The sequence below is a fragment of the Magnolia sinica genome, chromosome 17, assembly GCF_029962835.1.
Source record: "Magnolia sinica isolate HGM2019 chromosome 17, MsV1, whole genome shotgun sequence".
Taxonomy (NCBI): domain Eukaryota; kingdom Viridiplantae; phylum Streptophyta; class Magnoliopsida; order Magnoliales; family Magnoliaceae; genus Magnolia; species Magnolia sinica.
The window spans coordinates 55,151,366-55,223,454 of NC_080589.1; the positions used below are offsets into that span (position 1 = coordinate 55,151,366).

General features: G+C 39.8%; 1 protein-coding gene across 2 annotated transcripts; it reads right to left on the bottom strand.

Moving 5' to 3' along the window:
* Window positions 1-33,088: 33,088 nt before the first annotated feature.
* Window positions 33,089-58,598, bottom strand: LOC131230799 (ABC transporter F family member 1). Of its 2 annotated transcripts, none has more exons than XM_058226787.1 (6): window positions 58,454-58,598; window positions 57,908-58,134; window positions 38,816-38,889; window positions 38,479-38,689; window positions 38,153-38,387; window positions 33,089-34,359 (listed from the first exon to the last, which is right to left on the bottom strand). In XM_058226787.1, the coding sequence occupies exons 2-6, from the start codon at window positions 58,124-58,126 to the stop codon at window positions 33,302-33,304; spliced, it is 1,797 nt and encodes a 598-aa protein (XP_058082770.1). In that variant the 5' UTR covers window positions 58,127-58,134; window positions 58,454-58,598; the 3' UTR covers window positions 33,089-33,301. The 2 variants fall into 2 exon arrangements, with proteins under 2 accessions (XP_058082770.1, XP_058082771.1); XM_058226788.1 differs by lacking the exon at window positions 58,454-58,598 and adding an exon at window positions 58,293-58,311.
* Window positions 58,599-72,089: the final 13,491 nt, after the last annotated feature.

Here is a 72,089-nt window from a genome sequence, read left to right on the forward strand (position 1 = left end):
TGGAATCAAAGTAATCCTCCATAATGGGGGCCCATAAAGGGAAAACCCCATGCATGGGCATGCATGCATCAAATAGGCCATTTGGCCACAACTAGGGATGATGTAGGATCTCCACCATTGATTGGTGGGTCCTACACTTCCCATAAAAAAAATAAAAATAAATAAAGAGATCTAAGAACATGAAAATAGAAATCCTAAATCCTAGGAGTACACCCACCTTAGATTGCTCCAAACTTGGACCTCCGAGCTCCTAGTGCACCAAGGGATCCATATCAATGGGTGAGATTGGATTTAGATGGTTAGATTTAGAGGATTAGAGGGGAAATGGGGCTGGAATGGAGGGAAGATGGGCTGAAATAATGGAGGCAAGTTGCTAGGGAAGAAGAGAAGAGAGAGAGAGAGAAATGAGAAGGAAAGAGAGAGAGAAACCTCTTTTAAGCTAACTAATCATTACTTTCTTGCCTTGGTTAGAGAGGGGAGACGATTGCAAGTAGGGAGTTACAACCAAAGTTGTTGGTTTAATAGTTTGGTAGGCATGTGGGTTGTGTTTGGGTGGTGGGTAGTGTATGTTATGAAATTTTGAATGGTGTTGGGTAGTGTGGGTTGAAACTTGTGCATTAAAGATGGGACCATCTAGGAAAACGTGCACACCACTCCTAAGTAGGCCATGGTGGGCCATGCAATCATGATCAAAGATTATAACATGAGATATACACAACTTATAATCTATACATCGGATCGACACATAAGACACGTCATTGGAACCGTAATGACGATGCGATCGCAATGGCATAGTTTCCGGGTCGATCCGAGTCGGGTCTACGTGACTGAATTCAAGAGTGACCGCAAACACTACTCGAAGATCGCAGGTCGATGGAATTTGACCAGTAGGACCGCGGGACCCAAATAAATGAAATGTATACTCACACACACATGCACACATACGAACTCGGGTCGGGTCCAACAATCCTCCCCACCAACAAAGAAATTTTATCCCCAAAATTGATAAAACTAAGACAACAAAATGCATAATCATTATCATATAGCATCATCAAAAGAGAAGGTAATACAATCTGCATATATCAATCAACAAATAAATGGGGATAACGCTCTCTAATCTCGGCCTCGTGTTCCCAAGAGCCTCGGCCTCCTAATGATGACCCCATTGAACCTTCACCAAGGGAATGACCTTGGTCATGAGGACCTACTCCTTCCGATCAAGAATACGAATCGGCTGCTCAATGTAGGAAGCATCCCCATGGACCTCAAGTGGCTGTCAATCAATCACAGGAATAGTGTCCGACCCACACTTTCGTAACATAGAAACATGAAACATGTTGTGGATCGTGGATAACTCAGGAGGTAAGGCAAGCCTATAAGCCACAGCGCCTACGAGCTCGGTAATCTCAAAAGGTCCAATAAATCTCAGGGCGAGCTTGCCCTTCACACCAAAACGAACCACGCCCTTCATAAGCGAGACCTTGAGATATATCATGTCCCCGACTGCGAACTCGAGGGGTGGACGCTGACGATCACCATAACTCTTCTACCAACTCTGAGCTATCCGCATCCTCTGCCTGATAACATCAATAGCCTCTGACGTCTACAGCATAAGTTGGGACCTAAGAGATGACGCTCTCCAACTTCAGTCCAACAACTAGGAGATCTGCATGGTCTACCATAAAGTGCCTCAAAAGGAGTCATGTCGATAGTTACCTGATAGCTGTTGTTGTACGCAAACTCGGCGAGGTGCATATGATCATCCCAACTGGCCGCAAAGTCGATCACACAAGCCCTGAGCATATCCTCAAGGATCTAGTTGACCCTTTCAGTCTGCTCATCCGTCTGCGGATGATAAGCGGTGCTGAGACGCAAAGTGACCCCCAACGCCTGCTGGAAACTCCTCCAAAACTGAGACATAAATCTAGAGTCTCGGTCTGAAATGATTAAAACTGGGACGTCGTGCAGTCTCACAATCTCCTCAATGAACACCTTTGCAAGCTGGTCCATCGACCAGGAAGCACACATTGGAATGAAATGAGTCAACTTCGTCAGACGATCAACAATAACCCAGATGGTATCATGACCATGTTGAGTCCTCGGCAAACCTGCGATGAAGTCCATCGATACGTGCTCCCACTTCCACTCTGGAACGCTCAACGGCTGCAAGGGACTAGGGGGTCTCTGATGATCGGCCTTGACACACTGGCATGTGTCACACTCGGCCACAAAACTCACAATCTGACGCTTCATCTCCTGCCAGAAGTACTGCCTCCTTATATCACAATACATCTTCGTGGAGCACAGGTGAACAGTAAGTCTCGATCGGTGTGCCTCGGTCATCAGATCATGATGCAACTCTGGCACGTCCGGGACATACAATCGGCCTCTGAAGCGCAACCCACCATCAGAACCAATCTGCCAATCTGACTGCTCCACAGATGTGGCCTCTGCTCGGTACTCCTGAAGTGACTCGTCCGCCTGCTAAGCTTCGATCACCATAGCCACCAAAGAGGGTTGAATCGATAATCTCGAAAGCTGTACAATGGAAGACTGCAGACCAAACTCAAATTCATACTCTGAAACATCCTCGAGCATCTGTCACTCATGCACCATCATCTATGCCACCAGGCCTCGTGGCTGACGGCTAAGCGCATCCGCCACCACGTTTGCCTTGCCAGGGTAGTACTAAAGGTCAAAATCATAGTCTTTCAGCAGCTCCATCCATCGTCTCTGTCACAGGTTCAACTCAGACTGCGAAAATAGACACTTCAAGCTCTTATGATCCGAGAATAGCTCGAACCTGACCCTATATAGATAATGCCTCCATACCTTCAATGCGAAGACAACTGCTGCAAGCTTCAAATCATGGGTGGGGTAGTTTAGCTCATGGACCTTGAGCTGGCGCGAGGCATATGCCACTAGCTTCCCGTGCTGCATCAGTACAGCACCCAAGCCAACTCTGGAGGCATTAGTGAAAACAACAAAATCCTCACTCCCATTAGAAAGAGTGAGAACAGGAGCAGACGTAAGGTGGTCCTTTAACTCCGTAAATACCTTCTCACAGGCGTCACTCCAGATGAACTCGATGCCCTTCTGCGTCAACAGGGTCAGCGGTGTTGCAATACGGGAGAAACTCTCGATAAATCGTTGATAATATCTCGCTAGACTAAAGAAGTTGCGAATCCGGACGCGTTTGTGAGCTGGCCCCATTGACGCACTGCATCAACCTTCGAGGGGTCCACAGCGACACCCTCCCTCGTCACCAAGTGACTGAGGAACTTCATCTCCTCCTGCCAAAACTCACACTTCTCCAGCTTTGCATACAGCTGGGGGGCACGGAGGGTCTCAAGCACAATCCGCAAGTGCTCAGCATGGTCCTCGAATATACAAGAATATCATCAATGAATACCACCACGAACTGATCAAGGAACGGCCGAAAAACCTCAATCATCAACTGCATGAATACGGCGGGCGCATTGGTCAGTCCAAACGACATGACCAGATATTCAAAGTGATCATAACGTGTCCGAAAAGCTGTCTTCGGAATGTCCTCCTCTCGGACCCGAATCTAATGGTAACCGGAATGCAAGTCTATCTTGGAAAAATACTTTACACCCTACAACTGATCAAACAGATCATCAATATGGGGAAGCGGGTATCGATTCTTGATGGTGACTCTGTTGAGCTCGCGATAGTCCACACAGAGCTGCAACGAACCATCCTTCTTCTTCACAAACAATACCGGGGCTCCCCAAGGTGAACTGTTGGGACGAATAAAACCTATCTCCCGGAGCTCATTCAATTGCTCCTGCAGTTCCCTCAACTCCAACGGTACCATCCGATAGGGGGCCTTTCAGATAGGTGCGGTACCGGGCACAAAATCAATCTGGAACTCCACCTGCCGATGCAGCGGCAAACCCGGAAGCTCCTGAAACACATCCGGGTACTCACAAATAACTGGCAGTTACTCGATACTCTCTGCTACAGAATCTTCAACGACTAAAGCCAAGAGACTAGATAACGGCTGCACTCTAGGCTCGGCGACAAACTGGAATACTGGCAAACTTGGAATATAAAATGTAATTGTCCTTGCAGCACAGTCTAAGATGGCACCATACTCTGCAAGTCAGTCTATACCTAGAATAACATCAATCCTGTCATTAGCATCACGAACAGATTGGCAGGAAGGAACATCTCACCCACCAATACCGAGCAAGAAGGGCAGCGACGGGTCAATACCACAGACTTCCCAATGGGAGTCAAAACGGCCAAGGCCTCAGACACGAACTCTGATGGAATACCGGTCGATCGACAAAATTGCTCAGCCACAAAAGAATAGGAAGAGCCAGAATCAAACAAAACATGAGCAACGCAAGCATAAACAAGAAGAATACCCTTAACGACTCCACCGGTCGATGACTGTGGGTCCTGGCCTAGCGCCTGCTGTGCAAAATAAAAATGACCCTGAGCTGGTAAAAGAAACAAACCGGAAGACTGAGGGTCCTGAGTCTGTGCCTGTTGGGCTGCGATACATACTGGACCCACAGACCGGACATACGAATATCTCCTCTGCTGGTGTTGCGGCTGCTGCTGTCTCTGCTGTTGTTGTCTCTCCTACTGCTATCTCTGCTGAGGAGGTCTGCCTAGTTGCCTATGCTACTAAGGAGGAGCCCTAAGAGCGGTAGGTGGAAGTTACGCTCTCTGTTGTTGCTAAGGAGGATGAGGAGGGGGCAACTGCGGTGGCCTCTGCTGCTGAATGGGGAGAGGGCACTCACGCCTCCGATGCCCTGCCTATCCACAGCCAAAGCATACACCAGAAAAGGAGCCGAAAGATGAAGCGGCTGGCAGTGCTGATGATGAGAAAGAAGCTACTGTCTGAACTGTGGGCTACCAAAACCCTATCTGCCCCTCCATCTCTGCTGACGGTGCTGTCTGAAACTGCCGGCTGGTACCCTCCTCTTTCGGTCTCCACCGGAACTCTGCTCTCTCAATCTCTGGGTCATAACCCAGTCCTCCTCAAAAACTAGTGCTCGATAAATGACCTGGTCGAACGTCTCCAAACAATGCCCTACCACACAGCTCCGAAGGGCAAGATGCAACCTAGTCACAAAACGACGGGCCCTTATCTTCTCATCGCTAGTGAGATGAGGAGAAAATCAAGACAAGGCCAAGAAACGGGCCTCATACTGAGAGACAGACAAATCACCCTGCATCAGGATTCTCACTAGATCTTAACGTGCTCCGGGAAGAACTTCTGGTCGAAACGGACCACGAACTCTTCCCATGTCCAAATGAACTGAGGCCCGACCATCCTGGATACGGATGACCACCAATGACGGGCCTCACCCTGAAGGAGATAGGTCACAAGGGATACTCTATGGCCCACAGGACACTGTATAGTGTTAAAAATCCTCGCAACCTCAGTGCGCTAAGCCTCGATGGCAAAAGGGTCAGGGTCACCACTAAACCTTGGGGGATATGCTGCCGGAACTCTCGGGCTATCGCACTAGCACGCGGTAAGTCAGACTGCCCAAAAACCTCAGCGGTAGCAGGCTGATGGGTCTGCAATGCGGTGGCAACAAGTTGCATCAACTGCTAGAAATGCTCGGCTCCTATAAGTACTGTCCAAAAGGCAGGGGCGGCACTTGTCTCGGGTAGAGGCACGAGTGTGGCCGGTGGAGCAGGAGCCCCAGTAACTGGAATAGCAGGCTGAGGAGGGGGAATAAGTGGGGGAACTGGAGCAATTGGAGCCTCTGTAACTGGAACAGCAGGCTGAGGCGGAGGAATAGGTGGGGGAACCGGAGCAACTAGAGGAATAGGCTGGATCGAGAATTCTGGAATCAGATCCTCAACAACGGGAGCAGGATGTGCTCGAGTAGGAAAAGTAGCTCGGGCGCCTCATCCACGGGCGCCACAACTACGGGCGCCACGACCACGGGCGTCACGTCCTCGCATCATCGTCTACAAAATAATGACGATGCAAGGAATGAGGACAATTATAGGCTGAATACAGAGTGAAGGAAAGAATCTCAGAACACTACTTGTCCTATGTTCTTGGCAGACATGCGATGTTATCCTGAGTCATTCCAGAATTACTTGCTATGCTCTAATACCAACTCCTGTCACGCCCCAAACTCGGTAACCAGACTCACAAGGAACCCAATGGTCAGTTCTGGCCGCAACAGCCTCCATAGTACCCCATTCTCGGCTCCTGAGGTAGGTTCCAATCCTTGGTTCCTACAAGGAGGATTTTCATAACAGTATAATCATTCCAATACGAGTATACCCAAGATCACAGGAAGTATACCTGAGAATAACAAAGGGCACACATCACAAAATTCACTAAGAATTTGAACTTTTACAAGTTTACATCAGGCCCAAAAGGATATACATCAGATAATAAGAAAAGAGAGAAAAGTCAGCAACACTAGTCTTCAAGCTCAGCTCTAATCCACGCTCCGCCGCTTTATGACACCTGCCTAGGATCACCTGCACGCATCAATCGTGCATAAGCTTAAAGAAGCGTAGAGGGTGGTGAAAGTGTATGTCAATGGTGCACAGAAGAATAGTAGGAGGTACAAGGAAAGAACATGCTCAATGAGAATATCACTACCCTTACCAAGGCTTATCATGAATGCCATGCAATAAGTACTGGACGCCATACCAAGACAGTGCATGAAGGGGGCTTACACAGCCAATCCTAATGCCATGCAAGTAATGTCAGTGCTCATATTCAATCCACATATCAAATACGTTTTCAGTCATAAGGAAATCATCGGGGTCCATTACACTGCTGAATGACTGCCGCTCTACAGACCCACACAGTCAAACGAGCGTAAGAGACCTCACTACCTGCCTATGGACGGCCAATCACCAATAAGGCCTGACGGTAGCGGACCCATTTCACGAGTTGGTTAGGCTCAGCTTAATAATGCCCTCCCTCACAAGCAGATAAGGCCACATTCCTATCCAACCAACTACACGACAGTGGGAGTCACGGTTTACAAGTGTAAGGCCCTCGTGCGCTCATGTTTCCACCTGGTCATGGCGTTGGAGCAGATCCTTGGTACCATAGAAGTTTTGAGAATTTCATCCATGGGCATCCTATGCACCCGGTATGCTTAAACATCATTTCTGGTATCCACACGTCCAGCCATCCACGAATATCCCTGTGGAGGCAAGGCCCTGATAAAGTGAGGGCAAATGTCGATCATACTATGCAATGTCAGATGCATGAATCATACAAACAGCCATGCATCATACATAAACATCCAACGTGCTCAAGAGGGGAAAACTCCATCCCTCACAATATCCTACCCAATGGCATAAGAATGACCAATCACATCTCAACCAAGCATGCATATGATGCGTATGGGAGTGGGTCATGAAGATGAACAAGAAATGCCAATGTGATGAAGATGTTCTCCCCTCCTCACTAGTAGGGTCTAGGTACTTAGACCGTTTCTCAAAAGGAATGCAACCTCAACGGGGACCCAATAGCCTGGGGTAGCCCACGAGACTAGATGGATAATAGCATGGGCCTAAATAATAAGAATGGGCCTAGCAATGGTCTATGGTGGACCTTTAACCACCCATAGAAGCAAGAATGGGCCTAACAAGGGCCTAGAGGGGCATATCAAGATGTGCATTCAACCACCATTGTCCCCTGAAGGTGGCCTAATAAAAATCTGGCAAGGATCAAGGCCCGTGGCCTGAGCATCACCATAAGAAAGAGATGGGCAGTTATATACATATAGATACATCACATGTTGGGCCCCGATAAAGTTGCCCAAGGTTACACATAATTCATAGGCCCAATAGGGGCAATATATAGCCAAATCCATATGCAATAATATGGGCCCATAAGGAAGGCTAGGGCCCAAACATAAGGGCCACCAAGTCCATACATTGTGGTGGGCATAGTGGGCAACCCATTACTCCAACACATGGGCGAGAATCGTATTCAAGATAAGCAAGTTGGGCCTTACAACCTAGCCCAAGAATTTAGTTATTTTGGTGGCCAACCAAGGGCCCAAGCACTCATACATTCCATCCCACTAGTCCAATAGAATACCATGGAGAATACAGCCTGAGAATCCACTGGGCCTATCTAAAGGGTTCCAGCCCATTTGGGCTTACAAGGAGTCCAAAAATCCGGTTACATATAAATACCCATATAGCCCAAACAAGGTGAGCCTCAATGATGCATTAATTAAACCCAAAATTTAAGGTGTAAAGGTATGAATTATCCTATAAAATCCTCACAATATGGCAAGTTATACAACACATCTAGGTGGTCCCACAAGATAGGCTGGAGGGCCAGCCAAGGCTGGACGCCCCAGCCTGGGCATCCCTGCCTGATGAGCCACTCCAGGCTGCACCACCAGCAGTACAAGGGCCCGATGGCTCTAAAATTTTACAGGTTGACACTTTCTTGGGTGGGACACACTTGCATAAAATTTCAAAATTTTTAAACACCTAAAAATATTTTAATTAATTTAAATAAAACGGTCTCTCCAGAAAATCAGACTGACCTGGACGTCCCAACGTGGTGGGCCAATCCGGCCCTTGCCACGGTGTACACAGGGGTATAATGGCCCCAAAAATTTTTATATGTCCCAGCATAGGTATTACACCTCTCTGTAAATTTTCATAATTTTTAGACACCCAAAAGTATTTTAATAAATTTTGGAATTCCAACCTATCCAGGGTGGAATGCTGCTGGAAAATTAGCTGTCCACTGTCCTGAATTTGGGTCATCCAAATGGGTGGGTTCTGGGCCTCCAAAATTCTTGAAATTTGGGCTCAAGGTCCCTCATCAAGTTTAAAATAATTTGGGACCCAGAAATATTCCCACCTTTTGAGAAAATATTTTTCAAATTTTGTTTTTATGGAACTATGCTGCTGGACTGCACAGCAGTAATTTCTGACAGCCCACTATGTTGGCCCACCCCTTTGGATGCCCAAATGGGGTCCATTGGCCCTAAATATTTTCAAGTAGGTCCTAAAATAGGTGGGGCACATTTCCATAAAATTTTAAAATTTTTGAGATAGTATAAATATTTTATTTAAATTCAGAATTACAATCTGTCCAGAATTTCTGCTAAGTGCAGAATTCTGAATAGATCATGGTTGAGTACCCAATGGGGTGGGCCCTGGATGTCCAAAAATTGAGAAAATTAAATTTAAAACATTATTTCATATATGTAGTATAAGGTGAGGTCTACTAAATTGGCCCACCTAATCAAAAACTATTTTAAAATTTTACATTTCCAAATTACAACCTTGCTGGAATTACAGCAAAAAACCCAGCAAGTACTCATATTAGCCCACCCTTTTGGGGACCCAAATGAGGTCAATTGGGGCTGGAATTTGGCATGCTTATAGGTGGGATACCCATATTCAAAAATCATGTTTCACTTGGTATACAAGTCCCCACCAAAAGCCCCAAATCCTGGCCTCAAGTAGGCCCAAAAATCTGTCCAGACGGATTTGGACAGCAACATGTAATAGAAAGAATTAAAATATAAACATTATTTTCCATGGGATTTAACCCCAGGAATTTGTGTGATGGACCACCCCATTGGGCCCCACAAATATCCAGACCTTCCCCATCATCAAATACCCCTTGCATGTGTCCCATTTCGGTGGATTTTGGGGCCACATGTCTAAGGATGGACCTCTATGGGCGTCCAAGCTCCATGGTTAGTCTAGATTTTTGTTGGCCTACAAGGTGGGTCACACATGCAAGATCAGAATTCTATCATTTAAAAAAAAATAAAGAATCGGCCACAAGAAGAGGGGCTCCGCCACATTGAGGCCCTCCCCTTCATCAATCACACCATACATTCCTTCTATTCATATGTTACAACAAAGATCCACCACATGCATGTCCTAGATTCAAGATCAATGGTTAGGATACCATCCCAACCATGATTCTAAGGTTTAGATGACCTATCATGCTATATAATCCAATTAATCCTCCATAATGGGGGCCCATAGAGGGAAAACCTCATGCATGGGCATGCATGCATCAAATAGGTCATTTGGCCACAACTAAGGGATGATGTAGAATCTCCACCAATGATTGGTGGGTCCTACAGTTTCCATAAAAAAAAGATATCTAAGAACATGAAAATAGAAATCCTAAATCCTAGGAGTACACCCACCTTAGATTGCTCCAAACTTAGACCTCCTAGCTCCTAGTGCACCAAGGGATCCATATCAATGGGTGAGATTGGATTTAGATGGTTAGATTTAGAGGATTAGAGGGTAAATGGGGCTAGAATGGAGGAAAGATGGGCTGGAATAATGGAGGGTAGTTGATAGGGAAGAAGAGAAGAGAGAGAGAAACCTCTTTTAAGCTAAGTAATCATTACTTTCTTACCTTGGTTAGAGAGGGGAGATGATTGCAAGTAGGGAGTTACAACCAAAGTTGTAGGTTTAATAGGTTAGTAGGCATGTGGGTAGTGTTTGGGTGGTGGGTAGTGTAGGTTATAAAATTTTGGATGGTGTTGGGTAGTGTGTGTTGAAACTTTTGCATTAGGGATGGGACCATCTAGGAAAATGTGCACACCACTCCTACATGGGCCATGCGATCATGATCAAAGACTATAATATAAGACGCATCGTTTGAACCGCAACAACAATGCAATCGCAATGGCATAGTTTTCGGGTCGATCCGAGTCGGGTCTATATGACCGAACTCAAGGATGACCGCAAACACTACCCAAAGGTCGCGGGTCGCTGAAATTTGACTGATAAGACTGTGGGACCCAAATAAACGAAATGCATACTCACACACACACATGCACACATGTGAACTCGAGTCGTGTCTCACAGGTGACCCTCTGAAAACCTTATTATAGTGAAAGCCAAAATTACGAGGTTAGTAATTTTTAGAGCGGAGTGGGTGTTGTTGTTTTAATCACCAAACCACTATAACTCTTTGTGACATGTGGTGAATGCTTTATTCTTTTTGGTGATTGGATGTTATTTATTATTTTATTCTTGTAGTGAATGTTGTAATCTTTTTATATTCTCTTGCTCGTTCGAAAGATTAATTTTAAAGACATTCGTGAAATAAGGTTGTCCTGCCTAATATTTTAGATAAAAGTTATCCTGCAAATTATTTGAAATTAAGGTTTCAAACTCAAGTGATTGAGATGTTTGTAATCTTTACATATTCCGCATTTATTTCAATTATTTGGCATTGTCCTATTCATTACATTCCTTATGTTACCATTGATTCTAAAACAGAGTACAACTAATTGTGATAATTTTAAATGACAATTAAAAATAGTCCAGTAATAATTTTGATAGCATTTCAGCCTGTAGAGTGTCCGTCGTAATGACAAAAGATTTGTACGAGTTTTGAATCTCTTCCTTCACGCCAATACACAAGCCGAAAGACCTGAATTGGTAGTCCATAAGCATAATGGTGGGGATATCCATGATCAATACGAATAAGATAGAACTTTAGTTGTGTGTAACCTCTGTTGTATGGTCGTGCAACACAACTCTATTGCATGGTAGCGCAGTAGGCTTGATCATTGGTGCTTCTTCTTCCTCTTCCTCCTCCTTACATCGCGAGCCTCTAGATACTTGAATTATGTATCTTTTACTCCTAAAGCTCTTAAATAGTGCAAGTATCCAAATGAGAAGGGTGAAAGTGTATTTATGGGCATTCGTACGCATGAAGTCCTAAATACGCGTAACATAACTTTGTTGTGCAAGTGTGTAACACTTCTTTATTACAGGGAATTCATATTGTGTGATCGCACTACTGATCTCCCAATCTCATCCTGCTTCCTTTCCCCACTATCTCATAACCCTTTTCTTTGTCTTGTTTCTTCAGTTACGTGGTCATGCAACACAACCCTATTACATGGTCACATAACACATTCTTATTGCGTATGTGCATAATTGAATTTGTGTTCCAACAGATGCCCTCTTGAACCTCCTTTGAATTCCTTTCAAAGAATGCAAATGGGGCATCGAACATCCATTCACGCAAAACTTCTTTTTACGAAAACCTCATCTATTGTGTGATCACACAGCACATACGTGTTGTGCAATCGAGTCCTTTGGCCTATATAAACTTGCCATCCTTTGTTTTAATCAATTTACTGACTTTATTCCCATACAATGTCAGACGTTTGCCCGATCGTGTAAAAGACTTTCTTTGCACGACCGCGCAACAGTCCTCTACCTCGACGAAAAATTGTCTAAGTTCCTGGACTCTACCAAATTTGTAAGACCCGTAACCTCGCGAGACCTTTCATATGCTTCGACTTCGACACCGACATGTTCCTGGCGGACCAGATCGATGATTTTTTATCGCGAACCTATTTTAGTATTGCAACACCTAAAGACTTGTACTCTAGTGACCGCGTGGGCGCTACAATTCAAACGCTACGCAGCATGCACCATTGCCACCCCTAAATTAGAAGTTATATTTTTGGCACAAACTGAGTTGGGCCGCGTAATGCACGTAGGCTCCACTTGTACAAATCAGAAGGTTGTCCAATCAATCCATCAATCCATAAATCAAGCCATCACTTCTCTCTCCCCATTAGTTAAAGCAACCCATGCCTCCCATAATGCAACCCATGCCTGTCATCCCTCTCCTTCTTTCTCTCTCCATTTTATCCCTCCATCTTTCTTTAATTCCCTCCTTATCCCAAATGTTCTACCACAAAATCCCCTAGCTTCCTCTCATTTTTACCATTTGCTAGTGAGAGAGTAGAAAGAGATTAAGAAAAAGAAAAAGATTAGAGAGAATTAGGGAGAGATTAAGAGAAATAAAGATTAAGGAGATGGTTTAAGAGAAAAGAGAGAGCTTGATAGAGAATTAGGAGACATCAAGAGGCTAAGAGAAATAGAGAAGAGAAGGGAGATATTAGAGGAGATTATGAGTGGAGAGGAGCTTGGTGGACTGTCTAATCACCGATCTGAGCCGATCCAACCATTCTTTCATCGTTGTGAGTTCATGAGAGGATTTTGATCCTCCATTTATTTGTGATTTATTCATTTTTGGTGGCCACAAGGGTGAGACCCACCTTCTTCATGCATGGAGTGTATTGTGGACCCCATAGTGGCGTGGGGCCACCCTAATGGCTGGATCTCCTTCCCTTGCTTCTTCTTTCCATTTCCTTTCCCTTTCTTTTATTACGTTGATATTGTTGTGGGGCTCACAAGTGCGCCACACTATTGGAGAGAGTGTCCCACACGCAATCACAACGTGGACCACCTTATGTGGCTCACCATGATGTTTATTTTCTATTTAACATGTCAATATGTTTATGCAGATTTGGATGGTGGAAAACCTCCTAAATTTTGGTCAATCCTAAGTTCCTTGGCCCATCATGAGTTGGTCGATCCAATGGACAGAGTGGATTTCCTAAGTGAGCTCCACCACCCTTTAAATCATTATGTCCTTTAAGCCCAAAAATGAAATCGATCCACATCTCAAGTGGGTCACACCGCAAGCTGTAATGGGGCTGGTGAGCCCAAGCATTAATGACGCTGCTTGCATGGTCAGTTGAGGAGTGGTTCCCACTTGTGGGACCCACCCTAATGTATATCTTAGATCCACTCCATCCATGTGTTTTCCAAGGTCAATAAAGGTGTTGAGCCCAAATATCAAGCTAATCCAACCATCAAATGGACCACATTACAAGGAACAGTGGCGCTAGGAGCCACCCCATGTCAGTGTTAACACATGCAGGCATGGGGAGTGGCATCCCACTCATGGACCCCACCATGATATATATGTTAAGTCTACGCCTTCCACCTATTTCTCCATACCATTTTAGGCCATTGGTCGAAAAATGAGGTAGATCCGAGTCTAAAGTGGACTGCACTAAGGAAAATAAATCCTTGCTATTGAAACCTTCCGAGGCCCATCATGGGATCCCTGCTCATCCAAACCAGTCCTATTCAAAGCTTATTAGACCCTACTCAAGCTGAAAAATGAGGTGGATAGAGTAGATCATCCTAGTGGGGCCCACTTTGATAGTGTATCCAGACAAGAATAAAAATAACAAATAAGGGCACCAGCTGTTGCTAGTACCCTGGGCGGGTGGATGCCCATCGTAGGCATGGAGTGGGGCCCACTTGGGGACCCCCATGATGTGTGCGACTCTGTCTTGCTAGATCATGTTAGGCCATGGTGCCAAATATCAGGTCGATCTAAATCTCAGGCGGATCGCACCGAAGGGAAAAGTGGGTAGGTATTGATGCCCATTTTGGCAGCACATAGGGCCCACTTCGTGGGACCCACCTTGATGTTTCTGTGTCGTCAACGCTGTTCATTCTCCCCTTTAGGCCGTGTTAGGCCATGGGCCCAAGTTTCAGGCCGATCTAGATCTTAGGTGGGCCGCAGTACCACAAGGAACTGCGGGGTGGAAACCCCCTTAAACTTGGAATCCCCTAGATATGGAATCCCTTGGACTTGGGATTTCCTTAGATTTGAGATCCCTTGGACTTGGGAATCCCTGAATGTGGGGTCCCTTGGATTTAGGGCTCTCTTGGACTTTTGATTCCTAAATTTCTAGAATCCCTTGTCTATGTTTGGCACCCTAGATTCAAAATCCCTATGATCCTAAATTAAATGCGAGAAGTATTTGTAGGATTTGAAATTAATTATTAAATCAATTTAAAATTCCTAATTAGTGTGTATTAATGCTGACATTATGGTTATATTAAATCCATTGAGACATATACCTTTGCCTGAAATGATGAAATCCCAATACTCATATGGGCCACAAGCATAGGATCACATCCTAGTGACTAAACCAATGATTTATAACCGTTGATTACATCGGCAATGTTCAAACGGCATAGATCATCCTATTAATGTCAATGATAATCTTATTGTTTTGGGATATCATCAGTAGGCCATGTGCCCAATAGACTAATAGCCTAGTGGCATACATGTTGCACATGAGGGTGTCCATCCAAGGTCATTCCCATTAGACCCTGTCTTGGCATATGTATCATATCCATGCTTTACATCCAACTACTAAATTTGTACGTGCATGCCACATGAGGATCCAATGTCAGTCTAACGTGAGCCACACCACATAGACCTCTATATTTCTAGTGGGGCCTGTTGTTCGGATATCACTCTCTATGTATGATGTGCCAATTAAGGTCGATTATCACCTGATATATTTGATAACATGCTAGTGTATTTAACCTAATAGGACACATTGATAACATGCTGTTCGGATCTCGCTCTCTATGTAATGATATCATGCCCAGTTATAAGCCCAAACGCATCATTTGTATGTATGTTGTGGATGACAATTATTTATACATATGCCCATCGACTCGGACCGAGTCGAGCCGAATTAAGTCTGAAAATCACAATTTCCCACTGAACTATTTTGTGTACTTTCGGTTGGACCGAAGATCGAGTCGAACAGTCTGTTTTCTTCTGTTGGACTTGTGATTCAACCAGTCTTTTCTCTTTCCTTTTCACTTGGTTTTCTTGGATCTTTGGCATGTAATTTCTTCATTAAACATCTTCAAATCTCCAAATCTTCATTATCATCTTTTGAGCTCTAAATCCATACTTTTAGGCGCATATTCATCTTTAAGTCCAAAATCACCTCGTATGATGAAAACATACATAATTATATCGAATTAACACTTAAATGGCAGGAAAGATAATGTAATTAAAGGGATAAATATGCAATATTTAGGTCTCAATACACCCTCCAACCAGCATTTTGCTAGTCCCGAGCAAAACATGAGAAAGATATTTCGAAAACAAAAGAACGATCTCCATAAGTTCAAGTGGTTTTAAAAACAATCCAGATTATAAAAACCTAAAACATATTAATGTACCTTAGCACTTTGTAAATCCCCCAATCAAGTTCCCAGCATTAATCATATAATCAGAACAATTCTAAACATTGAGTTCCATGAGTGTATATTGAAGTCTAAACTTGTCATAACCAAAGGTTCAATTCTCTAGTGCACACGACCAAGTGAGTAGAAAATACATCACTATCCGCCTTGTCAGTGGTATGACAATGCCCACCCAGCTCGTCGATAGCGGACCAATTTACAACCTGATCAGACTCAACCTAGCTTACAACCACCTACCCTTGGGTGGATAAGGTCACACCCCTTTTCAACCAACCATGACACAATGAGAGATGCAGCCTACTGGTATTTAGTACTCGGGCGTTCACGTTGTCCACTCAGTTCGACGTTAAAGCATCCTACTAGTACTACAAGGATTTAAGGACTTTAACCCAAGGACATCCATAGCGCCCTAATGCTAGAACATATATTTCTGATATCCAATCTGGCCACCCATGATATGCCTGTGGAGGCCACAACCCCCATGTCGCTAGAGTGTAAAAGTGCTCGTGACATACAAGATGCAAAATGCATGAGTCATATTATCCAAGTCATGCACCAAACTTGCACATACCGCGCGATAGTGGGGTGACCCTATCTCATATAAAGTCCCTTAATAAAGTGAAAGCGAGGAGATGAGGCATGAGAGTTGAGAGAAAGTAAGTAATGTAAGAGAAGAGAGAATGAGAGATATAGATAATAGATATATAATATATTAGAGAGAATGAATAAGAAAATAAAATATATTAGAATGAGAGACTGAAGATCGCTTCTTGTGATCTTGTCTTCTTGTCTCTTGACTATTGTTTCTTGATTCTTTGCTTCTTTGCTTCAAGCCTTCGAGTGAAACTATGAAAGAGGGAATGAAAGTGTGTAGAGCTTTAAGCTTTAAAATGCTTTAAAAATGAGAGAGTGTATATGAGAGTTTTTGAAAAGTATAATGTAAATGGAGAAGGGGGAATGCCTTTTTATAGAGAAAAACTAGATATCAAAAAAATAATTTAGGTCCAATGGTCAAATTTTTTACCATTGGACTGTAAAGGATTGCATAATATTTTTTGACCATTGGACTATATACAATCACATATGCCATTATGCAATCTCATAAATGGCATATGTGATTGCATACTATGCACATGCATTGCAACTATCCAAGGCATTTAGTAACAATTAATATGCGGAAAATGATAAAATGAACTCTTTCCATCTAAGGAGCACTCTCCTTGCCACTCAGTCTCCCTCGTATAGAGCAGTGTTGAGGTATGAAGAATCACATTTCCAACTTATGTCAAGATCGAGAGTAGATAGTAATTCTTGTATACAAAGTAATCGTGATGTTACAAAAAGCAGACTTCGAAGTCAAACAATCTCTAATCAAAGTGATTTATGATTCATTAGAAAGGTGTTCAAATGATATTACTAACAATCTTAAGATTTCTTTGATCTGAGTTATAATGAGGAAGATCCGGCCCATTTTATAAAACTGCATGTTACTAAATTCGCACATCGAGTAGTCACAACCTTGATAAATTTGGCAACACTTTTTTTATGAACTAAATGCTATATGATTGAACATATTTTGGTCACCTTAGATTATCTTTCCAATGAGCCCAATATCACTAAAAATGGCTATATAATGATGAAGATATGGGCATTCAGTCAACTTTGCACGTTGTTAATTTCACATATCGAGTGCTACACTTTGATAGATTAAATGATATTTGATAGAAGTGATTCTAGTTATAATGGAAAGATTATCAAATAATATTTTCAATAAACTCAAGATCACTGAAAATTGATATGTAATGATGAAGATACGGGCATTTGGTTAACTTTGAACGTTGCAATTTCACACACTGATTAGTTACATTTTTTTCCAAATCTAATTGAAGTGATTCCGTTCTTGTTTGAAAGCTTATCTAATTATTTTTTCAACAAGCCTAAGAATGATAAAAATGGCTGGACAGTAAGGAAGATACGAGAATTTATAAGGTTGCAGAAAAAAATATTATTTTAATATTATAAAAGCAACCATCGTTTATCTTATATTATTTTAATATATAAAAATATTATATATTATTATAATATGAAAGAATTGTTTTGTATCTTTTAAAACCCAAAGCCTCTCATATACGTATTATTTTAATATTAAAATGATTGCAGTCACATCATCTCTTACAACTGCCTCTCATAGGCGATATAAATCAAAGCATTGCAGGGAGCGGGGAAGAGGAGGGGAGGAGAGAGTGAAAAAGGAAAGAGAGACAGAAAGAACAAGTAGAGAGGGAGAGAGCAGGAAGGAAAAGGGGGAGAGAGAAGGGGAGGGTGATTTTAGAAACTCCGAGAGAGTTGGAGTTTGTGCAAATGGTCCGCCTCGGGTGCCCTGAAGATTCTTAACATGCCAGCATGTTACCTGATATAATAGACCAAAAAAACCGTTAAAAAAGTCACTAAAGGCAATAGTATGGTTGATGTAAGACCTTACCCCAAGTATGCATTTCGTTCCCCTAGGTCTCGCGGTCCTACCGGTCGAATCCCGGCGACCCGTGACCTATGGATAGTGTTTGCGGTCATCCTTAAATCCGGTCACGTAGACCCGACTTGGATCGACTTAAAACTTATGTCATTGCTCCCGCATCGGTGCCACGGTTCCAACGCCACGTCTCGTGCGTGAATTTGACATGTGCGTCTTGTGTTATTGACCCATCAATTCTTAACCACTCATCATGCATGGGGCTCACTTGATAGGGGCCCACACATTTTTTCATGGTGGGTCCCACCCAGGTGCTCCTTTCTAAGGAACCTACACACCTAACCCTACCTAACCCTACCTAACCTAACCTAACCTAGCCTAGAGTAGCTAACTAAAGAGGTTATTTTTAACCTTGGTTACCACCCCCAAGACTCATCATGGGGTTTCTCTTTTTTCTAGCAAGAGAAATCATTGCTTCCCTATGCATCTCTCTCTCTCTCTCTCTCTCTCTCTCTCTCTCTCTCTCTCTCTCATTCTCTTATTCTCACCCTCCTTAGCAATGGACGTCCCAACCCTTCTCTTCCTAACTCCAGCCCTTTCTTCCTTCTCTCCCCCACCATCTAACCACTAAGAACCTATCTCCAACCTTCAAACACCTCCCTTTTGAAGAATAGAACCTAGATCTTGAGTTTTGGAGTCATCTCTTCAAAGTGAGTGCTTCATCAATATTCTTCACATCTTCTTCTTCTTCCCTTTCTTCTCTTTCCCTTTCTTCTCTTCTTTCTTCTACATGCATGGAAGCATGTCGGGCCCACCAATCCATGGTGGATGCCCTACATGGCTCCTAGGATGAAGGCTAAGGGCCTAGATCCTACATAATCCATTCCATGGTGGGCCATTTTCCATGGACCCACCATGATGATTTCCTCTTATTTGTTACATCTCATGGGCCATCTAGGCCTTTGTATGTATATAGGGACGAAACCCCTACCATCCAGTAATTTATTTTAATGTATCTTGCCATGCATATAACTCATGTGAGTAGTGATGGTGTGGATTGTGTGCAGGTGGCCCATTAGTGGCGGGACCACCCACCTATGGCCGATTCTTGCTCCTTTTCTCTCCCCTTTCTCTGTATTTTCTTCTATGTATGTTGATGAGGTGTGGCCCACCAAAATAGGTTAGCAACCTCCCAGGCCCCAAGCAAGGTGTACGTCCAAGCCCACCAAGCCCACTTGATTGGACGTCCAGGCCCAACCATGCATGCATGGTTTGGGTGACCTCCAAATCACACTTTTCATGGAGGTTTGGGTGAACTTATGGGCCTAGAATTTTATTGACATATCAAGGTGGACCCCACATATTGAATCAGGGCTATGAGCCCTTTGATTATATTGTATGGGCCAAAATATAGACAGCACATGTTGCTGTCCAAATTTCATCCCAGTTGGAGTATGTGTTTTGGGTTGATGTTTAGATCTATTTTCAGACCCCTTTTACCCCAAAATTCTTTAGGGGCTTTGTACTATGTGGACCCCACTTTGATGTGGTATGGGACCCACACCCTATCTCCCATGATTGAGGCCCATGGGTTGGGCCAAAGATGGCCAACTGTCCAGAATTTTTTGGACAGTTCAGCAATACTGTATGACAGAAATCACTATGTTTACCTGACTTTCTGAAAGAAGTGGGCCACCCTAGAGGACCCCACTTGTTGTCCAGATGTAGGACTACCCTTCCCACAATTTTTCCAAGGGTTTGGGTAGGTCTAGGCCCACTCCATAAGGTCCCGAATATAGGGACAGTTAGAATTCTGCAGCAACCAGATTTCTGCAACATATTTGGTTGCCATTTAATTTAAAAATATTTCCCATGCATGTAAAATTTTAAAATTTTCTAAACAGTTCAGCAATACCGTATGACAGAAATCACTATGTTTACCTGACTTTCTGGAAGAAGTAGGCCACCCCAGAGGACCCCACTTGTTGTCCAGATGTAGGACCACCCTTCCCATAATTTTTCTAAGGGTTTGGGTAGGTCTAGGCCCACTCCATAAGGTCCCAAACATAGGGACAGTTAGAATTCTGTAACAACCAGATTTCTGCAGCATATTTGGTTGCCATTTAATTTTAAAATATTTCTCATGCTTGTAAAATTTTGAAATTTATTCTGGAGGTGGCCCACCCTTGCTGGGACCCACCTACCAAGTTTCAGGCCAATCGGGCCACTGGTTTTCTGAATATGGTGGTTGGACTGGCCCACCTGGCTGGATGCCCATGGTAGGGACGTCCAACAAGGCTGGTCGTCCCACCTATTTTGTGGCCCACCATAATGTGTGTTTTATCCATATGGTTATTCATTTTGAGGCCCTCTTGTATGTGGCCCACCTTGGTGTGGAGATTTCCAAGGTGGGGCCCACCGTATGCATTCATGTAGGACTAGGCGTCTAGCCCAATGGGACACCCAGGCCCATGTGGGACGCCCATGGTGGGGGTGCCCATGGTGGGGGTGCTGCTAAACCTTTGGTCCAACAGTGTGGCCCACTTATTTCTGATGTATTTGGGGTGTTCCCTATGTGGTGGGGCCCCTATACCTGATACTAGACCACTCTAAATCCTTACTCCAATCAGATGAACCATTTTCTAGGCTCCAACAGGCCCATAAAAGTTGGCAGAATAAAAATCCAGCAATATATTGTAAATGTACATTGCCTTTAGGCTGAGAATTTAAAGAGTAGGGCCCACCACATTGTGAGGACCTTGGAGGGATTAATTCATGCCCTTAATCCCTAAATTTGGGCTTAATTAATGCACCCTTAAGACCCACCATAGATTAGGCTATTTAGGAGCATGTATGTAGATAGATTGTTGGACTCTTTAGGCCCAAATGGGCTGGAACCTTCTTGCTAGGCCCAGTGGACTCTTGGGCCATTTTCACCATAATATTGTGATGGGTTAGTGGGCTGGATTTCACAAATGGTCAGGCCCTTGGTTGCCCACCAAATCAATTATATTCTTGGACCAGGATGTAGGCCCAACTTACTTGACTAGAGCATGATTTTTTACCATGAGGTTTGAGTAATGGGCTGCCCGCTAGGCCCACCACAATATATGGAATTGGTGATCTTTATGTTGGGCCCTAACCTTCCCTATGGGCCCATAGTATTGCATATGGGTTGTGCTATGTGTGTTTCCTTTGGACCCATGTTTGAGTAGGCCTTGGGCCATCTATTTGAGGCCCAATATGGTATGTATGTGGAATGTTATAGCTGCCCTTCTCTTATTTATAGTGATGTGTGGGCCTTAGACCCTGATGTGTGAAAGATTATTGTTTAGGCTACCTTCTTGGGACAAATAGTGGTTGGATGTCCACATTTGTGGCCCTAAGGTAGGCCCACTTGCCTCTATGAGTGGTTAAAGGTCCACCATAGACCTTTGTTAGGCCCGTTTCATTTATTTAGGCCCATGTCATTGTCCTTCCTTAGCCTTGTGGGCTACCCTAGACTACTGGGCCCCCATTAGAGAATTTGTCTAAGTACCTAGACTTAGTCCGTACTTGAATAGGGGGAGCGTATGACATCGTACATCGCCACATGGCGCATCTTGTTCATCTTCATGACCCATATACATCATTGTGTGCTTGGTTGGCATTGTGTGTGTGTGGTCATGGTTGTGCCATTGGGCAGATATGATGGTTTCCCAGAAGGATGGAGTTCCCCTCTTGAGCACGTTGGATGTTTGGAGCTGATATATGACTGGTATGTGTGATTCATGCATCTAGCATTTTATTACATAGTTTATATTCGCCCTTGCTTCATTAGAGTCGTAGCCTCCACAGGAGTATCGTGAATGGCCGTATTAGACACTGAAAATGTTACTTGAGCATTTAGGGCACATAGGATGTCCTTGGGTGAAAGCCCCTAAACCTTCATGGTACCAGGAGACGCCTCAACGCCGTATCCGAGTGGAAAACATAAGCGCCCGAGTGCCTTATACCATTAGGTCGTGACTACCACTGTAGTGTGGTCGGTTGAGATGGGGTGTGGCCTTACCTGCCCGGGTGAAGAAGGTGTATACTAGGCCGAGTTTGACCAGCTCGTAAATGGGTCCGCTACCGTCAAGTCTTGTTGGTGATTGGCTGTCCACAGGCGAGTAGTGAGGTCTTTTACGCTCGCTGGGCTGCGTGACGAGGATAGCAGCAATTAGCATGTAGTGTATTTGACCCCGGTGATTTTCCTATAGTGGAACTGTATATGATTGTGGACTTGATATGAGGACTGGCATGTATTGTATTGCATTGGCATTGGCTTTATAGGCTTTTTGTGCATCGCCTCGGTATGGCGCCCAGTACTCATGTATTTCCTTGCATAGCCTTGGTACTGCTTGTTGCATTCATGATTGTCATAGCTTAACCTTGGCATGGCTAGTGGCATTGATAGTGTTTATGGTTCATGCCGAGCTTCTGCATTCTCTGATATTTCTTTCCAGCACTGGGATTACACACACTTACACTGCCCTCTAAGCTATCTATAAGCTTATACACGACTAATGCATGCAGGTGATTCTAGGCCAGAGAGCGAAGTAGGAGCTAGGGCATGTCGCTGATCCTTTTGGAGTTACCTTTATATAGACTTTGTATTTCTCTTTGTGCCTTGTATCTTAAAAAGTTTAAATTCTTAATGGATCTTGTAATGTGTTCCTGTAGTTATTTCATGTGGTTACTATGTTATGATCTTGGGTATGCTCTTATGGATTTGACTTATGTTATAGAAATCCAAATGGGGTACTACGGAGGCTGTCAACGCCGAAGTCAGCTATCGGGATTCTTATGGGTTTCGGTCACCAAATCTGGGGCGTGACAGTTGAGATTAGGGATATCCGACCATCCCTTTTGTAGAAGTCTCCCATTTTTCCTTCTACATCTCTATTCAAGTCATATTCCACTCCACGCATTCCAATTACATCTTCTATACTCATTCACATTTTCTTTTACTTTATTCTGGATTATTCCCCCATGTCTATTTTCTGTTATTTTATTTGCTTACTCGGGGTCTTAAACCTCGTGAAGCAAGGCTAGACATTGTTTATACTTTATTTTTTTAATTTTTTGCCTACTTGGGATCTTAAACTCTATGAAGCAAAGCTAAATGCTAGGTATTTTCTTTTAGCCTGCCTGGGGCCTTTGGCTCTACGAAGTAAGGGTATGTTGCATTTCATTTACTACATTTTTTTTATTTGCATATCCTGAACCACTTAGTTCTGGGAAGTAAGGTTAGATAGTTTCTGTTGAGACTCAAATATTGTATATTTAACCCTTCAATCACATTAGTTTTCCCGGCATTTAAGTATTAATTCGATTTAATTATATATATTTTTGTCATGTGAGGTGATTTGAAAGCCTACGATAAATATGCGCTTAAAAAGATGGATTTAGAGCTCAAAAGAAGATAATGAATAGTTGAAGATTTGGAAGTCATTAATGAAGAATTCGCATGCCAAAGATCTAAGGAAACCAAGTGAGGAATGAAGAGAATCGAAGATTTGAAGTGAATAAAAGGAATCCTGAAAATTGGCCAGAAAAATCATATTGTAAAAGTCTGAATCTAAAAGGAGTAAAGTCCTGAAATAATTTCAAAAACAAACTTCAGTCTGACCAAAATCACACAAAACAGTCCAGCGAGAAAGTAGGATTTTCAGCCTTGATTCAGTCCAACCGAAGTTAAAATCAACTTCAGTCCCAACTAAATTTGACAGATTCTGCACAGATTTTTCATATGTGGCTTTGGTCCTACCGAAGTGTAACAAAAGTGCTTAATTCCAAGGTCGATTTGCGAAATCTCCAAGTCGGTGCAAAACTTAGAGTTCCACAACTATAAATAGGAGTCCCTAAGATGTTTCAAAGCATCTTCTGAGGCTTGGAAAGGGAGAGGGTCAAGGTTGAGCCGACAACATTCTTCTACTTCGATTTCTTCACGAGTTCTAGTTGATCTTTTTGTTTTTCTTGTAGGATGTTAGTCTTATTAGGCTAATCTCTTAGCTAAGGCTAATGGATGAAACTTATAATTTATTTTGGTATTTATTTTACTTTGTTTCAAGTTTATGGTTGAACTTCCATTAATTTCTAGTTTAAATAAAGAAATATTTTCAATTTTTGTGGTTTATTGTGACTCTAATTACAGTAGATGCTTGGAAAGCTTTTGATATTTTCTTATCTATTTTGCAATTGTGTGATCTGTAAAATTCATGATTTATCATTAGCTCCTGGGCATGATAGATGGTTGAATTCCCAGCGATCATCACATTAGTGCTTCATGAGGGAACTAATCCAATGAAAGTTCAGATTCTATTTTAACCACTCCATTATCCAATTGGATAAGATAGGACTTCGATTCCAATGGAGTTATCGTTGAATCAAATAGATTAATATTGAGATTGTTATAAGTGAATTCTTGGATCCTTAGTTTTTTTTATCTTTAATTATTTCAAAACCTTTTTGTTCATCGCTAGATTAAAACTCAGACAACCAAGTTAGATTTAGATTAGTTTTAGATCGTGTGTCTCATTCCCCGTGAATTCAACCTCGTTCTCATAGAGTTATTACTACATCGCAACCCTGGACTTCGGGTTATAAACAAGTTTTTGGCATCGTTGCTGAGGAGTGGCATTAAACACGATTAGGTTTAGGTTTTCTAGGTTTGATTTTTGTTTTAGGTTTGATTTTTCTTGTTTTCTAAAATTTTCTAATATAAGGTTTTTAGGATTTTCCAATTTTCAGAAATTTTTTTAGGGTTTATCTTTTTTTTTTCTTCTCTAACGTTACTAACATATTTATTATTTTTGTTTTATAGGATATTCATTCTACTTCCTCTCTTCTGATAACATTTTCCCCTACTCCCCCTACTTGCTTTCCATATTGCTATAGGATTTTTCTGTAGGAATTTATTTTAGGATTAGATTCAGAATTAGGGTTTCATCATGTTCATGCAAAAGTGGACACGTGAATATTCTAATCTACTTCTAGAAGATGAGAGATACATTGAAGGGTTGTCAAATGATTATGTTAGGAAACAACCTATATCTCAAAAATTAACTAAAACCATGATTGAGAACCGACCAAGATATAATATTACACCAATTAAGAAGTCCCTATGTGATCATATGTGGGAGAACAATTTCACTCCACCGATTAATAAATCATTACATGATTATTGGAGTGAGAACAATTATCACTCATCCAGCAAAAAGAAAATAATACGTGATTATATTATAGTTGATAACGCTTACCAACAACCATCAAACTCTCCCTCATATGATCTATATGACTGTAATTAGTGGAAACATCAAAGTTTAAATTGGATAGGTGAACCAACAATCGATTCTAGTAACTATCCTCTTGGATCCCCTACCTTTGAGATTCAACCAGAAACGATCCAAGAAGATTCAATTCAAAAATTCATAGATGCTCAAGAGCAAATTAACCAACACATCGTGCAATCATTCACAAAAATTGGAACATCATTGGAATTGCTTGAATCCTCCATTCAAAGAATTCAGTCGCACATTATTGATGAGGAAGAGACTAGTTTATTCTAGTCTCAACCCAATTTAGAAACACAATGCGATGAGAGTGATTCCAACTCGCTTGTGGAATATATTGAATTTGAGAATGAGGAGTTAGATTATGTTCATGAGTATACGGTTCAGTTTTCTAAAGAATCAATCTCAATGACAGTCCAAGTTAATGATCAAGAGACACAGGTATTTTTTAAACATAGTAATGTTGACCAACTCCACCTACATGACACGTATGATTCCAATGTGGAGGATGTGCCCCTTTTAATTGAACCTCTTGATTCTTTTAAGGCGTGCTCGGCCCACTCCCCTAATTTAGATTATGATATGATTAGGGAGATGGATGACTTGCTTGATATGACTTTGGTATTTAAAACTACCCAGTGGAGGCCACCATTTGAGCAACCACTCCTTGACGATACAAATCATCTACTTATTAGTATCAAGGAACCGAGTCTTGACATTAAATATTCACCTTTCGATCCTCAATCTGTCTATGCAAGGCAAGGTGAGATGTATCCGGTAATGATTTATTCTCACCGAGATGAAAAGCAAGAGAGTATGCTTCCCTCTATTCTTAAAGAAGAGGAAGGAGTCCTTAAGCATATTATCACATACCTCAATGTGGAGAATGAGCCCCTTTCAACCGAATGTCTCAACTCTTTAGAAGTTTGCTTGGCACACTTTGAGGATTCTAATGATTATATGATACAATACACAGTAAATGCCTTGTGAGACAATACCTCAATAGTTGATACTGACCAAGGGAATCATTATTCTGAAGCCCCTCCTTCCATACATACAGAATGTTTACCATTAAAGGAAGAGCTAAAAATTGAACAAAAGTCTGAAACTTCGGAATGTGTTGAGACTACACTACCTAATGAGAATTTTTCTGAATTTCACCTACTTGTAGTCTCTAATTCACCATGGTATACTAACATTCAAATTTTTCTGTCACAGGTGAATATTATCCACTTTGGATACCTTAAGAGATTAAATAAAGATTTTTTGTTGAGGTTCATAAATTTCTCTAGACATTCATACTTCAAGGCATCCAAGCCTACTGCAAAAATGGCTTTTGGATGATCTTGTTAAGAAATCTATTGAGAAATTCATCAAGATATTGGTCGGAGGAGGAACCTTGCAACATGATTAAGTGGTTTTCCCTTACTTTCCTAGTTTAAGATTAGAATTTATTTACTTTCTTAGGATTAGTTTGCTTTCCATAGTTTAGTTTCTCTGCTAGAATTATATTTTATTGGAAGATTATTTTCACTTCATAGGTACTCTTCATCTACTTCTCTTTATTTTCATTGCTCTCAATTTTACTTTTATTGCATATGTTTATACATTAAGGACAATGTAGATTTTAAGTTGAGGGGTAGGTTTTCCTTAGAAATTCTTCGGATTTGAGTAAAATTGTTAAAATTTTAAGTTATAATTTTTTCTCGAAATTTTTAGAAATTTCTGTGAAATTAAGTGATTTTAGATATAATTCATAAGTTAGAATGATAAGATACTTAGTTGTTGAGAATTGTTGAAATTTGCATTTTAGTTACTCAATATATTTCAAAGTTAAGTTTGAGTTATTAATTCATAATTAGAAGTTTTAAACATTGATTGAGTCATGATTTTGCATATCACATCTAGCTTACACATTAAAATTTAAGTTTAATATTGAATTATTAACTTGATGATTATTAAGAATGATATAAACCAAACCTGGAGAATTTGTCCATCATGTTCAATGAGAATAATTGAAAAGAAAGAAAGAGAAAAAGAAAATATCAGCTAAAAAATAGTTATCATTGAAAAGGGCTACCTATCAAAGTTCATTAAAGACAGTTGAAAAGAAGAAAAATGTGAAAATACTGTGAAAACCGTCGATGGAAAAATCAAAAGCTATAAGAATAGAGTGTTGAACTGTAAAGCAAGTTTTGGTTTAAGTTTTGGTTATCTTGAACTCTTTTGATTATCAATGTTATTATAGAAATAGAGAACTGAACTTTTTGTTGTGATAAGTCTAGACTTTCACTACACACTCATGGGCCTCAATGTTTAGAATTTTTCTAATTATAGGATTAATGCTTTGAACTTGATTAGAAAATTTACCAAGTAGTAGAGTTTAGGAGAAAGTAGTACTCAACATTAATATAATTTAGATTTCTATAATATGGATGGTTTTTGGAACTGCTCGAGCTCATGGAAATTATTCATTTGTTTTTTAAATATCTTTCGCATGTTTTTCTTGGGACTAGCAAAATGCTGGTTAGGGGGTGTGTTAAGACTCAAATATTACATATTTAACCCTTCAATCACATTAGTTTTTGTGGCATTTAAGTGTTAATTCAATTTAATTATATATATTTTTATCATGCAAAGTGATTCGAAAGCCTACGATGAATATGCACTTAAAAGGATAGATTTAGAGTTCAAAAGAAGATAATCAATAATTAGATATTTGGAAGTCATTAATGACGAATTTACATCCCAAAGATCTAAGGAAACCAAGTGATGAATGAAGAGAATCGAAGATTTGAAGTGAATAAAAAGAATCCTGAAAATTAGCTATAAAAATCATATTTTGAAAGTCCGACTCTAAAAAGAGAAGTCTTGAAATAATTCCAAAAACAGACTTCAATATAATCGAAGCTAACTTCGATCCAACCGAAATCGCGTAAAACAGTTTAGCAAGAAAGTGGGATTTTCAGCCTTAATTTGGTCCGACCAAAGCCGACTTCAATCCCACCAAAATCAACTTCGATCCCACCTAAATTTGACAAATTCTACACTAATTTTTCATATGCGATTTCGGTCCGACCGAAGGCAACTTCGATGCAACCAAAGCATAACTGAAGTGCATAATTCCAAGGTTGGTTTACGAAATCTCTAAGTCAGTGTGAAAGGTAGAGTTCCACAACTATAAATAGGAGTCCTTAAGACGTCACAAAGTATCTTCTAAGGCTTGAAAATTGAGAGAAGGCTAAGGTTGAGCGCCGACAACGTTCTTCTACTCAATTTCTTCACAAGTTCTAGTTGATATTTTTATTTTTCTTATAAGATGTTAATCTTCTTAGGCTAATCTCTTAGCTAAAGCTAAGGGATAAAACGTATAGTTTATTTTAATATTTATTTTACTTTGCGGTTGAACTTTCATTGATTTCTAGTTTGAATAAAGGAACATTTTCAGTTTTTTGTGGTTTATTGTGACTCTAATTACAGTAGATGCTTGGAAAGCTTTTAATATCTTCTTATCTATTTCGTAATTGTGTGTTCTATAAAATTCATGATTTACCATTGTATCCTGGGCATGGTAGATGGTTGAATTCCCTGCGATCATCACATTGTTGCTTCATGAGGAAACTAATCTAATGAAACTTCAGATTTTATTTTAACCGATCCATCATCCAATTGGATAGCGTAGGACTTCGATTCCAATCGAGTTATCGTTGAATCAAATAGATTAATATTGAGATTGCTATAAGTGGATTCCTAATTCCTTAGTCTTTTTATCTTTATTTGTTTCAAAACTTTTTTCTTCATCATTTGATTAAAAACCCAGACAACCAAGTTAGATTTAGATTAGTTCTAGACTGTGTTCCCCATTTCATGTGGATTCGACGTTGTTCTCACCGAGTTATTACTACATCGTAGGGCTAAAAGTTGGGCAGGTTGAACCCGACCAACCCGTGACCGACCCGACATTGGGTTGGGCTTGGGCAAGATGTATCGAGTCCGATCTTGGGCTTGGGCTATACAAACACCAACCCGATAAAACTTGGGTCGGGCTCGGGTTGAGGTCTTGGGTTGCCCGACCCAACCCGAACCCGATCAATATATAAGTTACGTATAAATTATAATTGATTGTGGATCATATGTGTTGAAGACATAGGAAATTCCGATGTTGTTGAGTCTCATTGGTCCACATCATTTCCAATAACTCAAGCTAACAAGATATGCTCGATTTCTCTCCCAAATAGATTGTGTGCTACACAACATGACTTTTAAATGAGTAGTTGTCCTATATTTTAGCTTGTTTGTTTAGAACTACATATATAATTAATAAAATCGTACATATAAAAATAAAATGTGTATTGAAATATAGTAAACTAATGCAATCATTAAAATATTAGCATGTATCCACCCGACCGAACCCGCTTGGGTTGGGCTTGGGTTGAGAATTCCCAACCCGAGGTTGGGTTGGGTTGGGTTAGGGTTGAGGTACAAGAACCTTAGGTTGGGGTAGGGTTGAGCACCAACCCAACCCAACCCAACCCGCCTGACTTTCAGCCCTACCCAACCCGACCCAACCCGCCTGACTTTCAGCCCTACTACATCGTGACCCTACACTTGGGGTTGTCAATAGTTTCCTTTTTTTATTTTCATACATCCAACTATTATGGGTTATGTGAACCACGACCAAATATAAAAGTACTAAAATTCCGTTGAATCCCCCAGAAATTATAAAATGCTTTAAAGTAGAAATCACTCGTTGTACAAGTGGAAAAGAGTGTCTAACCTCTTCCTTTTTTCATAACCGATGACCTTGCTCAGAATCTACAGTCGCAAACTAACCGCATGAGTCACTTAAGTAGAGGAACCTCACGATTCCCCAACCTTTTAGTGATTCTATGGTTTCTAACTGGCATAGATTCTCAATTTCATTTGGCTAGTGGTGATTCCGAACTAAATACATTTTTACACGAGAGTCCATACCACAATCCAACTACACCAACAGGGCAGAAAGTTCGATAAGTGAGAGCATTGCTTGCATGAAAGCATTCACAGAACTAGAGATTGTAGGGGGAGTATGCTAGCCACTAGCCACAGCCCGACTCAACACATGAGATTTTTCAATATTTGACACATATTTTCATATTTTCAGTACAATACATGTCTCATTTGCTTTACTGCATTTACTTTCCCGCATTCTAGTGAATATGGGTCCTATTTACCTTCTAAGATGAATGGAATATATATATATATATATATATATATATATATATATATATATATATATATATATATATATAAATATAAAATAAAATAAAAATAAAAATAAAAAAAATAAAAAAATAAAAAAAGTTTAGTCCAAAACTTAGGAGGGCAACACATGAACTGAGAGCTTTTAGGTGTAATTTTACATTATTTCCATTAGTACGGCCCATCTTCGTGGGCTGACTATTTGTATGTTCAGTTAAAATCAGAACTCACCCGATGTACTGATAAGACCTCACATAGACACCATGGGGGCACCAAAGAGCATGGGGTGTTTACTTTCTTAGCAAAACAGATCTTGCAGATGATTTCGGTCCCAGTGGCCAACATGTTGGATGGCTAAGGGCATCCTACACAAATGCCTATGAATGATAACCTGGATTGAGCAGATATGCGCGGACACTACCCTACGTGGGCGTCGTGTTAGTGTTCAACTGTTGCGTGTATATTATGTTTTCCGGTCCAAACATGCAATAATTCAGAACTTAACCATTTATGATCCTTTGCAATCTTTATAGAAAAAGCCTTTTCTGCAGCTCTGCTTGTGGAGCCAACTGTGATTTGGGAATGGAATCAACTGTCCATAAGAAAATGGAACACCCCAAAAATTAGGTCCATCCCGCGAACACCATCGCATGATCACCACATGAATTTGGAATTTTGGGTTGATTTCCATTGTTTTTCATGGAGTGTTCCACCTGTTGAATGCACAAAACCGATGATTGAGGTATCCCGTCATCATAATGGGGTGGTATACACATCATAATGGACTCCACATACAATTGAATAACATTTAAAACCTAAGTGTTATTAGTTCCACATATAACATGACTAACTTTTAGCATATTTGGACCCATAAATAGATTTGTATTTTGAAAACTAAAAACGTAACCTTCGTCCACCATTAAAATTTCCTCTATAAACAGCTATGATTTTAACTACAAAAAACCAAGATTCTTTCATGTCACCTCTCTCCTTTGCGTGTTAGCCAGCCCGTCCCACCACCGTTATTACAAGGGAGCCATGTAACAAAAGAGGTTTGGAGCCCATCATGATGACTTCATGAATCTACTTCGCATATCTACCAAGCAGCCTCGCTTCATACTATGACTTCGTCTCCAAAAATTAGGCAGATCTAGAACTCGAGTTGGAAACATTCCTCTGTGTTGTTAGCCACACCGTCTCTTCTTTTTCTTTTTTATTTTATCTCCCCTAATCTTTCTCAACAGGTGTTGAGTTTGCTATAACCCTTCTGATAATAACTTTTGCATACATGTTAATAAAGCTTTAAACGCAGGTGAACAAGTGTTGCAAGAATATGCTTTTTGTACAACCTTTTATAGAGTATCCAGCCTGTTGCTTTCCAGCCAAAACTGGAATTCCAAACTTGTGATTGAACGGGTTGATCAGACAAGTTCTGCACCACAGCTCCGACTTCATACACAAAACATGCCAGATTGAGAACTTGCCATCAGACAAGTAAGGCACCACAGCTTCATACACAAAACAAGCCAGATTGAGAATTTGCCATCGACTATAGGCCCATGTGAAAGCTACCCATTGATGGAAGCAAGATGGCAATTTTTCTTTGGACATGCGTTTGGATTTTCATGATATTTGGTGCAACCAAACTCAGCCTTGGTTCCTAAAAATGATTTTTAGGCTTGCCATGGCTTACAATTTCTATAACCAAACAATCTTAACAAATCCAATTGCTGATTCGTCAAATATCTGATTCAGACAATTTCTTGATTTTCTTAAAAATCCATGGCCAGGTTCTTTATCAGTTATGATTGTTAAATCAGAACAATTTCGAGCACTGATCAAGGCCCAGTGGGGCAACCCAAGTTGATTGAGAGAGACATCACGTTTTTATCACATCTGCAGTAAAGATGGACATGGCATTTTTTATGAGAGCTTTCCTAATTATCAGACAGAAAACAATCCAGTGGATGATATATCACATAAGCCTTCTTCCTATAGATGACAAACTCTTTTAATCATTCGACCCCAATGAGTGGGCCAACAAAATTTTCAATTGTCTATAAAAATAAGAATTCATCCCACCAAAAGAGTGAACCCAAGTAAAGCTGAATGAGATAGAAAATAGCATAAGCTCAATCATACACCACACATCAAAAGAAATGGTGTTATATCGTCATCATCAAAGAAATAATAGCAGAATCATTAAAATGAAAAGCCTCATACACCTATCAGCTGATAATCGGGTCACTGTAGATCATACGTCCAGTCTCGAAATAATACCACTATGAATCTCCGCGTAACAATATCAGATGTTATATGGAAATTGGAATAGCATTACTATAAGCATACCTATATAATTGATAAAAGTATACTATATTCTCGAAGCCATACCTCAATCCGATAACCCGGCCTTGTTCTTCAGATGTTGCTTGAAGTCCATGATGTCGCCTTCCCATCGCGTCACGGCCTGATTCTCACACACCCATATCTCCTGGGCCACCTGGTTGATGAGCCTGAAATCATGGCTGACGAGGACCAACCCCCCGTCCCACTCATTCAGTGCCTCCGCCAGCGAGTCGATGGTCTCTATGTCAAGATGGTTTGTCGGCTCATCAAGCAACAGCATGTGGGGCTGCCTCCATGCCAACCAAGCAAAGATAACCCTACTCCTTTGGCCATCTGACAGGTTTTTCATGGGCATCACCTGTGCCTTGCCCGTCAGCCCAAACCGCCCAATTGCAGCCCTCATCTTCTCCTCCTCATTTCCCGGATATTCCCTCAACATGTACAGGAGTGCAGACATATCCACGTCAAGCTTCTCTGCCAGATGCTGATGGAACTGAGCAATCCTCAGATGGTTGTGCCGCCGGACCATGCCATCCAGTGGGACTAGCTCACCAGTCATCAGCTTCAGCAGGGTGCTCTTCCCAGCCCCATTGGGCCCCACCAGCGCTATCCTCGAGTCCAAGTCTACCCCAAAGTCCAGGTTCCTGTAGATGAGGTTTTCAGGCGTGTAACCAAAGGTGACTTCCACAAACTGAAGTACTGGAGGCGGAAGCTTTCCCACGTCAGTGAAGCGGAAGACCAGAACCTTGTCCCTGACCACCTTCTCTGTGAGCCCTCCACGCTCCATCTTTGCTAGCGTCTTCTCCTTGCTCTGAGCCTGGCGGGCCAGCTTAGCAGACCCATGCCCAAACCGGGCGATATATTCCTTCATCGATGAGATCTGTTCCTGCTCCCATTTGTACTGCTTCATCTGGTTTTCTTCCAGGTCAGTTCGGGTCTGCACATACTGGTCATAGTTACCAGTGTAGAGCTTAAGCTTCTTATTCTGCATGTGGATGATGTTCGTGCAGACACCATTCAGAAAGTCCTGAGAGTGGGACACAACAACCAGGATGCGATCAAAGTTCTTCAACGTCTCCTCCAACCAGACGCATGCTTCCAAATCTGTTGGCAAGCAGTTGAAGAATAAGATATTAAGATGAACTAAATAGCTACAACAAGAAAGAAGAAGAAGAACGACTTCAACTCACAGTTGATACCTAAAATAAGTGATGTGTAACTCTCCCTAGAAACTCATATTCCCTAATGAGACAAATAATCTTCAAGTCAAATCCTCTAACTTGCTTCCATAATGAAACGGCAACATTTTTCAAGGCATTTTCCCCTTCACCCACAAAATGGTCCTCATAAGTTCTGCCAAACCAAAACATACAAATACCTCTAGCACATTATAGGCATCTGAGTTGTGCATCAGGTTGGCCCCTCAGTGCCGTCCTGACTCAGAAAAATAAGTCCGATGAGCTTATATCATGGGCCACATACCTATATTGAATGGAAATGTTGGCAATTTGTTAAGGTCATCATTTATTTTCATCTGTGTGGCCCGCCTGATGATCTGCCTTGACTTGGTTTTGGATCGAGTCATCTAAATGGTGGGTGCCACTGATGCACAGATCTCGGATGTCCTAGGCACGTGCGAGATCGCACAAGTGGTTGCTGGTGGCGCATGTAGCATAGCAAAGCTCAGCATGCATATTAACTCCAGTCGAATGAAAGAGTCGCACCCCATTTTCCAGGTCCTTGTTTGAACAAAATAAATTTCAAACACAGAGTGGCAAGGTCAACCAGTTAAAAGAACCTCTAAACCACAAAAAAGTTAAATGTACACTTAAACAACAGTAACCGAGGAGAATTTTCATCATTTCAAGAAGCAGATCCTAGTTGAAAATGGTACTTGGAGCCAGAGAATCTCTGGCAGGTAAAACATACATCACCTGCGTCTAACAAAAAACTCTCTTTTTCCATGGGTCAATTTTTGATAGGTAAGCTGGATTTATGGAGGGCCTAAACACAGCTAGATTTATGAAGGGATGCTTTAGAATATAAAGGATTTAAAAATAGTCGGACTAAAACAGAGTAGTAATACAGTACAATTTTAGTAACAAACTATGGAAGTGAAAATGAAGAATCAAGTAAGATTGCTGACTAAGAAGTTTCCCAAAATGATTTCGTGGGTCAATAATTCATGAGGGTGGAGAGATCGATAAGGATGTTGCCCATAGAATTCAAGCTGGGCAGAAGAAACGGAGAGGAGATGTGCCTCTAGAGTTCATGTGTTTGTCACATACCACTCAAATTGAAAGGGAAATTTTATGGTTATATCTATAAGACCAGCCATGCTTTATGGGACAGAATGTTAGGCAGTTGCAGAACATGTTCATAGGATGTGTAGCTAAAAGGAGGATGTTGATAAGAATGAGTAGCAAGACAGGGATAGTATTAGAAATGAGTGCATTCGGGGGAACTTAAGAGTAGCACCAATAGGTAATAGGACGAGGGAAAGTAGACTTAAATGGTTTGGTCATGTGCAATGAAGACCAAGAACCATGCCGGTTAGGCATGAGTTGGTACAAGTTGAAGCCTCTAAAAAAGCAAGGGGAAGGTCCAAAAAGATGTAAATGGAGGTAGTAAGAAAAGACTTGATAACCTATGGTCTAACTAAGGGGGCGTTTGGATGGTAAGTTACTTTACATAAGCTACTTAAGCCTCAAATAGCTTATCTTGGCTTTTACTAATTCAGCAAATAAGTATGTTGAGTATGTTAAACAACATACTTATCAATCAACAAGTACAAAAGTATGTTTGGCTTCCAACATCACATAAGTACTCATCCCTCAAGTTCAAGTTTGTTCGGTTCACCCTTAATATCCACCGCCCATCATGCGGCCCAACCTTAGCCCCATCTTCAATGTGAACCATCTATCGTGTGGGGCCCACCTTCAATGTGGACCATCCCCACCTTGCGAGGCCCACCTTGGATGTGGACCATCATCACACGGGCCCACCTTTGATGCGGACTATCCATCATGCAAGGCACAACTTTGAAGAAGATCGTCCATCAAGCGGGTCTCACCTTGGATGTGGCCCATCACCAATGTTATTATCCATCACATGGGGCCCACCTTTAATATCAGCCACCCATCATGTGGAGTCTACCTTTGATGTGGACTGTCCATCATGTGGGCCATCGATCATGTGGGGCCCACCTTCGATGTGGGCCATTCATTATTGACACCTTTGATTTTGATAGTCCATTATGCATGCCCTGCCATCTAAATAAATTGCCCATCATGTGGAGCCCAGGTTTGATGTGGACCGCCCATCATGTGGGCCCCGCCATCGATTTGGGTTGTCCATCATGCGAGGCCTGCCTTTGTTGTGGCCAATTCTTCATTAGGGGCCAACCTTTGATGTGGACCGTCCATTATATGGAGCCCACCTTGATGTAGGTCATCCATCATATGGGGCCCACCATCAAGGTGGGCCCCACCTTCAATGTTATCGTCCATCATGTGGGGCCGCCTTCAATATACACCGCCCTTCATGTGGAGCCCACCTTTGATAAGGTATTCCGTATCGGTAACAGTGACCATAACGGTCACTTGCATTACCAATACAGGTATCAGCTGTAACAGCCGATACGGAGGCGTAACGATTGTTACGACCCCTATAACCATTGAAAATTTTCTTTTGCCTGAAAATTTCTGAAAAATATATAAAAAAAAAAAATCCAGAATAATGTAAATATTTCAAATATGCGTTCATTTTTTGTTTTTAACATGTTTATGGTAGTTTAACAATCTACTCTTCAGTCAGAGTGTTGTATCGAGCTGTCTAGTGAATTTGTGAACATGATTATATGTCTCTCATGTTTACACATCACAATCAAGGATTAGAACTAGAAATCATTAAAAAATGCATAAATACTATTTCAATTTTTTTTTTTTTTAAAAAGGCCCTCCATTCGCTCAAATCACTTCAATCTACGTTTTAATCTTAAAAATTGTAATAATAGTCAAAATCTGTTTTAAAATTATCTAGGAAAGTTTTAGGAATGAGAAAAGTGAAATAATGAAGAGAAAAATGAATTTAAATAGGAAAAAAATAGTAGTTTTTTCTTTTTCGTTACCCCTGTAACGGTCGTTATGCCCCGTAAGTCCGTAACGACCTTTACAACCACCGTAACAGCCGATACAATCCCAAAAAAGCCAACTGCCCCATTTCAACCCCATATCGCGTAACAGTAATGGCCGTTACCTATACATATCGGCCTTTATGGGCGTATCGTAACGGATACGGAACACCTTGATCATGTGGACCCCACCCTCAATCTGGGCCATCCATCATGCGGGGCCCACTTTGGATGTGGGACATTCATCATTAAGGGTTCTCCTTTGATGTGGGTCATCTATAGTGTGGGGGCCACCTTTGATGTGGATTGTCCATCGTGTGAGCCCCACCTCTATAAGTGGTTTAGTACACAAAAGTTTAGCATCTACAGTTTATCACTAAGTGCCATCAAACCAAGTACTAGGCACATGGATTAAAAAAATATCCAATACCAAGTCGATTTGTTAGACTAGATTTGATTTCCGAAACCATTCTGCCCCCGAAAAATCACTTGTAGTCCCACCAAGTCAGACCAATTACAAGTTTCTAAGTGAGTTGGACCTAGTCACACTGGTTTCAGTGCTGGAGAGTTGCACTGATGAACTGAATTCTAACTCCTTGATGGTTGAGTGAGCGTAGAGAAAACAGGAATTAGCATGGCATAAATAAAGACTTACATAGGAGTGAATTTTGGTAAACCCAATATTAGCAGATAATATAAAGCTTTTAACTGAGAGCAAGTTCAATAGTTGAAAACCCGTGAGTTAGATTGGGGATTAAACATTACCGAGATGATTTGTAGGTTCATCAAGTAAAAGTATGGTAGGGTTCATAAATAGAGCCCTCGCTAGTGCAATCCTCATACGCCAGCCACCAGAAAAATCTCGAGTTTTCTTTCCTTGCATTTTCTTGTCGAAACCAAGACCAAACAATATCTCAGCAGCACGCTTCTCAGCAGTTGCAGCGTCCAAGGCTTCCAAGCGCTCATAAAGGCGTTCTAGGGCTTCTCCACCACCACCATCCTGAAATCACATACAATATCTCAAACCCACATCAAGAACATCTAAATCCTCAGCTCTGAAACATTAAAATTATAATTCTACACTAACATACCTCTGCTGCCAAAGCTTCAGCTTCTTTCTCCAATTTCAGCCTCTCCTCATCACAGCTAATGACAGCCTCAAGTGAAGACATGTCAGAAGCTTCAATTTCCCGGGTAAGGTGATAGATATCCATGTGATCGGGAATGGGAAGCTCTCTGCAACCTATTGCTGCAAGGAGAGTGGACTTCCCACATCCATTTAGACCAAGTAAACCATAACGCCTGAAGACATATGGCATCCAATAAAGGATTTTCATAAGAAGAACTTATATAAAGTCATGTAATTATCTTTCCAAAAAAATATATATGTAGTCATGTAATTGAACTGCAAACTTCACATCCACAGACCTGCCATAATTGAGTTCCAACTCAGAATCTACTATGAGGTCATGACCATGGAAGGTCACTGATAAAGACTCAATCTGCAGCAGAAAAAATATCTAGTTAGCAACTTAGCATCAGTAAAAGGAATCTTAAAAAGCTGTCCCATGGAACAAAGGGCAGTAATAAGCCAGGTTGGTCAAGTTAGCATCAATCTAAGTCGTAAGTCAGAATAGCTACTAAATGGGCATCAAACTCAGGCACAGGCCTTATTACCCATCAAGCCTTCTATTACAAGACCATGCCCGCCCATTTACATCATAAATGGACCTGTTCTTGGGAACACTTGGGTGGGCCTTAATAGAAAGTACTACAAAACCTAAGCCCAGGCCCAATGTTTATTAATTGTCGACTGAAAAACCCTTACCCAACCTGTAGGATGAAGGCCAAATCCTGACCTGAATAAGGCCCGGACTCAGAACCTGATGAACCAGCCTGCCCCATTGCCACCATGCACGATTATGAACAATCAGCATGGAGGCTTTTGATAGATGATACAGAGCTATGACCTGATAATTGGGCAAACTATCAATCTGTAAAACGGTTATGTAATGACTATTACGGTCGTTATGTAAAGGTAAAAGTGGTCACCGTTCCGCGTTACAGGGTCGTAACGGCTATCAAAAAAGAATAGCCCATAGAAACCCATTATGGGGCTGATACAGGATTTTTTTCAAAAAAAAAAAAACCATAACAGCCCATATCATAATGGTAACAGTGGTGGCCCATCATTACCGTTACAGAATACCATGCACACTATGAAAACTTTAATTTCACATGACACAGAGCACAAAGTAGGCAGGTAGCAACTTCAAAAGAGGTAAGTCTTTATGCTGTGTGGTTCCCAGGAATGAATTCCCTAATTTTTGTGTAACCTGTGGAAACTTAAATTGGCTTTAATGATTCCAGGCAAAGTCTAAACTTTGTTTAGTTGACACAAAGGGTGCACGGTGTGCCGTAAAGGCCGTTACAAGGCCGTAAAGACCATTATGTAAAGGTAAGGTGGTAACCATTACACGTTAAGGGTCATAAAGACCGTTATGGCCCTCATAAAGGCTGTAAAGGCCCCCTAACAGTCCATTACGTGGTGGATACAGGTTTTTCGGATTTTTTTAAATAAAAAAACATGAAATCATGATGGCCATTATGGCCCCCATAATGGCCGTTGCACCCCGTATCGTAAAGGTAACGGTGGTGGCCGTTACGGCCACCGTTACTGTTACGGAATACCTTGTTAGGGTATTCTTGAGAAGGTCAAAATTTTGTTCGGTACATGTGATCTTCCCTAGGGAATGTATAAAAATTAGTTCCATTCAAACTGTGGTTTTCTCCTTGGGTGCCATTTGGATTGGAACCCTGAAATGCATGGAAATGAAATCAATTTCCATAGATGAGATGTCTTCAGAAAAAAGGGGGAGAAATTGATCGTCTATGGTTTCCCTCAAAAAAAAAAAAATAAATAAATAAAATTCACAAGTGCTAAATCAAATAGGTTATCGTGGTTCCTTTTCCTCATATGTGAGGTTTGGATTTCCATATCAAATTTTGGTTTCCAACAATCCCAGGGAACTTCATTATATTTTGTGAACCTGTGTGTATATGTATTAAGTTTAACAGGCTCTAAATTCTTAGTAGTGAGCATATAGCAAAACTGGCAAAACTGACAAATGCTTTGTATTGCTTGAACATGCTAATTGAAGATGATATCATGTTAGTGCTTCCCTACTTAAATAGTAACGATTCTCTAATCTCTATATTCTATTGAATGTAGGTCCAGAGACAGCGAGAGAGAGGAAAGGAAGGGGAGGGATGGAGAGACAGAGACAGACACACACAGAGAGAGAGAGAGAGAGAGAGGAGTGGGCAAGATCTGTTAACAGAAGCAGACATAACTTGCTGAGCTACAGTCGGACTTCCATCATCTTAAGTCCCATTTGAAAGCTAATTAATAGGCTTTCAAACGATAGACAGACTTTTCTTTTTTTCTTTTTATTTATTTATTTTTTAATTATGATGGATGGAAAATTTTCAATTGTCTCATTCCAACCTTTTCTTGAATCTAACAATCGTCTAATATCTGCAAAGTGTCCCATAAAATAAAAAGTGGCCAACAAATAAGTGACGAGAACACTAAAGGCAACTTCTTCAACAAGTCATGGTTAGCAACTAAATATATAATAAACCTACGGATTTGTGGACGCACAATTTGCATGCATCAAAGTGTGGGGTCCACTAACTAATCAACTGTCTAATATCTGCAAAGTGTCCCATAAAATAAAAAGTGGCCAACAAATAAGTGACGAGAACACTAAAGGAAACTTCTTCAACAAGTCATGGTTAGCAACTAAATATATAATAAACCTATGGATTTGTGGACGCACAATTTGCATGCATCAAAGTGTGGGGTCCACTAACTAATCAACCACTCATGTCGGGCCCACAGATTGATCAGACAATTATTAGGCCCACAAAACTATTCAGGCAGATTGTGGATCTACATCTCTAATTGAAGAGATCATGGAGCCTACTCTCAAGCTCTCGTTGGGCCCACTCTACATTTATTTACCTGCTTTTTATCAGAATCCACATATCTAGCTGAACCTAATTAGCTTGAGACGATGCAATGATAGTGATTATGAGAATTAGAGCATATTTATATTTCCCATATTTAAGATGAACAAAAAAATAAAAATAGACGATGATTTATAAACCAATGAAAAGCTAGTAGACGGAAATGACTAGGTGGGATGGGAACCCTAGAGTCCATGTGTAGCCAACAACTATGATCTTGCCTTACTCTTCTTCTTTTCTTTTTTTTTTGAAAGATTGCAACTGCTGTTAAAGAGTGAAAGACAAGACCCAACACGACAAGCAAAAAACAAGAGGGGCTAAAGCCTCGAGGAGCCAAACTGAAACGATTGAGTCCCTCCACAAACGGCCACCTCGATACCACTCATAGGCCTACAATGGCGAATAGCTGAAGCTAGAAACGGGATATTATAGAGAGAGAGAGAGAGAGAGAGACTCCTAAAAGGGTCCAAGGAATACCTTCCACTTGCTCAATGAATCTCATTGTAGACTTCCTGGAGTAGGAGATAGATCTGAATGGTCTCACCTAGAAGTATTTGCCAAGGATTGCTCAATTGAGCTATTAAAAGAAATCCTTGGACCTTTCCTACAACAGGGACATGGATCTTTGGAAATTTGACTTTGAACTTTTGAGGGGTTTACTCGAATGATTATTCTCCTTATCACAGCATGAAATGTCTTCGTACCCATAATATTCCTCACCAAGAATAAACCCCAAGCTCTCGATAACCTTCGTTTCAGCTCAAGATTATGGCTCTTCCAGTTCCACTCACGAAAGAGCAAGCTTTTGATATATTTCCCACATTGGTCTCAGGAACATGCATGTGGCTTTCTTCCCTGAAGAGATCAATTCAAACACTCATCCCTCATGTTTGCTCTTTCTTGCTTATTTAGCACTCCTTTTCTCAAAATTCTAGAAATGCCTTCTCAAAATCTTTAGTTGTGTTTGACCCTATACCTCCTCGTTTCCCCATTGTATTATTGGGATTCACAAACCCGTTAATGTCAATATACAGTCTCACAACTTCTGCAAGATATTTACGAGTTGTCAAGATAAAATAACTTCCTCGTGTTTTAAAATTTGAGAAGACTGATAATTTCTTTTTGCCACGCCCACCCCATCTGTCACCAATGTTCACAATATTGGTGTCATTACTTGTATCAATAACCAGGGATATGGAAACATGTATCGGTATCGTCAATATTATTGCCAGTAGTCAGATGAATATCATTGTCTAAGGGAAACATTTCAGAAACGTTGGGGGAAAAGGTGGAATTTTTAAGTGAAACATCAGGAGATGTCAAGGGCCTATTTGGATACCACCAAATAAGTTACTTTATGTTAAGTCACTAAGTTACTTTTTTCACTTAAGTTACTTTGGAAAGCAGCATTGTAAAAGTAGTTGATGTGCTGAAAGCTACTTATCTCAGCAAGTGTTTTTTTTTTTTTTTAGCTCCCTCCCTCCATGTCAAAGAGGGCTTCTCACAGTCCATAACAAAGGAGGCCCCACACGGACTGTCCATGTCAAAGGTGGGGCCCACACAATGGACAGTCCACATCAAAGGTGGGGCCCACATGATGGATAACCCCATATTAATGTGGGCCCACATAATGGATGGTCCACATCAAAGGTTAGCCCTAATGATAAATAGCCCACATCCAAAGCAAGCCGGTATGATGGACGACCCACTTCAAAGGTAGGGCCTACATGATGGATGGTCCACATCAAAGGTGGGGCCTACATGATGGACAATCCACATCAAAGGTGGGCTCCACATGATGGGTAGTGGACATTGAAGAGGAGCCCCACAAGATGGATGGCCCACATCAAGGTGGGCCCCACGTGACGGACAGTCCGCATCAAAATTCCGCCCTTAATGATGAATGGGCTACATCCAAGGCGAGCCTCGCATGATGGGCAACCCCCATTGAAAGTGGGGCCCACAAGATGGACGGTCCACATCAAAGGTGGGCTTCACGAGATGGGCAATTGATAATGAAGGTGGGCCCCACATGATGGACATCCACATCAAAGGTCAGCCCTAATGATGAGTAGCCCACATCGAAGGTGGGGGCCCACATGATGGACGGTCCACAGGATGAGCAGTGGACATTGAAGGTGAGCCCCACATGATGGACAATAACATAGATGGTGGGCCCCACATGATGGATGAGCAACATCCAAGGAGGAGTTAAGCATGTGATGCCCACTCCCTTATAACATGGGGATGTGCGCCCCTTCTCCACCCAAACCCACACACACACACCAACCCCTATCATGGGAGTCTGAATGACGTGGAATTTAACAATCTTCTAATTCTTCTTTCCCTTCTCCAGGGGATCTAACCAACTCAAGGTCTTCATGACTCCTTGGTTTGGAGACATAGCAAGACTGAGGCTTTCTCAGTCAAGTCTTGTTACTTTGTGCTTATATGAGATGACCAAAGAGGAGAAGATTGTCACATGGCGAAGATCCGATTCCATGGAGCTCCTACGAAAGTTGTGGCCTTTGCATGGCTCGCCGGAAGAAACCAAATTTTGATCATTGATAATCTACAAAAAAGGGGGGATGTGCCTCCCTAATGCTTGCCCCCTTCGCCTAAATGCAGAGGAGATTGTTGACCACTTGTTCATGCACTACCCCTTCTCCACCATTGCTTGTTCGGGTATCCTTCAACTAATAGAAGTGTCACCTAGGTGATGCCTTCTTCAATTGAATCTCTCTATCGATCTTTGCACGTAGGAGGGGTAAGATGAATGAGATAGGGAAGATGGAATGCGATGCTAGCCTCTTTGAGTTCAGTCTGGTTAGAAAGCAATGATAGATGCTTTCGGGATGTTAAATCATTTCTTGAGGATGTCTGTAAAAGGGTGGTTTTGTTGATAAGGGAGTGGATTCCCCAATTGTATAGCTTTTTCTCTTTTATTTTTGTTTTGCTTTCTGTTTCTATAGTTTTTTTTCTCTTTTGTTCTCTTTTCAGCTTTTTTGCCCTAATAACATTTCCATCTTTTAAAAAATACCACTAAGGCATGGACTCGAACCCTAACTGGTGCAATTCTTGGTCTCCATTTCACATGGCCAAGCCATCTAGGTCTACTTTCCTTCATCTTTACCTATCAATGCTACTCCTCAGTTCTCTCGAATGCATTCATTGTTTAATTTTGTACTTCCACATCTTCATTCGTTTCTAATTATAACTCTATTAAGCTCCTTTGATCTCCAACAAAATCCCTACCAGCTTGTTGAGAAATGAGTATTAAAAATAACACTTCTTATTAATCATTATCCCACCCACTAATGATTCCATCATCATTTTGTCGCTAGATGTAAAATGGACAAGGTTGTTTGCATATAGTAGATATACACTAAGCTATCTTATCTGTGTATCCAACAGAAACTCCACTAGCTTGTCAAGGAAATGACCAGTAATATCTGAACATTGTGCCCTTCAAAAGAAGAAGAAGAAGAAAGAAAGAGGAAAAAAAAAAAAAAAAACAAATCTGAACATTGTGCCTTTCTCATTTGTCTTTCACATGGCCAAACCATCCAAGTCTACTTTCCTTCATCGTATTGCTTATTGGTGCTACTCCTAAGTTCGTTCAAATGCATCTATTTCTAATTTTTGTACTTCCTCGCCTTGCCACTCATCAATTTTAACATCTTTGTTCATTTCTAGTTGTAACTCTATCAAGCTCCTTCGATCTCCCAAAATCTCCACCGGCTTGTTGAGAAATGATCAATAATATCGTATTCAAAATAACTCTTTCTATTAATGGCTTACCCCACTAATGATTTCATCATCGTTCTATAGTTGGATGTACATGGCCTAGGATGTTTGCATATTTTAGATATACACTAAGCCATCTTATCTGTATCCCTAGCTTGTCAAGGAAATGACTAGTAATATCTGAACATTGTGCCCTTCAACAACAACAACAACAACAACAACAACAACAAAAAAAAAACACCAAACAATCTGCTTTTTCTCTAATTAGAGTTAGACCATGTTGCTTGTCTTTGACATGGCTAAACCATCTAAGTCTACTTTCCTTCATCTTATTACCTATTGATGCCAATGTTGTCAAATCGCATATGCAATCATGTGCGATCGCATATGCGACTGCATATTTATAAAAAAAAATCAAAATCAAAAAAATAATATATATATATATATATATATATATATATATATAAAATAGGGAAATTTTCAAAAAAAGAAATGTAAAAAAATATAAGAAACTAAGGGAACTTTTCTAAGTTAATAAATAACTAATTTTACATATTTAAAATACATTTAAGAGAGAAAAAATGAATTAAACATCAAGTCATCAACATTCAACAATATAGTTAACAAGAAGTAACAACAAAATCAACAAGCTATTTATTTATTATGTAGAAAATCAACAAGCTATCTTCCTTGAAACTTAAAAGTGCTTGAATCTTGATCTTCCAACTTCCAAGAGAGAGGCAATGTAGGAGAGATTAAAAAGAAAGAGATTTCAAATGGAGGAGATTTGGAAGCCTGACTGGTGCAAATGGAGGAGATTTGGAAGTAGGAAATACAAGAGAGAGAGAGAGAGAGAGATTAAGACCAGTTGTAATTAAGAAATGTAAGAGAAGAAGAGAGTAAGAGAGTTTTGGAGTGAGAATATTGCAAATGGAGGAGATTTGGAAGCCTTTTTATAGGCAAAATGTTGCTTTTTTGCAAAAAAAAAAAAAAAAATAGAAATAAAAAATTTAATGTGCCATGGCCAATATGCGATCGCATACATCACATACGCAATCACATATTTTCGCATATGCCACATGCGATCGCATATGTGCCATGATCGCATATGCGATTTGCATATGGATATGCGCATATGTGGTCACATATGCACATATGCAGTCGCACATGACAACACTGATTGATGTCACTCCTAAGTTCCCTAAAATGCATCCATTTCTAATCGTGTACTTCCTTGTTTTGCCGGTCATCAATTTTAACATCTTCATTCATTCCTAATTATAACTCTATCAAGCTCCTTCAATCTCCAACAGTCTCCACCGGCTAATTAAGAAATGATCAATAACATCATTATTCAAAATAACACTTTGTATTAATCTTTGGCCTAGGTTGTTTGCATATTTTAGACGTACCTTTTTTTAAAAGATAACAAACCCCCCCCCCCCCCCCAATAATAAAAAATAAAAAAATCTCCCATTCCTAAATGCTCGCCAATGAGCACAATAGCCAAATGTCTTTCATTTCCTTTGCAACCCTTCATCCCGTGCCAACCCAAAAGATAGGAGCCGATAAAGCTCAGAAAGTCCCAATAGCCATTGAACTAGCTCGGAAAGTCCCAATAGCCGTTGAACTTGCATAAAAAATAACTCCATAAATTGCTAGAAAACAGGAAATGAAGAAAGAGGTGATCAACCAACTCCATAAATTGCTAGCCATGCACATTAAGCATACATTTGGGAGCACCAACCACCGTTTCTGGAGATTATCTTATCTGTGTATCCAACAAAATCTCCACTAGCTTGTCAAGCAAATGACCAGCAATATCTGAACATTGTGCCTTAAATAAAATTAAAATTAAAATTAAAATTTAAAAAAAAAAAAAAAAATAGAACACTGCTTTTTCTCTAATTAGGAGCTAGACTAATAAGCATCTCTTGAACAGCAACTTCAAAAAGTTTCCAAAAAGCTCCCAATAAGCCAACAAAAAACATAAATCAGAACATTGTGCTTTTTTCTCTGCATCCCTTGGACAGCAACTTCCAAAAGTTTCCAAGAAGCTACCAATAAGCATCTCTTGGACAGCAATTTCCAAAAAGTATTTTGTATTTGTTATCATTCATCAACACTATTTTACGTATCACAACATAAGTCAATCACACAACCAAACATAGCCTTAGGAAGCATATCACACAACCAAACACAGCTTTAGGGAGGATATGTAAGAATTCTATAAGGTGGGCCTTATTGATCAACTGTTTGGATTGCCCTATGGGTTGGATAGTGTGATCGGGAGTACCAGTGGACCCCACTCAGTTGTGATTCATCTAAAATCATGCAAGGAGTGGTGCGCTACAACTGTGCCACACACAGTGTTCTAGTTGAACTAGGATTACCAAATTCGTGTGGAGCCTTAGGGAGAGGAGTTTTGATGGGTTTCAAACTCCTCGATCCTCTAAACTATATAAACAAAGTTTGTTCCCAAGCCTAGATATAACTGAAGCTTCTATTCCCATCACGTTGCTTCTCTAAGGGTGTAAGGTGTGGAAGACTACGGCATCAAGCCTACAGCGATGGCGTCCCAATCAGGTACGCCATGTATCTAGGTTATTTGATCTCCATACTCAATGCATGGATAGCATGGTCCTCTGCAATTCCACATACAGTTTATAGTTGGTATCAAAGCCTTATGTGCATTGGCTATGGAGGATCGATACAGATTATCAAATCTATTCAGCAATTTTGGGGCCAAATCTAGAAAATTCATTCATGGGCATCCCAATCAGATATGGACCATTGATCTTATTTCAAATCAGAATTCATCGTGCTATTAGATCACGAGAGATGGGCTCTACTGATGTCGGAATCCATTACTGGCAGCAACAACCATCAGATCTCTGTTTAGGAGGCCAAATAGAAGCCAAATTGCAAGGGAATTAACCCTTTCACGGATTTCCTTCGTCGGAGTTATGATCGGCTGCCTTGATAGTGCTATTACCACCATCTTTGTTCTAGCATCCAGTGGTGGTGGTGGTTTCGGCCACCATCATCGTTGGTGTGAAGGTCTCAGGGGTTTTGCTAAACCCATTCAGATTTTAAAAATAAAAAGGGGGAATGAAGTTAATACCTACAACCCTAGTTTCTCTTCCTTTCGTTCTTGTCCAGCATGGCTGTAGTGGCATGGGCTACCATTGACACTGCAATCAAGTTCTGATACAGAGGAAGATGGTGATCATCAGGAAAGAGCTTTCCACATAACACCCCATTCGGAAAAACCTAATTCCATCGCCCATGGATGTTTGATTGCGGCGGCAGCAGTGGACCCATCTTCATCTTCCACCCTACCAATTCCAGCAACACTGGCGCACGGTAATCGTGCCTCTTCTTCCATCTCTGTTGATAGCCGAATTCTATGGTTGACATAATGCGGGTGTCTTCCAATGGCCATTGTCGTGAACGTTGTTGTTTCGAAGGAAAAAGTCGCCATTAACGGCTTGTGATTCCAGCAAGAACCCACTTCCAGACATAGGTCAGTGGAGGTGGCGACGAAAGCAATGGTTAGAGTTAGGGTTTTGTCGACCCTTTCCCTTTCTTTTGTGTTTCGAGAATAGGCAAGGACTCTCTTCTTTTTTCCTTTTTTTAAGTGCTTTACTCATGGTTAAGGTAGGTGCTATCCTTTTGAACCCCTGCGGACCATTAGGCCTGACCAAATAAATGGGGTGGGCCTTGCTTGTCATTTGACCTAGCTCGGGTGTGCCAATAGTAATTCCAGTGCCAAACATTCTTTACCCATTGATTGGTCGTTAGATCTAATCCATCTTATGTGGGCATCCCATCTGCACCGTTACTAAATGGATGATTACGAATCTAGAATACGCTGATGGACTCTAGGTAATAGACCTTGATCGTCCATCTTGTGAATAATATATTTCAATTTGAAATGCTCATGGATGTTGTACAGATCATTTGATTAGACTTCTAATTAGGCCTAGTTAAAGGGCCATTACCCATCAAGTGAAACCTAGCCCCTTGTTTCAATCTAAGGATTTCCCGTCTCATAATCCATTGAGGGCAGTATTATATTCACAATCCTAAGTCTAAAATAGTGGGATTGGATCTGGAGTGTTAGCCACCACAATGACCTCAATCAGTGAAGATTTCCACCAATCTGAACTTATGATATTAGGATTGAGTTAGAGGATTGCATTTATGTTCACGTTTCATGCGGACGGTGACAAAAACACAGACGATCACCATTTAGTAGGGACATGAACAGGGTGGATTAAATGGTGCTAGTGATGTAAAGCTAAAAGACTCATCCTACTCGCAAGTGTTGAGTTTCTCAAATTGGCATCGCTTAGCTTCATATGCATGAGAGTCACTTGCATGTTATGATTGCCTCCCACAGGAGGAGTGATGATGATGTGACCAATTCTCGCCAGGATTGAATGGTTGACCCCATCTTCATCCTGGGTAGTTCAATTGAAGGCCCCAATCAATTGAATTGATAAATTTTGCCTGATATTCAGTTTTCTTCATGAATGGTTTTAAGTAAACAATCTGCTAATGTGAGTATATTTTGTAATCAGTTACAATTCCAACCCAAACACATTGTGTTCCTGCCTTAACTGGATCGAATTATGTTCAATGGAAAGAGTCTATAAAAATTGTCCTGGGTTGCTTGCACTTAAACCTTGCCTTGGATAAACAAGAACCTCCAAGACCATATGAAAATGCTACTGAGGCAGAGGTTAATCGTTACAAGGCATAGTCCAGATCCAATAGTACGTGTCGCAAAATCATAAAGCACTCTATTTTTTAGACAATGAGGGGTGACATGCCTAATGTAGATAAGGCCAGTGTTGTCATGTGCGACCACATATGCGTATATGCAATCAAATATGCACATATCCATATGCAAATCGCATATGTGATCATGGCACATGTGTGATCACGTGGCATATGCAAAAATATGCGATCACATATGCAACGTATGTGATCGCATACAGCATATGCGATCACATATTGGCCATGGCACATTAATTTTATTTTATTTTTTTGCAAAAAAAAAAAAAAAAAAAAAACATTTTTCCTGTAAAAAGGCTTCCGAATATCCTACATTTGCAATATTCTCACTCCAAAACTCTCTTACTCTCTTCTTCTCTGACATTTCTTAATTGCAAGTGGTCTCTCTCTATCTTATATTTCCTAATTCCAAGTGATCTCTCTCTCTCTCTCTCTCTCACCCCCCCCCCCCCCCCCCTACATTGCCTCTCTCTTGGAAGATGGAAGATCAAGATTCAAGCACTTTTAAGTTTCAAGGAAGATAGCTCGTTGATTTTCTACAATAATAAATAAATAGCTTGTTAATTTTGTTGTGACTTCTTGCTAACTATATTGTTGAATGTTGATGATTTGATGTTTAATTCATTGTTTAATTGATTTTTTCTCTCAAATGTATTTTAAATATGTAAAATTAGTTATCTATTAACTTAGAAAATTTCCCCTTAGTTTCTTTTTTCAACATTTTTTTTGAAATTTTCCTTATATATATATATATATATATATATATATATATATATATATATAGAGAGAGAGAGAGAGAGAGAGAGAGAGAGTAATGGTCTCCTGCGAACCATCCCGCATGATACCTTGGTGTGGTCCAATTCCCACCGCAAGAGATCCTTGTGCGGGCGCGGATTGGCTAGCTGCTACTGAATTTGTGGCCCCACTATGATATACATTTTGTATCCATGTCGTCCATCCATATGGAGAGATCATTTTAGGATGAAATCCAAAGAATGAGTGACATCCAAAGCTTCAGTGGACCCCACTACAGAAAACAGTGGGGAGAGTAACGCCGCAGTTAAAAACTTCCAAAGGTCATAAAAAGTTTTCGATCAAGATTATATTTATATTTTCCCTTTTTTAAAAATGGATGAACGGAGTGGATGAAACACATACATCATGGTGGGCCCATAGAGCACGGACCACCAGCCACGCCAATCTGTGCGGGAAATCAGATTGCCTACTGAGTTACTCAATAGGCTCTTATCGTACCGAGTAAACAAAGTTGGGCCACTTTTGAATGTATGTGGTCTAATCTAGACCGTCCATCCATTTTTCCATCTAATTTAAGGGGTTGAGCCCAAAATTGATACATATCCAAAGATCAATTGGATCATACCACCGGAAACAGTGGGGATAATGATTTCCACCGTTGAAACCTTTCTAGGCCCCACAGTGACGTTTATTTTTCATCCAACCTATTCATAAGATCATACAAACATGGATGAAGGGAAAAACCAAATATAAGCTTGATCAAAAACTCATGTGGCCCTCCAAGTATTTTTCAACGGTAGACATTCAATTCAACTGTTTCCTATGGTGTAGTCCATTTGAACATTGGATATACCTCATTTTTTGGTTCAAGTATTCAAATTATCTGTTAAAATGTATGAACGGAGTGGATAAAATAAATAAACCATGGTGGACCTCACGGAGTTTACTCAGTACGCTAAGTGCAGTGAGTTACTCACCACGCAATCCGCTTCCTAGCACCGGACCTCACTCTACGGAAGTGACGTCACCAAGTTTTGTGGACCCCACTATGATGTATGTCTTGTATCCGCAACATCCATCCATTTTGAGATATTATTTTAAGCCATGAGCCAGAGAATGAGGCAGATCCAAAGCTTTAGTGGACCCCACCACAAAAAACAGAGGGAAGATTGATGCCCACCGTTGAAATCTTTCTAAGGCCCACCATGATGTTTTTTTCAAAATCCAACATGTTCAAAAGTTAACAAAGACATTAAAGATGGGAAAATATAAATATAGGTTTGACCGAAAACTTCTTGTGGCCTTTAGAAGTTTTTAATGGTGACGTCACTCTCCCTGCTGTTTTCTGTAGTGGGGTCCACTGGAGCTTTGTATGTCACTCATTCTTCGGATTTCACCCTAAAATGATCTCTTCAGATGGATGGACGGTGTGGATACAAAACATATATCATGGTGGGGCCACAAATCCAGAAGCAGCTAGCCAATCCGCACCCGCGCGAGGGTCTCTTATGGTGGGAATTGGACTGCACCACGGTATAATGCGGGAGGGTTCGCTGTAGACCATTACTCTCTCTCTCTCTCTCTCTCTCTCTCTCTCTCTTTGTGTGTATATATATATATATATATATATATATATATATATATATATATATATATATATATATCGCATATGCGATTGTGCGATTGCATATGCACATAGGCATATGCGATCGCACATGATCGCATATGCGATTCGACAAAATTGGACAAGGCCAAAGTTTTCTTGACCGAAATGGAAAACTGATTCAAGAAATCGAATAAGGCTGAAGTAGGTTTCTTACTGAATAAATTAACATGCTCATCCTATGATGGAAAAGAAAACATTCGTAAATACATCCTAGAGCAGATCAAAGTGGTTTCTAAAATCCGCTCTTCAAGCCTAGAAAGTAAAGATAACCAATTGGTTCACTTGGACATGAACAACTTACTTCTTCAATACAATACGTTCCTAATAAACTATAATACTCTAAAGGATAAATGGGCATTGGACGAACTAATTTCTCAGTGTATCCAAGAGGATAAAAGGATCAAGACACTAAGCAAGGCACAAAATATTAATCTAGTAACCTCAAGACATAGACATGGACATAATGGGAAGAGAAAAAGGAAACAATGTTCTAATAAAGGATCCTCAGGTCCTCCGGCTGCAAATCATGAAAATTAACCTGAGAATGGATCGAGCAACAAGCGGGTTAAAAACAATAATTGCTTCTTTTATAAGAAGTCGAGCCATCAGAAGAAAAACTACATAAAGTACAAGCAATAGCTCGTAAAGGGTAATGATTCTATCTTGGTCTATTTTAAATACAATCTAACTAATGTGTTGGTAGATTCTTGGTGGATAGATTCGGGAACAACAATTCATATATTTACTTCTATGCAGAACTTGCTACAGAGCGGGCCACCAACTAATGCGGAACGCTCACTATACGTAGGCAATGGCGTTAAAGTTGACGTGGAGGCAATCGAAGTCTGTAGCCATAGGATAAGGTCAGGTCATGTATTGGATCTAGTACATACATTTTGTATGCATTCTATAAGGCGTAATTTAATTTCTATTTTTCGTTTGGATAAATTAGGTTATTCTTTTTAATTTAAGAATAAAAGATTGAGTATTTACTTTGATTCAATTATTGTCGGCACTAGCTCTACGGCAAACAACATATACCAACTAAACTTGAATGCCTTTCACGTCTACAATGTAAATGCCCTACATGAAAATAAAGTAGGATCTAAGCAAAGATTAGACTATGAAAATTCCTCCATGTTGTGGCATAAGCGATTATGCCATATTTCTCGTGAGAGATTGGATAGGCAGGTGCGAGAAGGGATTCTTCATTCTTTAGTCTTCTCCGACTATAAAACATATGTTGATTGTATTAAGGGTAGACAGACCAGAACCAGAAAGAACGGTATAACAAGGAGTGTAAGACTCTTGGATGTGATACACACGGACATTTGTGGGTCATTCCCTATAACATCCTGCAGAGTGTACAAATAGTTTATCACCTTTATAGACAACTACTCTTGTTTTTGGTACATTTATCTTATTAGTAAAAAATCAGATGCCTTGAGTGCTTTTAAAATCTATAAGGCCAAAGTTGAAAATTAACTCGATAGCAAGATTAAGGTCATCAGATCTGACCGTGATGTTGAATATTATGGCAAATATGACGAATCGGGTCACAATTCAAGACCCTTTGCTAGATACTTACAAGATTGTGGTATTGTCACCTGGTACACCATGCCTGGGACTCTAAAGCAAAATGGTGTGGCTGAAAAACATGATCACACCCTTATGGATATGGTGTGTAGCATGATAAGCAATTCGACATTGCCAGAATCTCTATGGGGTAATGCGATGAAAATTACAGTTTATATCCTTAACAGGGTTCCCAGCAAGGCTGTAAATAAAACCCATTTTGAGTTGTAGAATTGGAGAAAGCTAAGTCTCTAATATCTACATGTTTGGGAATGTGTTGCTGAGGCCAAAGTTTATAACTCGCGTGAATAAAAGCTCGATCCTAAAACCATAAGTTGTTTCTTTATAAGATACCCGGAAAGGTCAAAAGGTTATCGATTATACTGTCATTCCCACTCAATCAGGATTATTGAGGCTGGGAATGCCAGATTCATTGAGGACACTGAAAATAATGAGAGCACAAACATTAGGGATTTTGTATTCGAAGAAGAAAGGACTGTGACTTCCATCACAGTCATTCCGAATCACGTTGGTATGAATCATACAGTTGAGTCTGTAGTCACTGCAGATCACTACGATGAACATCTTCTACAACCCACTGATGAAGGAAATCAAAATCACACTCAAGAGGGTGAGCCATTGAGAAGATCTGAAAGAGAATGGAAACCTGCGATTCCAGATGATTACATTATATATCTGTAGGAGCACGATTTTAACATGAGTGGAAAAGGATCCTGAATCCTTTAACAAGCCAAACAAAGTGTTAACCATTTTCATTGAATTGATGCCATGAAGGATTAGTTGAAAATCCATGAAGGTCAACAAAGTATGTGATCTTGTCGAGTTACCCCAAGGAATAAAGCCGATTGGTTGTAAATAGGTATTTAAAACCAAACGAAACTCCAAGGGTAATGTCGAAAGATATATAGCTAGACTTATTGCCAAGGGTTTTAACCAATGTGAAAGCATTGATTTGAATGAGACTTTCTCACTAGTATCTAAGAAAAACTCATTGAAGATAATGATGGCTCTTGTGACTCATATGGATTTGGAGCTACATCAGATGGATGTAAAGACCGCGTTTCTCATAATCTCAATGGGGATCTAAACATAAACGTATATATGTTGCAACCTAAAGGCTTTGCAGCCAATAGCTCAAAACATATGGTTTATAAACTAAAGAAATCCATCTATGGGTTGAAACAGGCATCACGACAGTGGTACCTAAAGTTCCATGAAGTGATTTCCTCATATGGTTTTGTAGAAAACACTGCAAATGAATATATCTACGTTAAAATCAGTGGGAGTAAGTTCGTCATATTGGTTTGAATGTTGATGATATCTTGTTGTCTAGCAGTGACACAAGAATGTTGAGCGATACCAAGAAATTCATATCTCAAAGGTTTGGGATGAAGGATCTTAGTGACGCCTCCTATGCTATCGGCATTGAGATACGTCGTGACAGATTACGCGAACTGCTTAGCCTGTCACAGATAGCCTATATTGATAGGGTACTCGAAAGGTATGGCATACAAAACTATGCTCATGAGCAATCACCCATTATATAGGGAGATAAATTCAGCCAGTTCCAGTGTCCTAAGAATGAGTTGGAAAAGAATCGGATGAAGAATTTTCCGTACGCGTCAGTAATAGGTAGTATCATATATATTCAAGTCTTTACACGACCGGATATTTCCTTTACAATTAGAATATTGGGCAGGTATCTATCTAATCTAGGAATGCAGCATTGGATAGCTGCAAAGGTGTTGTGCTACATGCAAAGAACAAAGGACTTCGGACTCACATACTAAAGGTCTGATCATTTAGAGATGGTGGGATACTCAGATGCAGATTATGATGGCTACGTTGATACAAAGAAGTCCACCTCAGGCTAAACTTCATGATGGTTGGTGGGGTTGTCTTGGAAAAGCACGAAACAGTCAACCACAGCCTTATCCAGTATGGAAGTTGAGTTCATAGCTTGTCATGAAGCAACAAATCAAGCATTGTGGTTACATCGTTTCTTCTCAGGTTTGCAAGTATTGAGCATATCTCGAAACCATTGAGAATCTTTTGCAATAATTCAGCTGTGGTTTTCTTCTCTAATAACAACAAGCATTTATCAAGGTCGAGGCATATCGATATCAAATATCTTGTTGTGAAAGAAGGAGTTCAAAATCATCTAGTGTCTGTAGAGTTCATCGGCGCTAAGCATATGATTGCAGATCCGCTCACTAAAGGACTCCCTATCAGGCCATTTCAGGAGTATATAACATCCATGGGAGTCATTGATCCCACAGATGTATTCAGTTAGTGGGAGTTGAGCGTGTCTTATTTTTATAGACGTTGAAGAGATCTCATTTAATAAAGTTTTAATGATTCTGATATAAAGTTAATTTGTCTCTCTATATATGTGCAATTTGTTCAGGACCTCTTAAGGATAGACACATATTATCACACTACATGTGTAATCCTTATACTACACTTCCTAGTTTTTTATATATGTCGTTAAGACTAGAAGTATTTGTGACCATACTTAGTTTTACTTCGCCAAGATTAAATGTTGTGATGGCTACCACGATCTGATACCACATATCATCATGCTACATGTGTAATCATTATACCACACTTCCTAGTTTCTAATATATGTCGTTAAGACTAAAAGTACTTGTGACCGCACTTGGTCTTACTTCGTCATTTGGATGTTTTCTTCAAAATCAAAACGTGCTTTCAAAGATTAATCATTGACATTGATCAATGTGGCCCAAGTAGGAGAATGTAAGAATTCTATAATGTGGGCCTTATTGATCAACGGTTTGGATTGCCCTAAGGGTTGGATAGTGTGATCAGGAGTACCAATGGACTCCACTTAGTTGTGATTCATCTAAAATCGTGTAAGGGGTGGTGCGCTACAACTGTGTCACACACATAGTGTTATTAGAACTGGGATTATCAAATTCGTGTCGAGTCTTAAGGGTCGTTTGGATGCCTGTAAAGTCCTTAAGTTGTAAAGGGATTACAGGTAATCTGATTACAGTGGCTATTTGGATGCATGTATTTGCCTATTAAGGCATTACAGGCTGTAAACATATTACAGCTTTTAGCTGTAATCTAAAACCTGGTAAAAAGCTATGTTTCAGATTGTAGGTAAAGTCTTTACATATTACAACACAATGGTTAATATACACATGATATGTGGGGCCCACCGTAATACATCCAATTTATCCATTATGTACTTCCCTTGATGCTCTCCTTTGGCCCTAAAAAAAAACAGTTCGTCCAACTATCAAATGGACCACACGAGGGAAGGGTGGAACATCCACCATTAAAAACTTCTAGATTGCATTTGGGGCCCACTGTGATGGGTGGAAGACATCCAATCCGTTTAGTGTGTGCATGCTTTAATGCTCTCTTAGGCACTAAGAAAAAATCAAGTCTTTTTTATATGATTTGCAGATTTTGGTTCATTGCCCAAGCTCTCTAGTATGAATACCAACTTTATTCATTGTAACCACTTTACAGGCTAGCCAAACACGCAATCTATTTAGCACTTAAAAGCCAAACGGAATAGCATGTAAACTGATTACACCTGAAACTCTTTTCAGGTGTAATGTGTTTACAACTAAAAAAATTACAGGAGTCCTTAGGGAGAGAAGTTTCGGTGGGTTTCAAACTCCTCAATCCTCTAAGCTATATAAACAGAGCTGGGTCCACTACGGCATGAAGCCTACAGCGATAGCATCCCAATCAGGTACACCATGTATCTAGTTTATTTGATCTCCATACTCGATGCACAGCACGGTCCTTTGCAATTCCACATACAGTTTACAGGATATTATATCCTCTACATGATTCTCATTACAAATCTTCAACTATCATCAGTTCATCTAATACCCGGAGTAATATCCAGGAAATTGGGATGCCTGTGTCAAGCAACTTACATGGATATCTCTCGACAGAGGATGCGAGGCGAGAACACCGGTGCATGTTCGATCCGATATCTGAAGAGCATTGACCCCATTTGACAGCTTCTCGACCCCATTCTGTGAATCAGAAGCTGCTGACTTCGATGACGCTGCAGCAGCAGATTTCCCTCCCCTCTTCGCAGCAGCCGCTGCCTTCTTCGCAGCCGCCTTCTTCTTGCTTGCGTCCGACACCATGGTGCTCTCTGCAACAACACAACAAACGCATAGATCTATCAAACCCTGCCAACAACTAAAGGGTGTGGGTAGATCAGGGCCGCTCATCCAGTGGGCCATAACATGGATGGACCACAGATCAAAAAACAAAAACGATCAAGCATCCTAGCCATCCGATCATTGAAACCTTTAAATGGACGGTAACAAACGAGAAAAGTTAACGATCGAAACCAGCTGGAAGAAAGTGGGTAGAGTGATGGCTTTGATTTTCCAATTAGTGCCCTTTTTTAACTGTGGCCGATCGAAGGTACGGCCCACCAGATGGACGGTGCAGAGAGAGAGACGTACGCGGGTTTGGAGAGTGAGAATCCGGCGACTTCAACAGATGGAGAAGGATTTCTTACAGGACGAGCTAGGGTTTCGGAAATTTGAAGCCCGCTTCCTTTTTTTCTCCTTTTCTTGCCCTTTCTTTGTAGAGGGTTGTGAAAAGAGAGAGAGAGGGTTCATCGTCAGGACGGGATCTCTGGTTATATAGACGTGAAGCTACGTGGTGTTCCTGGAGAAGTTATTTGATACTCTGGCAAGGTGTGATGGTTGATACTCAGGCGCTTGGAAATCAAACCAATCACCACCAAATGTCCGAAGCAACATCAGATAAGTCATCCCACCAACTTCGATGATTCGTAATTTGTTCACAGAATTAGGGCTGGTGACTGTTTTTATTTCAACCGTCCATTAAATATTCACTAATTTGCTAATTGTATAATAAAATCAATGAAAATTTCCAATTAGAAGCAATCGAAAGTGAGATTTATAAGATGGACGGTTTCATTTGAGCTTTTTACCTTCCACCGATGAATGTATTTAACGACAGAGCATCAACTCTCATGCACTGTCATAATATCGGAATTTTTCTTTTCTTCTGGTTTGGAAAATAAGGCGTTAGCACCTGCACGTGTCCAAAACCGAGATAGGGCGGCTGGTGTGAGGTTAGAATGAGGCGCGGATGAGGTGTTACCGGGTAACGGCTTAATGGGTGTTACCCTTACCGTATGGCCCACATTGATCATATATAGTATATCCATTCCGTCAACCCCTTTTTAAAGCGCATTTTATGACATATTCTCCAAAATTAAGTATATCCAAATATCAAATGGACCACACCAAAAGAAACAGTGATGATTGAACACTCACCATTAAAAACTTCCCAAGGCCCACCATAAGTGGATCCGTAATGCTTATTTTCCATCCAACCCGTTGATAAGGTCAACTAAAACTTGATGAAGTGAAAATACAAAAAATATATTGATTCAAAACTTTTGTAGCCTACGATGAGCTTTTAATGGTTATTCACTAGTTTTTCCAGTGGTGTGGTCCACGGAAACTTGGATCTACTTAAGTTTTTGGATAACGTGATTAAATGAGTCGAAAAAAATGGATGGATGCTTGGATAGGACTAAATTAATTGGATGGTTGCTGGGATATCAATAAATTCATTAAGGTGGGCCCCACATGGTAAGGGTAACACCTACTGAGCTGTGAACCGGTGACAGTTAATTAGCTCCTGTTAGGCCGTACGTGCCAACGTGGCAATTTGTGAGACATTCATTCTCTCCATGAGAAAATCAGACGGGCATCGCTGATGATCTTGTATTGCAAAAGGCTACCTGGATCAGAGACGTACAATTGTATGTGGACGGTTGGTTACCATTTATGATTTACCCATGCTATCTTCCTCTTTTGTAAACGTACATGCGACTAGATGAGCGGCCTGAATCTTGCCGGCACGTGCCACTTGTTGTGTGCGTACGTGCGCACTCGTGGTCGAGTCATCATGTGGTTACTTTGCAAAGTTATAAACACGTGTTCACTTCAGCCTTTGGTAACCCTTTTTGACCAGATCCATTTTCGTGAACAAACCGTACACCACCACTCATCTGAATGCTGCAGGCGACCTCATCGTAGCCCTGACGCAAGTCTCATGGATGAATGTTGTCCTGGCCTAAATGTTTCATCGAGCTTAGGCCATGGAATGCTTGATTTGTGACCTTATACAAATAAGCTCAAATTAGTTAAGTGGACCTAAGTCATTAAACTATTTATGACTCATTCTAACACTGGCTCTTAGGCTGGGGCAAACTGTTTAAACCGATATGTCACGATCAGTGGTAATGAATAAGGATGTCATCGTGGGTCATCGCATTAGTATGAAAACTCAAGGAAAGGTATTCAAGGAGCACTAAGAGAGATTATTAAATTTTTTATGTGCAAGTGGATAAAAGAAATCCAGGAGAATTTGAGCTAACAGAGTAAAATTTAAACTTAAAAGAAATGAAGAGCAAAACAATTAAAGGAATGAAGAACTCAAGCAAGGGAGATTAAAGAAAACGAGTTCTTTAAATGGAAAGTTATCGAACCTATGTTGTGAAATCAAGTGAAAAATCAGAAGAATTTTTGGTCAATCGATGAATATGTTCGATCAATCGAGAGGCCTCTGATTAAACTCAATCGGAAGTCAATCGATCAAAAGAACTCAGGAATTTTGAGAAAATTCGCCGGAAAATTTTTAACACATTCGATTCAATTAATTGATAAAATATTTAACTTTTTAATTGTTTGTTGGACAGTTTTGAGTATGTTTGATTTAATCGATTAGAAATTTTCGATTGATCAAAGGATTTCAATTGGAGTCGATCGATCGAAGGTTCACTTTATGGTGCGCGTAAAGTTGCATACGTGCATAAGTTTAAAAGTCAATGGAAGCAAAAGCTATATAAGGAAATCTTTAGTCATGAATAGAATATAACTTAGGGCATTAATGAGAGAGAAGGCTAAATGGACCTTCTTCTTCTAGTTTTCTTCTTCCTTTTTATAGTTCTAATTTAGTTTTTCGTGTTTTTATTTTCTCTTGGAGATTAGTTTGTTGACTATGTTTGGCTAATATCTTAACTAAGATTAAGGGAGTGAACATTTAAATGGATTCTTCTTGTTAATTCATTTCTAATTCAATAGCAGTGATTTGATGGATGAATTGAGATTATTTTAGTTGAATTCTTAACATTGGTAAAAGTTTTGATTTATAAAATTTATTGATCTATTATTAACTCCGAGTACAACGGATACTTGGAATTCTGTGTGATCAATTACTTAGTTCTTCATGAGAAATTGATCAATTGAGATTTATGCCTTGTTTGGATGTCCTTGTTTGGATGTTTTAGATTGGTTTAACCGTTTCATATTTGATTGGAATGAATCATTATTCGATTTCAATTGTGTTATCATGTTGAATTGACGAATTACATTAAGGATTTGTTAAAAGTAAATCTCTAGTGCCTCAATTGTCGTTTATTGATTGTTTTTAAGCTATTTCCAAATCAACCCTAATGAAAAACTCATATTCTATTAGTTTTTTAGTAGTATTCTTACAATACAGTTCTTATTGATCGACATCAGCCTTAACGAGTACTATATTACTTTGCAAAATTGTACTTGGGTTAGCTTAGTCAAAAATTTGGCATTATTGTCAGGGACTACGATTAAGAACACCTTAGGTTTTTCTAGAGTTTTAATTTTTTTATGTTAGTTTTATTTCTAAATAGTTTAATTACTAGCATCCGTTTGTTTACTTTTTGTTGTAAGATTGATTTCAAGTATTCTGTTTCTTTTATCGGTAACAGCCTTCCCTCATTCTTTTTAATTGCTTTCTTAGATAGTTATTTTTGCGTTTTTACTTTTTCTAGAGTTTAAGTTTTTAATCTTAAGGTTTTTTGTTTAATTCATGCCAAGTAGACACATGATCACATACTTTGCCTTTTAAGTGAATGAGGTATAGTTGAAGGATTGTCCGATTGAAGGATCGTCCATACACCGTCGTGTTAGAAAATACCTTAGTCATTGTGAATTAACCAGAAATATGACTGAGAACAAACCAAACTATAATGAGAATGAAGTGTACGGTGTGTTGCCGGTTAGGGCGTTGTGTGATTATTTGCAGCCTACAAGAATAACCGCATCTTATTGTATAGTTTTTCTGTGAATGCAGGCAACTTTGATTTTAAACCTGTCGTAATTCAGTTGCTTCCAAAATTCCATGGACTTGACTATGAAAGTTTGTATTTGCACAATAAAAAATTTGACGAGATTGTAACTACCTTGCATTATAACAACGTCTCTGACGATGTTGTTAAATTTAAATTATTTTTCTTTTCCTTTAAAGAAAGTCAAGTCATGACTTCACTCCTTAAAGCCTAGAAGCATTGAGACATGAGCTGAGATGACCCGTGATTTTCTTAAAAAACTTTTCCCTATTCATGAGACCAATACACTGAGACAAAATATCATGAATTTCTCCCCGTTGAGTTCCCGATGGACCGACCCTTTCATTGTTAAAACCGTTTATCTATATGAGGTTGTTAAGATTAAAAATCCTTCAAATGATAATGTTTTCAAAGTAAATAGACAAAGGTTGAAGCCATTTATTGAGAAGTTTGTTTCAGATGAATAGTTCATGCCTCTGGAAGATTCTGTTTACTAAGATCGATCTTCTAGTCTGATGGAGATACATTTTCTATTTAGTATTAGATTAAGTTGTCTTGTTTTTAGTTTTTTCTTTCATTTTTTTGTTTTACTAACTTAGAGAAATCCAATGCTTATGATTATTCATTGTCTCAAGTACTCTCTACCCTTTGATTGTTACTTTTTAGTTTTCTAGATTAATCCAAAAGGATAACAACCCCAAGTGTAGGGCCGCGATATGGTTTTAACTAGGTGAGATCAATATCAAATCCTCATGGATTTATATTTGTGCATTTTCAAAACATTTTAGAACTAGAACTGGAATTAATAATGAAACTTAAATTAGAAGTAATGATGAAAATCTGAGTAATTTAGAGAAAATTAATAAAATAAGACATTAGAGCGCCAAATATCCACTTTTGGCAATTCTTAATGTCTATTTCACTTGATTTAATCAGATAACTCAACTAGAATCGAAGTCATATCCTATCCAACCAGATAATATAGCAGTTAATTCATAATTCACAAACCAACGAGAAATGAACTTTAATTGATCCAATTCCCAAATGAAACACCAAGTTGTTGATTATAGGAAATTTAAAGTATCTATCGTTCCTATAGTTTATGATAGATTAATGAATTTTACATATCAATCTCTTACAAAAGACATAAGCAAATAATTTTAGCCTTCCTAAGCATCTAAAGTGCCTAGAGTTGACAATGGATCCGAGTAAACTAAAACTAAAGTTTTATTCAAACTAAAATAAATGAATTGTTATCATTCAAACCAAATAACTTGAATTAAAGTAAAATAGAACATTAAAAATAACTACAAGCTTCACCTATTAGCCCTAGTTAAGATATTTACCCAACCATTGTCATAATTGAACTAAAGTCAAACAAAAACATGAAAAATAACTTAGAACTGAAAGAGTAGAGAAGAAGAACAACTTTGTAAAAGCTCCTCGACCTCTTGCTCTCTCACACAAATTTTAATTTGTATCTATGTTAGCATAAATCATCCTTTTAATATAAGATATATTCGCATCGACTTCAAATTTCTGCACTTTTGTTACGCTTCGGACACATTAACGATCACATTTGATTGCACTGAAAATCACTTTGGTCGCACTGAATTTGTCTCTCGATTGTAGTCAAATTTTCTAAAATTTCTCTGAATTCTATCTCTCTCAGGTCGCAACAAATCCTCCTTCAGTGAGACTGAATATCACTTTAGTTGCACATGAGTGTCGAACCAAATTAAGTCTGAAATTCACTTTTTCTTACTAGACTATCTTGTGTACTTTCGGTTGGACCGAACAGTCTGTTATTTTTGTTATTTGACTATGTGATTTTTTTAGACTTTTCTCCATCTTTAATGCTTGGTTTTCTTGAATATTTTAGTACTTGAATTCTTCAATGATATCTTCCATAGATCTAATTCTTCACTCAGTCATTCTTTAAGAATTAAATCTTCACTTTAATCATCTTTTTCATCTCTGCTTTTCAAATCACCTCGCATAGTAAAACACAATCAATTTAACACACCTATGCTTATAAAATCAATGCACAATTATAGGAAAATATGCAATATTTCATACTCGACAACTCTCATGTTGCTTATTTTCCATGCATCCATTTTTCAACATTGAGGACAATGTATTATTTAGGTTTGGGAGTAGGGTTTTCTTGAGACTTAAATATTACATATTTATCCTTTCATATGCACTAGTTTCCTGGGCATTTAAGTGTTTGATCGATTTAATTAAAGATATTTTCTACACGCGAGGTGAAATTGGAGCTAAAGTTGAATGTATACACAAAGTGATTATTTAAAGCCCAAAAGAAGTAAATATTGAAGAATAAAAGAATGAACATGAAAAGGAAAATTTGAAGAGCTAAAGATCCAATGAAACAAAGTATTAGAGCAAGAAATTAAAGCTTGAAAGTATTGAAAGAGATGGAAGGAAATTAGAATTTATCTATCCCATCAATAAGAGTGTCGATCATATTAATAGGCCATCGATAAGACTCGATGCCATCGAGCCACATATCGAGAAATTCTAGGATTTTCTAGATTAGTTGCTGGACAGTTCCTTCGATCTCATCGAACACACTTCGATCTAATTAAGAAAATCATAATTTTTGAAAGTTCACTGCTAGAAAGTTTTTTAGATATTCTTTGATACAATCGAGTGCATCTTCAATCATATCGATAGATCTTCGATAGGTCTCGATCCTATCAAAGCACCTATCAAAGGAGGCGGTGACTACGTAAGTTCACGAAATTTCCAAGGCGATGCGAAAATTGTTTTGCAAATCTTATAAATAAGGGTCTTTAAGACGTTCTTAATAGTCATTCTAGTGTTTGGAAGAGAAAGATCGTAAAGACGAAGCTTTTTCAATGCCGTTCATTCATCAAATTTGTGGTTCTAGTTTGATTTTCTATTTTCTTCTTTTGTTTTGTTTAAGATGTTAGCTATGCTAAGCTAATCTCTTATCTAGGGCTAAGGGATGAACCTCTTAATGGATTTTGATATTTAATTTATTTTTAATTCAAGTTATGATTTTTAAGTTAAATTTGTGATTGTGTATGATTAAATTCCTATATTGGAGAAGGAATTGATCTATAAAATCAATTGATTTATTATGAACTCTGGGTACAATAGATGTTTTTCATTCCCTGTGATAGATTACCTAGATCTTCATTTAAGATCATTGTATCTCATCTATTATCTTATTGGATGTTTGTACATTGATCTCATTGAATTATCTTCCGATTAAAACAGATTAAAATCCGATTCTAGTTGAGTTATCAACTTGAAAAGACGAATTAAGTTTGGATTCTGTTAATTGGGGATTCTTGGATCCTCACTTGCTTTTATTTATTGTTTAAACTCTTTTTACTTTGCTGGATTAAAAACCTAGACCACCTAGTTAGTTTTTATTGTGTTCTCAACCCAATTCCCTGTAGAACGATCTCAGTCTTACCAAGTTATTATTACAACGCAGTTCTATACTTAAGATTGTCACGACAAGTTTTTAGCGCCATTACCGGGGATTCGCTATGTTGAGAATACATTAGATTTAGATTAGAGTTTAGTATAGTTTTATTTTTTCTAATGACATTAGGTCTAGAATTTAAGAGTCTAGGTTAGTAGCATTTTCGTAATTATTGATGATTTGAGAGTTTTGAGAAATTTAATGGTTCTACATAGTTATAGGCATGTTTCTATGCAATTCTTACTAAAGAACTCATATCTAAATCATCATGAATAAAGAGTTATTAATCATTATCAGGAATGATTAGGGCAAAGGTATTGATCGACTAGTAAATCTTCAGCTAGTTGTAATGGAATTCATGGCCATGAGGAACCACACCAAAGAGCTGCTCTCAATCATCATCCATAGTAAGAAGAAGACTTTGAGCGTTGGGTACTTGTGGACCGTGGAAAGGAAGGCCGAGATGCATGCACACATTCGACGGTGTGATTCCCCATTCACCACACGGTAATTGGAAGGTGTAGGTTTCATCCCTCCAACGCTCATAGAGGGTCGTAATTAGAAAGCGGTTGGCAGGTTGGCAAGTTTTGGAATCTAAGGGTTAGTAAACCTGAGAAGGGAGAATCAACAAAGATAGCATCCAAGAGGAGCTAAGGGCCAGGAAACTACTCATCCCATCTATCATATGCACTGCGGCCTTTCATGTCAAGCAATGGAGAACCCTCTCCGGCTGTAGATGATAAGAGAACAACTTCACCTCCCCTAGACGTGGCATGGTCCATCAAGAACCCAAGAGTGTTCCTATAATGACCTTGAAAATTTTGTGCTAATCTTTCCTTAGTAGTTTTTTTTTTGGGATAATTAGTGCTAATCTCGATTGCTTGTGAAATTCGCATCAATCACTTTAAATTCGATCTGCATGGCTCAAAACCTGTAGATTAGTTAGCGTTATGTTACTCTAAAATCCGGGATTCCTCGCTAAATCCAGTTGTTCTGGAAAATTTTTGGAAGTTCTGGATCGGACCTGGACCGCGCGTCGGAAGTCCGATAGCGATGATCTTAGGCTGTTGCGGTCACCATGTTGGACTTGACCATCACCTCGAAAATCAAGTCCAGGTGATGTTCTGGATCGATTTGATTGAGTTCGGAGTGAAGAGTGTGAGAACAGTTGAAAATTTAATTAAGATTTTATGAAATCTGAGTCGTGTCGCTTGTGCGATGATTTTAAGTAATCTGACTGTTGGATTTTGACCCAGTTTCACCTTCTGATCAGGGAAGATGACCTAGGCATGTCCTTGTGCTTGTAGGCCTGATTGAGATTCAGTGACTGTTGAATTGAGTGTGGTCCGCCACGGCTGATCTGAAGATCCGGTCGGTACGAAAACTCAGCCTGACCAAGATCCATGGTCAGTGAGCTTAAGTCCCACCTTTCGTGGTAATTGGCCCACCAGAAGTGCTTCGTTGGATCGTGAGAGGCTGGTTTTGGTTATACCCTAAGTATACCTTGGCCCTGGGGTTATTTTCATCAATGTTAAGCCTATTTATAGACCTTGAAACCCTAGCTCTCTTTTCCACATGAATTTCCTAACCCTAGCTAAGAGAGAGAGAGGAAAAGAGAGAGAAAGTGAGAGAGAAGTTGGTGAATCATCTTAGATTCTTTCCTGTTCTTCTTCATCCTTTAACCTTCACTTTGAATCGTTATTCCGACGATTCTGAGTTCATCTTTGGGTAAGTTAACCTAACCCTAATCTGTGTTAGAGCTTAAAATAGTCTTGGTGTTGTTGTATCTCATTTCTATTCTTGCCTTAGGTTGTTCTGTCGCCGTTGACGAAGACATATCGTCTGAAATCAGTTCGGTGTTCTTTTCTGGCTTAAGGTGCGGACTTTAAGTGTATAGGTCATGGTTTTCAAGGCTTTCAATTCCAGTGAATGGTTTATTCTTATTATGGATGAGATTTCACATGTCAAATGTTATGTTTATGTTGCGTTCCTAATATGCATGTGATTTATTGAGATTTGTGTATTCTATGTGTATGTATAAAGTATAGTATGCGTATAAAATATGAACATGTGGTTGCCAGGATTATTTGTCGTGTACTTATGCTAGATTTATGAGCGATAACTCCTTGGTAAAAGGAATTGTCCAAATGCGTGTATTTCAACATACGTCATGTATGTTGGACTATGTATTCTAAGTGTTTGTAGAAATGCCTGAATGATCTAAAGTGTGATATATTATACTATTTGTGGGCATTAAGAAGCGATTCTCAACTCTCCCACTGGTGTGTATGATTTCCTTCTTGCAAGTTACATTTCTTGTTGTTTAAATTCAAGTATTACTTATGCTTACATTCCTGTTAAGTTGATATTCTTCAGATGCTTACATACCATATGATTTGAGTTGTTGTTCCATTACTATTCTAAATTGTTGACATCAATACCTGTTATAGTGGAATGTGTTTGGGACTATGAATAGTCCAGGAAATCGGTAATCGGCCTTAAGATCGTGGCTGAGGTTACTTTCGCCACGTAGGACGTATTAGACGAACCCGAGTTGTATTAGAGTTGGCGGCAGTGGTTTGGCCACGCGGAGTGTTTGCGCACTCTATGTCGTTCAACCCAACGAGCGCTCGTGCTAGTCGAGTTCGTCAAGTAACCCGATTGTCCGATGTATGTTCACCATGTATGGATGCTACTGCTTGAATTTAGGGTACCAGACTTACCGATGAAATCCTATTAACCATGGTACCTTGATCCGCTAAGACTCATGAGCCGGACATGGTGGTATGGGGCACCGTGGTCGAGCTGTCGGCCTACACTGGGGTGACGAGCCTCCCCGTAGTGACCAGTGAGCAACCAAACTCGTGAGCCGATTATGGTGGTATGGGACACTATATTCGTGCTGTCGGCCTACATTGATTGGTGACAAACCCTTTGTAGTGACCTCGAGCATACCTGAATACCGCATTGAGGTGACGAGCCTTAGTGTAATAACGATGGTATGATAGGCGTGCATTGATTGGTGACAAGCCCTTTGCAACGACCTAAAATCATATGATCGTATGAGATGTCTAGGACTGACGACCCTAGTATGGATCACCGTTTGGATGGTGATATGAGGAAGGTACTTTAGCTTCCTAATCCTGCTGTATGAATAGGACTAATAACAACTTGGTAATCATGTTCATGCACCGCATTTACATGTGCTTTGTAGATATGGCGCACTTTGAGGTGGTGTCATGCATAACGTAAGATGAAGACGCTAAGGGTGTACGCGTGAGGGCACGCATCATTTTGCATACATCCTTGCATTAACAAGAGTACTTAGGACATGTTTAATTGTTCTGCTTTATCATTACTGCTTGATTGAACTGATAACATGTTAACCTGTGCTTTATTGTTCCACTGAGTTGATCACTCACTCCCACGTTCTGGGGCGGTGTTAAATACCCACCAGACTGTCTTAGTTGCTGATGTTGCAGATGTTGATGCGGCTTCTGAGGCAGAGCGGGAGATGGATGATGATGAGGCTACTTTCTCTTTTATGCAGTTTTCAGACGGGTTCTAGTGAGCCTCGTTCTGATGCGCGGGATGCTGGGATTTCTTTTGGAAAATTAAATGATGTAATCTAATACTTGTAATTTTGATAATAACACTTGTCAAAACGACCTGGTATGTATATGTACTTCAGGGATTTACACTTGTACACATATATTTCTATAAGTCTTCCGCTTGCTTTCTTCACTTATCCCTGAATTATATTTGCTATTTGGCTTAATCTATTCCATGTTTTATGCACTAATACAGACAACATACATCCATCATTAAATATGTTACATAAGTGATGTTTTGGAACTCGGGAGCTGAGTTATGCTCGACCCCCGAATTTCAGGGCGTTACAGTTCCACTTACTACATTGACCAAGCAAGCTTCTAAGAACTGGACATAAGCACATTCGAAAACCAAGGTTGTCTATTCTCTTCTCACATGCAATATGAGTCCTTTAACGGTAAGGTTGAAGTCTCAAGCTTCTTACGTATGCCAAGAAAGGCAATTAGAGGCCCACCAAATACAAAGATATGATCATTCCATGTTTGGGCCAAAAGAGAAAGTCAAGGCCCATAGAAATAGACAGAGAAATTAACAAAGTCCATTCACAACAACAAAAATAAATAAAATCAATTTGGGCTTACAACTCACAAGGATGTTAAGAGGCCAAGTGTCTTTTTTCATAATTGCATGGACTATGAAAAAGAAAACAATTCAAGGCCCACTTGAATCTTGGATTCAAGAATAAAGAAACTTGTTCACTTCGGGCGAAAGCCACGTGAATCCGAAAAGCAATGGATCCACAAATAGGCTTATTCACTTTTCCAAGACCACATGGGCCCATTGAAAAATTTCAAGACCACTTGAATCTAAAGATGACCTAGTAGGTCATGGGCTTATCTCTTATGCCCATAAGGAAGCTTTGGCTCTCCTGAAAAGAATTTGTAAGAAAAAAATGTAATGTGGACCTCCCTAACTTTATGTGGGCCCAACCATCTTCAAAGGAAAAGAAAAAAGAGAGAAGAAACAAGAGAGGAGGAAACATAAAAAGAAAAAAAAAATGGGGAACCAAAATGAAGCTTAGGCCCACCAAAGCACACATGGTACACAAGGATTCACTTTTTTACCATTTCTTACACAACAAATCCCCTCTAAAAAATGAAATCCTCCCCATGCAAACTTGGTATACATGGAAAAAATAACATTTGTAAAAAAAAAAAAAAAAAAAAAAAAAAAAAAAAAAAAAGTGGAGTGAAAGGAAGGAAGAAAATGAAGAGGAAAATGAAAATAAAAAAACTTGAAGCTTGAAGCATCATTCCCATGCACTACCTTGAAGCTTGGAAAAGCACTTGCATTTGCCACACACTTGGTCTTCCTTAGCCAATCCAAACACCACCTATTAAGAAGGAAAGAAAGAAAGAAATACATGAGAAAGATAAAATAAAAAGAAGAGGAATGAAGAAAGGAAATGAAAGAAAGAGAAAAGTTTAACTTGGCCAAAAGAACCACCTTGCTACCTTGAAAGCTCCCAAAAGCCACCACAAGAACCCAAAACAAAGGAAGGAAAGAAAAGAATGAAGAGAAGGAGAGTGAAGGAAAGAGAGAAAAGACATGGAGCTTGAAACAATGCTGGGACAAATCCACCATGAGTGGGTTTATATAGAAAACAATGATGCATCCCATTATCCACAACTTGGAAAAAACTGGAGGACAATTGGGAGACGAGCGGCCCCCACTCGTCACTTTTTAACTAATGGGGTAGAGCTTAGCTCTCTCCTCTTAGGAAGAGAAGGGCTTTGGGAAGGTCATATGCAAGGAAATCTGGCATGGATGTAAGAGTGAAGTGATGGAAGAGAGAAGAGAGTAAATTTGAAAATAGAGGGAAAATTTGAAGATAATTTAATAATTGAAAATCTCACAATAAATTGAAGAGAATTTGGGGAGAAGTTGCAGAGAAGAGAGGAAAAACATTTCAAAAAATTTTAAATGATAAAAATATTTCAATAAAAACTCGCATCGATCACAACTGTTGATTCGAAATCCGATGGAACGAATCATCTTTCAAAAAATTATAAAAAATATTTCAATAAAAATCGGCATTGATCGTAACTGTGGATTCGCAATCTGATGGACCAGAACATCTTTCAAATTTTACAAAAAACATATCTTAATAAAAATTAGCGTCGATCACGGCCATCAATTCACAATCTGATGGACTAGATCATCTTTCAAAAATTACAAAAAATATCTTAATAAAAAGCAGCTTCGATCGTGACCATTGATTCGCAATATAATGGACAAGATCATCTTTCAAAAAACTATAATTTTTTAAATAAAAACTGGCATCGATCGCGACTGTTCATTCGCAATCCAATGGATCGGATCACCTTTAAAAATTACAAAAAAAATCTTAATAAAAAATAGCATCGATCACGACTGTCGATTCGCAATCCGATAGACTGGATCATTATTCAAAAATTACAAAAAATATCTCAATAAAAACTGGCATTGATTGCGGTCATCGATTCGTAATCCAATGGACTAGATCATATTTTGAAAAATCATTAAAATATTTCAGTAAAAACTGACATTGATTGTAACTATCGATTCACGATCTGATGGACCGAATCATCTTTCAAAAAGTCACAAAAAATATTCCAATAAAAATAGGCATCAATCGTGACCATTGATTCATGATACGATAGATTGGATTTTTTTTAAGAAAATCATAATTTTTTTTTTTTTTTTAAACATTTTTTAAAAACATCAATCATCAATTTACAGTCCAACGAGTTTTTCATAGGAAAATATCCCCAGCGTAGCCCTGACAAATATGGACCAATGAAATTGGCCTAGCCACCTACAAACATCTATAATAAAGTTCTCAGAGAATGATGAGGCAGTGCTGAGACGATGA

Bases quoted from the DNA above. Each gene is read 5' to 3' on its own strand.
- LOC131230799 (XM_058226787.1), bottom strand. From the start codon at position 58,126: ATGGTGTCGGACGCAAGCAAGAAGAAGGCGGCTGCGAAGAAGGCAGCG. The intron at 38,890-57,907 runs GTAAGTTGCTTG...TTTCTGCTGCAG, and splicing joins CTCTGTCGAGAGATATCCAT to ATTGAGTCTTTATCAGTGAC. The intron at 38,388-38,478 runs GTATGTTAGTGT...ATGTGATTTCAG, and splicing joins CTGAAGCTTTGGCAGCAGAG to GATGGTGGTGGTGGAGAAGC.